We start from the raw sequence: 72,089 nt of genomic DNA on the forward strand, positions 1-72,089 counted from the left end.
AAAATTTTCTCATTTTTTGATTATTCTTTATATTTTTCTTATGTGTTATATAGAAATTGAAAAATAAGAATCGAAATACGTTTTGCACTCTTTCCACCCACTACAAACATTGAAATATTAGAGAAAATCCTATTTTTCAATTTTTTAAAAATAAAACTTTAAAATGCATATTATACTTACTCTCTTTTTTTTTAAAAAAATTAGAAATTGAATTCAAATTCTTGGAAATAAAAAAAATCAGTCATTTTCATTTTCATTTTTTTTTCAGAATTTGGTCTCAAAAAGACTTAGGTACCTAGCTACCTACTACCTACCAAACAAGATTTCAAATTTCTGGATAAATGTTTAACCTATATCTTGGGCAAGAGCTCAAAGGGTTTGCATGACCTTGAAATTTAAAAAAAATCATCTTATTGAGGTCATTTGACCATACGAGTAATTTTATGCTATTAGGTTCCGTCAAAATCCGAGAAAATTGCAAAACGACTCGCCCTGGTTCCTCTTTGGGGAGGGGGGGAATCTATGAAAATTTCTAAATTTTAAATTAGAAAAAAAAATCCTCACAAATTTTCTTAAGAAGTAATGAAAGCATCTGAAATAAAATGTCGAGTTCTTTCCCTCCTTCTCCTAAATTAAATAATTTTTGGAATAAGCAAAATGTTCTGCTAGAAATATCGTTTTTGTCCCGGTTTTTCATGTTGTCTCGCTTGTTAAACACCTTGTTTTCCTCAACCAATTTTACCTCGCAGAAATTATGTTCTGAATTTGAGCACAATAAAGATTCCGGAGATTTTTTATTATCAATTTTAAGGTCAAGAATTTGATTTTTTTAATTTTTAGATAATGATTTATTTTTTTTAATTTTAATTTTTTTTGCTTTGATGAATATTTTATGAGCTATTTTTATATTTTGTGTTTTGAGGATAAAAATTGAATGAGTCGCTTTCGTCGGGTCTCACAATTTACAAACGTAAGTACTTAATTACTTGATTATTAAATTTTTCTTGTATTGTAAGTACTTGCATAAAATATGAGAATATCTACATCAAATACCTACCTACTTGAAATTATTATTCACTTACTTGCACGTGAATTCCCTCCCTATCATGAACGAGGTTGCTCAATTTTTTATTTTACCCAAAGTAGATATTTCCTTAATAGGGAAATCTTGCAAAAGAAAAGTGGCCCCAGAGTGTCTAGATATACAATAACGAATAAAAAAGCTAGTTTCGAAGGCTGGCCATGTTATATATTTAAAAAGTTGAATGAAATGACCATAATTGAGTTCATTTTCATTTTTGCATTGCCGAAGAATGATTAAAAAAAAAAAAAAAAAAATTATGAGACCTTCGAAAACGTTGTAAACTTTCTATACTTGAAATAAAACAGGTACCTACGTATATTAATCTTGGTCTCTTGGTCACTTGGTCACACACGTCAATTTTATCACACCTTCCTTACGCGTACATACATAATAAATTCACACCATGTACGATCTTAATTCTTCAAAGATAGGTTATAAGCTTACATTCGAAAACCAAAACCATTCACAAAAAGTAAAAATTATTAGCGATGTTGCTAACGGGGAATTTGTTTCGCTTACCAGATTTAGCTTTGGTACATGGCACAATGTGTCAAATGTAGATACCTGCGAACTAAAACCTATTACTTATCGTCGTACGTATAGTTTTAATGTTATGTTTTTTGAAAACTATTCACGTCGTCGTGACTTTGGATCTTTACATACATGAACCATTGAATACCTGAGGTAACTGTTCACCTTCTGCACAATATTATGACTTTCGTTTCGAGAAAATATATGGTGTACTTTTATCTGTGGTACGACGCTAATGCCAAACAAGACAAAAGAAAGTGCCATGAATGAGTCACCTTCGACTTCTCAGTTGCATTTCATATATCATCGAATCGAACAACTGCAAAGTAGGTATCTTATGAGAATTTAATATCTCCATTTGTTGTTTCGTTTACTTACCCACGACTTGACGATGATTCAGTAGGAAATAAATGCTTTGGATTAGAAATGACGTGTAGAGCTACCTGTGATTTCTAGAGAGATTGACATGTCTTCCCCTCCATGGGAATTGGGAAAATATGAATTATGTACTTAACTTTTGAAGATCAGTCAATTTTGGTAAAATTTTTGACCTCTTTTTAGAAGGGGTAATGGGGCTACACAATTTTGACTGTAATTCAGAATGATTGTTTCGAAATTTCACGAGACCTGAACTTGACCTTTTCATTAGTCATGCACCTCTCCCTACCTATCGTCACAAATATCCTCTACCTTGTCCCCTCCCCGCACTCAAGACTTAAGTATATGCCTTGAAAAGTTCCAGTCTCTCTATGAAAATCTAAAATTACTATCTTGGGGGTCTCCATATCTCTTATGTCTGATTGAATTCTGCTAAATAAGTGAAATTTACCATCTCAAATCACTCGGTGGAATAAAATAATTTGATTTACGACTCTCTAATCTGCGATCTCTCCTTACCCCTGAGCACTTGTATTGCCAAACAGTGCCCATAAAAATTCGGCGAACGACCGATTAATTGCGTGATTTCAAATACGTACTACACTGCAGCAAAATAAAAAGCCATATTGTAGATATACTATAATTAAAACAGACCACCCTATTTATGCGAGTTATTTCTCCCTCCCCCTCCTCACGTCTTCATCTCCATCTTGGTGAGATGAATCCGTCCATCTTTTCGTTGGTTTCTTGTTTAAACGTTTGTGGTATCAGGTTACCGGAGTAATTTGTGCCCGAAATTCAAACACGCCGTAATTGACAGTTGACGTATATTGTTGAATACGACGATAAAATAGATTTACGATCTCGTCGATTTAGTAAAAGACGAGCAGTAAGAGGGAGCCAGGATAGGCAAAACAGTGCGTAGAAGAAATAAAGATCTTAATACGTAGAAATGAAACTAGTCTCATCCTATTCCAATTTATTTTTCGACTTGGAATTCGTTAAATTACGACGAGCTATTCGTTAAAATTTAAATAGCACAATGGGTATAAGTAAAAGTTATCAAATGAGACATTTTACGTACGAATTTGAATGTCTCGATGTACCTATCGTAAATTTGTTGACTTTTTCAACGTTTTAACCAAAATTCATCGACGACGATACACTTAAGTACCTACCTAAAAATTTCTTCAACATTTAATTATTATATAATAACGGTCATTTAAATAACGAGCGAACGCATTAACATCTTTCTCGAAGATCGTTAATTTTTTAATAAACAGTTGATAAATATGATAAACGTTAAAGTTATGGTAGTCGCCGCCAGCTAGCATTATCTATACGTACACTGTCACATAGTTTCTCGTATAGTAGCCTGCCATAGCCATACACCATAAGGTTAAGAGAGCATTTGGCATCGCGATGACACCTCTTTAAAAACACCAAACGAATAGTTGACATATTACATACCGTTGGATGGTAGCCGACAGACGTAAAATGTGCTAGAATTTTAAGGAGGGATTGCATTTAAATTTACGCTTCATCTACTCGAACGGCGTCTTTTTTCATTAACTTAATTATCCTCGAAACGTTCCCGGCGCTATTTTTTTTCCTCCTCTGACTGCAAGTCGTCTCGGATTAAACGAAAATAGAAAAGTGCGCGGAGGGGTTGAATATGACACATTTGTATAAGAAAGGCGTTAATTATTCGCTCTCGAACGATCTTTTCCGCTTTAAATTAATTGCTTTTTCGTTAAAGGATCAGCATTTCTTGAGTTGCGCCTTTGCTGTAGATGGAGGTTTTACGTCTGTCTGTTTAAGTCACATATTTAAGTATATGAACTTGATGAGTAAATGTTTACTTAAGGCTCTCAAAAAATACGGTGTCTAATGTTTTTGATTCGAAATTCACATTACATTTCTTGATTCTACACAAAATTAAATACACGATGAAATCAATCTAGACGTTTGATTTTCCTGAAAAAATAAGTGAAGACGTCATAGCAAAAAGGACATATGTGTGAAAGTTGTGTTTTGAGAAAAAACTGTTTGAAAGTTTGAGTGCTTGTGAAGTTTAGAAATGTGCATATTTGAACATGGTGACGATTTTATCTTATTTTCCCACTATCTAACTATATGAAATGCTATGCATCATCAGTCTGGAGGAAATTGTGTGTTAGCGGTGCGCTCAAACATTTCGAATTATACATATGTCCTTTTTGAAGCGAAAAATTGGCCAATTTTTTTTTTTGATTTAAAAATGTTTTTGAGCAAATTTTTGGATTTAAACCAGGTAAATAATGGTTTATAACACAAAATCGACCATGAGTAACCCATTATCTCTGAAAAAAGATCGCTATGTTGAGTAGAGAAAAAAAAAAACAAAAAAGACAAGTTTTTTTGGTCAATTTTTTTTTTATTGATTCAAAAATGTTTTTGAGCAAATTTTTGGATTTAAACCAGGTAAATAATGGTTGACAACACGAAATCGACCATGAGTAACCCATTATCTCTGAAAAAGTAAATTTTTAATCGACTTCACAGTTTTAAAATGGCGATATCTCACTGGTTTTTCGACTTTGTGAAGTGGGGGTGATCTCATATGATAGAGGAAGGTCTGAAGAATAACAATATGGATTCGTCTCAAAAAGGACATATGTGCCATATACACCCCTTTTTGTTATGACGTCTTCAAGTGCTGTTGCATTATTGTTTTTTATTGTCAAAGTCATTTGTCAAATTCAAATTACACATTTAAATTTTTTGTACCTGTATATTTTTTACAAAAAAAGGTAGGTAACTAGAGTACCTAATTTAAGAACTCAAAAAAATCAATTCAAAAAAGTGACAAAACGCAAGCAAGAAATTTTAATGCAAAGGAATCACTTAAAAATAGAACATTACAAAAAGAAGTGTTTTGGCCATTAATAAGTTTAGATAAAAAAATAGAGGCTTAGGTACCTACTCTTGGACAGTTTTAGAAAAGGAAGGACTTTGAGACAATTTCTGGTAAAAAAGCGAGACTACAAAAATATAGGTACTTACGTATTATTTTTGCCTCTTCCCCCTAATTACCTCACTGAAGGTTTTGCTTTTTGCTATAATTGTCAAAGTCTTGGTTTTTGCCATGCTATTTTCAAAAATGGACAAAATATTTGCAATTTAGAAAAATCGCTACCTAATGGTCATTGCCGCATTGGAGGAAATTCCAAAATATCTCACTGTCTATTCAAAATTCTCACTTTTTTAACCAAAATTTCAAAAAATATACCTTTTGTCAATAATTAGGAAGGTGGGTACCACAAAGTCCTGCTTTTTGCAAAAAAAAAAAAACAACAAAAAAACAATCTAAATTCTGTGCAGGAGTATTCATGGACGTTTCTCAAGCATTCGACAGAGTTTGGCACCAGTGCTTCAAGCATAAAATTTGTAAATGGCTGAACAACAAGTACTATGACATTATCCGCTCTTAGTACATTGAAAATCTCCATGTTTTGTGTGACCCAGGGAGATAGCTCTGTCCTCCTGGAGAGGCTGTGAGCCCAGTGTTCCACAGGGAGGAGTTTTATCTCCTGTCCTTTATCTCCTCTTTACAGCTGACATTCCAGTAGCAGATGGAATAGTAGCTGCTCTATTTGCCGATGAAAAAGGATGTACTTGCAGTAAACGATGATCACAAAGAGGCAATTACTTTGCTTCAAGTAGCAGTCAACAGAATCACCCAGTGGATGTGGACATGGAAAATTGCTGCAAATTGTGAGAAATCTGTACACATTGATTTCTCTCTCCGCACTCATTCTTACTTGCTGATTAGTATTAACGATGCAATTGTGCCCTACTCGAACTCCTCAAAATATCTTGACATGCATTTGGATTCGAGACTGAATTGAAGTCAACACATTCGTGCAAAAAAGCTCCAGATAAAAGAAAAAATGCGAGAATTAATACTGGCTCATAGGGCATAAATCGAGGCTAAGTCTTGAGAACAAACACCTTTTATACCTGGCAATAATCAGACCTATGTGGCTCTATAGTATCGCTCTTTGGGGCAGTGCCTCAAAATCAAATATACTGATAATACAACAATGTCAGAACATAATCATAAGAATGATGGGTGGGGCATATTGGTTTGAATGAAATGTCGACCTCCATGAGGACCTAAAAATGAGTTATGTCGTGGAGGAGATCTGCATGGCATGCTGAACATCATGAGAGCACACTTCACAACCTCTGCAACCCCAGCGCCATCCAACTTTTGGACAATTCGAGAGATACACGCAGGCTGAAGAGATTTAAGGCGTCCGACCTTCCAGCAAGGAAAATCATTTGATGAAGCAGAAAGTTGAGCTGCAGTGGAATAGTCGATAGTGATTTTAGTCAAAGCCGCTGATGGATGCCCAATGTGGCAGGGATCACAGGATATGAAAAAAGTGTCACTTTTTTGCCAATAATTTCCAAAAAATTTTACAAATTTTTGCTGAAATTGTCAAAGTTTGGCTTTACGCATAAATCGGGGTTTTTGTCAAAAATTCTCACTTCGCCACTTCGCTGCCAAAAATTTCCAAAAAGTTACATTGAAATGTTCTATTTCTTCAGTCATTTTTCTCCAGATTAAATTTGTCTTTCATGTTCTGTCAATTTTTTTGGTAGACTTATTTTTTTTGCGATTTTCTGATCACCAAAATTACTTTTTTTGGGGGGGGGGTGGCGAGAAGTTTTTTTGTCAATAATTTCCAAATGGGGGTTTCCTTTTTGCTAAGATTGCCAAAGTCTGTTTTATTTGCCGTTTTTTTTTTTTTTTTTTTTTTTTTTTTTACCAGAAATTGCAAACATTTTTGTTTTGTTGCCAAAATTTTGCATCAAAAAGTTTCATTGAAATGTTCTGTTTCTTGGGTCATTTTTATCTAGGTAGGTACATTAAATTTTTTTCATGCTGTTCTGTCATTTTTTTGATAGGTAACTATTTTAAGCTTATCTACATAGTAACCAAAGTTACTTTATTTGGAGAGGGGAGAAATTGTACGAGCCCTGTTGATGATTTTCAGCGGAGTAAGTATCCTTCAAATTTGACTGTTTTTCTAAATATTTAGGCTCAGGCGAGGACGGAGAAGATCTAGACGACGTCGACATTTCAAGAATTATACTATGTATATACCCCCACAAAATTCTATTTTTTGAGAAAAATCGAAAATTTTTCATTTTATTTCAGAAGGAGGGGAGGGGGGTATTAAAGTTGTAACTGTCTACAATCCTACATTTTTCAACTCAGAAGGTGTTTCCTTATGCATTGTGCGCAAATACGTAATAAATTTATTATTCAGAATTGATTCTGGTCGGTTCTAAAGGGTGGGTTTTCGATAAAAAACTGTGAGGGAAACTCTAAAAGACTGTAGGAAAAATTTTGGAGTCCAAACTTGAACCATCACTTTTGTACAGGGCTTTAAAATTTTAAAATTTGAATTGAAAATTTAAAAAATGATTTTTTGAAAAAAAATATATCATTTTTGTTAATTGATCATCCATAACTTTTGGAGGAAACAAAATTGTTTTAAAATTTTTTTTCAGCTTTTCAAGAGTTTTGCAGGACTTGTGAAAATGATACGATTTTGAACCTATTCAGAAATTGTGTGAAATACTTTAAAATAATGAAAAGATTTCAAAAACGGTTTTATTCTTATTGTAAGCACGAGTAACTAAATGTACAAATGTGATCAACTGATCAATTAACACAAATTTTTTTTTGATTTTCAGTGTAAATTTGAAAACTTGAAACCCTCTTAAAAATATGGTTCAAGTTAGGGATCCAAAACAAAATTTTTTCTAGTCTTTTGAGGTCTCCCAAAACCTTTTGTTATCCCCCCCCCCCCCCCTAATGAAAAAAAGCCAATTTTTCTAATTTTTTCACTAAAGCATATGGCCCTCATGTGGTATTTTCTAAAAAAATTTCTGCTCTCCAAATGGAAGATGAAGGTCGTAATTCTAGGTTTAAAATTTTCCAAAACTACCCAAAAAATTGCTCAACTGATTCAAAAATCAAATGACTCTCACTTTGCTATTTTCGAAATAGATATTTTTCGGGAACTCTCCTATGGGCTTCCATCCTCTGGTGAATTCATATTGATGTTGTGGACGTCGACGTTAAAGAATCCCCCCCCCACCACCCACTCCATCTGCAGAAAAATTCACAAAATTTATAAAGTAGGCGATGAAATGGCAACTTGTTTTTTTCAGTACCATTAGGTATATTTTGCGGTACGTGATGAATCAAATCATCAATGTTTCGAGGAGAAAAATGACTTGAAAAAGTGAAAAAACAGAGAAATGATTTCAAGAAGCAGTCATGAAAAATTCACCAGAAAACCTCAAACTAAATTTCCAATTTTTTTTTTTGGGATTCAATTTTGCCAATAATTTTTTCAAGGCTGCTCTTCGAAAGAATTGCCCTGTATTTTTTCATTGTTTTAGAGTACTTTCCTCATCACCTACTTTTTCCATTTTTGTAAATTTTTACGCGGTGTGGAGGTTGGGAGGGTGGATGTTGTCCAATGTCAAGTCAACTACACTCAACATTAACATGACTTGCAACACAATTGCACATGATCCTCATCCCATATCTCTCTCATCAGCCGAATTTTCACCTCGTAAATCCAGAATTCTCGTACCGTGTGAGCTTTCAACGAATAGATAAATCATCGCAGCGAAATTTCGCGCATTTCAGGAGCGAACGGAAGTGGGATTAGAACAAGTAGGTAAAAAATCTGCGGTAGACACAAGGTGGCAACAAATGAAAAAGTCAACAGGCAAATGTGTTATTAAAAACGACGTAAATAAATTATATTTTTGAACGGCGCGGTGCGGCGCGCCGCGAACCGATGCGATGCGCGATGGTGTAACAGGCGGAGATATGTACAATAATTTGTCCCTAGGGAGTGGGCAATGGAATGGCACGTCGCCGTGTGATGGCTTACGGGCAGGAAGCCAGCGTATGATCCATGCGACACCAGACCCGGACCAGACGATCCCACTACTTGGTTATTTTACTATCAGCAATAGCATTCGTAGGTAAAGTGCAAGGTGGTAAAAATGAGAAAAAAATCTGTCACAAATCACGTCGGTCGTCGTGCGCCTTATGCTTCATCAACCAGCATCTCTCGCAACATTCGGAAGAGTTGTCTGTTTTCGCGTTAACACCTCTCTTCGTCTTCTATGCTTGTGGGTACCTAAAACTATGGCAGTTTTTAACGAATGCGACTGCGGTGAATAGCAGTTTGCATACCGCATCTTATCTCAGTCTTCCAACCACTTATCGTCATTAGTAATCTAAGACGTTAGAATGAAATATATCATAACTGGATGTGCTGCATGATGCTGCTGTGGTAAATCTATTCTAAATGTTTGCTTTCCATCATCACTCAAGGTGGTAACTGGTAACATTTGGATCGAAAAAGCTATCCTTTAAAATAACATTTATTTTTTTTTAATTACCTAATCGAACTCCGCGTAGAACCAAAATGAATTAACTCGAAAAGGAAAAACATTATCTGTTCATCTTTCATTTGTAAACTCTCTGGAAAGAAATTCGGTCAAACTAGTGTTAGGGTAAAACAGGGGGTTCTTATGGTTCAGGGGAAAAGTCTTACTTATGCCACCTGGTACCTTAACCCTAAAACAACCCAGTTCGTATAGAACACTGAACCCACAAGGTATAAATACCTATCTCAGTCTACCCAACTACTACTCTCCACAACTCGTCGTAAATCAATAATCAACACTCACATACAGATAAACGGATATATTCGTGTCTCTTATTTGATGTACAGATGCACTAGCGTTGCTACGACTAATACTAATACAGTGCAATAACTTGCAAGATTCTGCTGTCTATAGAGGCGTTTCCTATACAGAGATGGCATGAGCCAGCGTTAAAAGCTCATTACTACTCATAAGAAGATAAAAGGAAACTGCAAGGCGGCTCGCTTCGGCAATCTCGGCCGTCGTCTCCACTGAACCAGTACACCAGATAGCGCTGTACCGGTTGCAGTGTTGCCGCCTGCCTGGGCATCAAATTACCACTGTAGAGTGGTAACATGGAGTCCCAAGTACCCTCTACATAATGCCCCGGCTGGGTATAGCTCGGGGGCCCGTCTGGATACGCAGCCTAAAAGAGGCCTACTCAGCGTCTCGTAGAGTACTTGGGCTCCCCCTGCCCCGCCTCGTAGTACAGATGTGGCCTACTCGTCCTAAGACCCTATCAGACCCTATCCGGCTACTCGTGCAGAATCTTGTAACAATACGCGAACTTAAGATTAACATATCTACACATGTTTACATGAAATCATAATCTAATTACATTACCATGTTAATCTTAATTATACACCATCCTTGGATTGGAATCTTGTCTGGAGCTCTGGAATGCTTCATTAATCTGAACTGGAACCTGTGGCACTACTCAGGTGAGCTTCTCACTAATCTTGCTCTTTTTCTGCTTTATGTTTCAGATTCTCGCTGGAATTCTTCTCACTGGAGCCAGACTCAGGTAACTACTCATATTTCTACTCATAATTTACCTCAGAATGCTAACTCTTCATTCTTTTCACAGGTGCTGGCACTCAACACGTCTGGACCAGTTTAAACGTCTCAATTCCAGCTACTCACGTGATTACTTCCAGTTGCTCATACGATTACTTGAAGCTGCTCATCGATACCTATCACGGGACGTAATATTTTTACTCTTTTTTACTCAAATTAAAGAAAAACTTTGTACTTTGTAATTTCGTTTCTCTTTTCATAGGTATCTCTCAGCTGTTCTGAGCTACTCAAGATTCGTACTTCAATACTCAAGTTCTCAAGTGGCATATTCGCGAAATAAAAACAGTTCACTTCAACACGTAAGTTTTTATTTTTATCACAGAAAATAACTAATTTCGCCTCGTATATTTGGCTACTCAATGATCTTAATTAATTCCAAAAAACAATTCACAAAAAACATTGCTTTCGTAAACTAAACTACTCATTTGCCTGCACAAATTCACACAAAAATTCACACTTATTTACATTTCGGCATACTCTACTTATTAGCACGCCTCAAAATTCAATAAACAAAACTTCATCTTTTAATTTGGCAAATGGTAAAAAAACAAAAAACAACAAAACAATAGTATAAAAAAAAAATACAAAAACACTGCTCTACTCGAAAAATTCTCTTTTCCTCGAGGAGCTTACTCGTAAAAAATTACATCAGAAAATAAACAACAATAATCATAGAAAAAATTGAGACCACAATCGAGAAAAAATAAAAATACAACATCGGGAGAAAAAAAAATTTACAACTTTAGGAACCACTTTCGTTCACTACTCGTAATACCGCGATGAATCACGCGCAAGACCAATTTTACACTGAGAAAACAAAACTAAATAGACAGAGGCGACTCTTCGAAAAATTCTCACCGCATTTTAGCGTGCTTCTCTGCCATCATTCTGGTTCTGTTCGTTCTGAGGGTTTTGTCTTTCTTCCTCCACCTCCAATCACATTCGCTCGCGTCTCTCCGCCAGCCTGCCGCGACCTCGCCCGAATCCGGCCAACCCAGGTGCTCGTGGTATAGCCACCTGTAACTGTCTTCCTTCTTGCGCCGGCTGCTGGCGACTTGGTCCAGCTTGCGGCTGCTGCGGCGGCTCAGGCATCTGTCGATTCGCCTCGTTGACCAACTGCGCGGCTCGCTCGGGCAGTAATTGACGATCGGCGCCAGGAAGATGTCTCATCTGGCGCTGCACTCTCTCAATCAGCTCTCGCTCGTGTACTTCTCGTTCCAGTTGCTCGCGGACACTTCTTCGTTCATGTGCCGCCAAGGCTGCACGGTCTTGCCTCAACATCTCCTCGATACATTGAAGTTGGTTTGCTTGGAGCTGCTCCACTGGACGCGGCGGAGCCTGCTCCCGCGGAAACTGACCGTATCCCCATCTCCGCTCGACCATTGCATATTCAAATATCCTCACTAAGGCCTCCGACGCTTGGTGCTCGTTTAGATACAGCGTCTCACCCCGGAACGTCGCTGGAGGACATCTCTCGATCGTTTCTTCTAACGCCTCCATATATATGTATCTGCCATCGAACTCCGCTCTCGTCGGTCCCTGCCGTAGGAAATCCCGCAACCGGACACGTATTTCCGGACAGTGCGGCCACGTCAGCGGAGGCACCATCAAGATGTGTCGCGTGCCCCACCGATGTAGCGCGCGCCACAATTCGAGGATTCTCTCAGTTACGACTTCGAACGTTTGCGACTCCATACAAAACTGTCCTGCTGACATGACTACTCGCTGCGGTGCCCGTTGGATCAAACTCCGTAAGTTTCTGCACATGGTGGTAGTCGGGATTCGCGAGCCCGCAAGCGGATGTACGCTCCAAGCTCTTCTCGCCGCTACGTTTTGGTAGATCACCTCACTTACCACCGCATGCGCGAGAGCGTCTCCGATGATGACGAACGAGTTTATTACGTAATACGTAGCGCCTCCACGGTATACGCGACCCAAAATCCAAGCCCCGCCGTCTCTCTGATAATACAAGTCATCTCGTACTGTTAACTCATTGTTGATCAAAATTCCTCGGCTCTGCATCGACTGTTGAATCGTGTCGCGCGTGACCGGGAAAAACATACCTCGAACGTATCTCTCGCCGCGCGGCTCGTACCGAAACTCGGCCATCAGCCATACTGGCGCTGGTGGCGGCGGGCAATTTTCCAGCGGCTCGAAATAATCTTCTATCGGTCCGAGATCCATTCTTCCTTCACGTACTCTAGCGGCTTCTCGGTCGTGATGTCGCAACGCTATTTCCATGTTTCGTCTAAACTCGCGCTCTCGTTCTTGAAAGGCGCGCTGCGCCCGTTCGCACGGCGTTAACTGCGCTAGACCAGGCTGCTGGTCTTGGAGAACTCGCTCTGGGCTCGGGGGCGGCGGCTGCTCAGGTGCCGGTACATTCGGTAGTGGTGGTCTCGATTCAGGCTGCTCCTCAAACTCACTCGCATTTGCCGCAAGCTCGAGCGTCTCTTGGCTCGACTGGGTGACTTCACCTTGTCATGTAAGGATGCCTAAATAGAAATAGTTAGGCAATTGTACTGGCATAAATTCGATGATCCTCTTCAAGGTTAAAATCATAGGTGGGAAAATTGATAACTTATGACGTTAGGTACTTACCTACCTAACGTCAGTATGTTTTCGGTAATTCGAGTATATGAACGTGTTCGTTCGAATATTTTTTATCTTTTTGATAATGTAATTATTGAACATTCTATTTTCAATTATTAAATGGTGTAATATTTCGATACGCGAGTTCGAATTATTTCAAATGATATATTTTCAACTTTAGTTCCTGAGTATGCATCAAATGGAGTAAGTTCTTAATTCGAGCAAACCGGCTAGGCTGAGGTAACTCCTCATGCCATAGTTCCGGGCAGTATTTAGGGCTTTCTCAAACTAGGCTACTATATAATTCAGCTAAGAATTGTAGTCGCAACTTATTAATTAGATAATCAAGGAGATGGTTTTTTATTAAGCTTGCAATTTAGATAATCCAGTTAAGGATTTATTTCGCCTAGTTTTCAAATTAGATAATCTAGTGAAAGATTTCAATATGTAACCATCTCATTTTATTCCTCTGGAATTAAAATGTACGTAATTTTTAATTACTAATTTGAGTTAGATAAAACTAGGACATTGTCCGAAAATGGTTTATGATGGTAGACTCTGTCTACCTTGTAAATAGATATATTCCCCTGTTTTGGTTTGAGATTACTCGAAAGCTATCTCCATTTAATTAGAGCATTAATTTATGTTGATATAGGTAGGTTATCATTTCCTATACAAACTCACCCCATTTATCTCAACAGTAAAATTCCTATACCTATTTCTACTCACTTACGTTCCCTAGTCCAAAAAATTTTCCTATTTACAAATCAATCTATATCACATAAATTAATTTGGCGCCCAACGTGGGGCTAGGGCTTAGTGTGTTTAATAGGTATTAATTAATTCTATAAAAAAAAAAAAAAAAAAAATTCAAATTTTCGATATTTTTGTGTCAAAATTCATCTTCGAACATGTGTTCAAAATGTAGGCATGAAGATAGGTTTCGAGTAATAAAATATGGCCGATGATAGAATTATAACTCGCGTTATCTATATTCCATTGTGAGACACTCTCGCCTGATAGTAAAGTACGGTCCGCATGTGGATAGGTACTGAATAGGTAGGTACCTATCTACTTAGGGAACTAGTTTGTGAGAGAGTGTATTTAACATCAAGTAGAAAGCAACGATAATTATACAAGTCTTTTCGTTGTACCAACTTTGTAAAGTACCAGCATTCGAGTACCAGAATCAAACCAGATAACGACACGTATAATTTGAATCATCTGTACCTCATCGACAAAGTACCAGAAAACGATCATCATTTACTACGTATAATAAAACACGCTCATACATGTAGTTTTAAATACTTTACTTTGTATAGCCTCGGCTAGGAAGGATTTTGGTAAAGGCCACGAAATTAAATTCCCCTCTCCCGCGTATTTTCGAGTACCCGAGTATAAGAAATACGCCTTAGCATTAAGTTTATGTTTTTCTAATAAAATTCATCGAAAAAAAAAAAAAAAAAAAAAAAATATGAGTATAGAGGAATCAACATCGTGTTGACTAAATTCTCAGAATCGTACAAATTTAGTTTCCCTATTGTATTAGATCGCCATTTTGTATTTCTTATCTGTCTAGTCTCCAACGATCGTAACATTGAGTTTTACGACTAAGTATTTGTCTTGCCTTTGTAATGTAAACATCTCGTCTTCGTATGTATTTGCGTTTGCGTGCAATTTGTTTTGAATTTTATGCGGTTTTTTGATTTTGATTTGAAATTTAATTCGAGTAATGTATTTGCGATCGATTTCGAACTTTTGAGAGTAAATCATTAATTGAATTTTCGCTTTTAATGAAGTGAAGTGTGGTTCGAGTATTTCTCGAAATTGTGTCGAATTCGATTATTTTCCATCAACCTATCCTGTCGTATACGTGGGAATTGTTACCGTTTTACAATTATCATGGCGTTTGTAGAGGTAAAGATTTAGAAAACGTTTGAACTTGATTTTTCTATACTATTATTGTGTTGTGTAATTGTCCAAAAGCATTTTACTTGCCAAAATTGGTTATGTAAAATGTAACCTGGCGCCTGACGTGGTAATGAATCCCTTTCGGAATGTTTCATGCAACGTAAGGTGTTTTTGGACAATTTAGGTTAGTTTTAGCTTTAAAATATTTGTGTTAGACCATCGCCTTGATTGAAGTAGGGAAATAGTTCAGTTAGGGATTTTAGAGATAGTTAGGAAAATACTGCCCAGAACAAGTCGGTGTAAACGCTCGAGTTTGTACTTACTGATTATTCTCCATAGTGAATAACGAAGAAGAGCCTGTGATCCAGATCAACGAAGATTCGAAATCTCCGTCTGTTAGTATTCATTATACTGACCCTGCAGTTCTCCAGTATTCGATATCTGATAGTTTTGTACTCGAGTTGTCTATTAGTCCAAACGACAAAATCGATACTACGACTACATCCAACGAAGCAGATAGTTCGATTGATAAAGAATTAAGTGGTTTTCGAGACCAGTTCAACGAAACTGTTTACAATCCTGAATCTTCCGACGGTTATCTAAAATATCATCGAGCTCGAACAATTTCGAATTCATCATCTTTATCGACTTCTTCGGAACAACTCGATTTAAATCCAGCTGAGAAGAAAGAACGTCGACGAGCCAAAATATTTTTCCCCGAACGTGAATTGCGACCAATGAAACTTCCAGTAGGTTTCTATAAAGAAACCAAATCCAATAAAGAAACCAAATCGAAATTTCGTCCACACTCGCAAAAAACGCACGATTCTACGAGTAGTGACGTGATACGAATTCCAGTCGAGATTCCACCGGAAGATAACGAAGTATTCGACGAGTTATATCAATCAGCAGAAATGTCTCATACTCAGCAAGAATACGAAGCAGTGATTGCTGAAAACGCTCGATTAAAACAAAGACAAAAGGAGTTAGAAGAGATTAATCGTAAACGATTATCATTACTACCCGGTGCTGATGAAGCAGGAACATCACAGAATTCGAATAATGTGACTGCTGCACAATTAATTGATGCTTTAGAAATAACGAATGAAAGAATGTCTGAATCTGTAGCTATACAATTTGCTATACATAACAAACCAAATCGAAGTTCAGCAGGAGGTCGAGATTTTGTTCCACAACCAACTTGTATTACAATTCCACAACGGAATTTTAATTTGAACGTCAAACAAGAAGAGTTTGAGATTGGTATTCCTGGTTCGAGATCATTATTAATCATTGACGAAGTGGAATTTTCGAGTACTGATAATTCAGCTAGTAACAAATCGATTAAAGTGATTTGTGAAGGAGCTCGAGTTACTCCTTGGAAAGCTTCAGATGATCATAGAACTGTTGAAGAATTTCTAATTGAGTTCGAGAATGAAATTCGCCAACTTGTACGAACAAACAAGGAGTATAATCTAGCACTCGATTATTTCTTGTCACACGCTGAATTATTGAATTACAAAAAAGCCATAAAATTTGACGGTCCATGGCACGAGAATGCTATAAAGTTAGTAAAGCAATTCTCAACAATCACCAATCATCAACGAGATATCCGAAATTTCGAGAAAGACAAGAAGAAACCTCAACAAAGTGTCGTCGACTTTTCTACATTTTGGTTGAGAAGAATGAGGTGGAATACCTCAGTCACAGCCAAATGGATCGTACAAGTTTTGTTGACTAAAATTGGACCAGAGTATCGCGAAATTTTTAAAGAATGCACGGCCAGTGATACTATTGAAGACATTATCGAAGAAATTCGTGAAATGGAAGATGGTGGAATATCAAATAAAAAAGATATGGACGCTTCTATATATTACCACCAAGCTGTAAAACCATTAATTGGTAAGATGAAAAAATCTGGCTCATCATCTTCAACTAATGACGATTCAAGATCGAGTAGCTCGAATAGAACTAGTAGTTCTAGTGATAATCGATCAAAGAAATTTAATCCTTTTGAGAAATTTGATAAAGGTCAAATTTTTAAGCGTACTGATCGTGATGGAAAAGCTCGATTCAAAGCAGTTGGCAGTGTTAATGAAATCGATATGAAAGAAGAAGGAGTTTCAGTTTGTTACGTCGATGCAAATAAAAATATCAAAGATTACGATGTCAAAAATCCTCCAAATTTCGACGAAGAATTCGAATGTAATGAAATTGAAATATCGATCGATGATTTAAACTAGAATTAGGTAACACCAACGGTCGCGGTGCTACCTCAGATCGATCAAAGTCGACCTCTTCTCATCAGGCTGCGATTATTAACAAAAAAGACACTCCAGTGATACCTCCAGTTGTTCCAGAGATACCTAAAAAAGAAAAAGTATTTCTTTTTAATGGAGGTGTATTATATATTGGCAGTCAACAAATGTTCAAATTTTTACGATTCCACGAAAATACCAACATCGCAAAGGAAGAAGAAGAATACTTGTTAGTTGGTGATTCTTTAACGGCGAAAAGAGCTAATGAATTGCTTGAAGAAAAAACATTCGATATTCCTTTTGGAACTGATCACGCTTTAGTTCATCTGGGTTTGCAAGAATCGATTTTCAAGAAATTTGACAGTTCAATGTTCCAGAATGAATTGAATAAACTTGTATCGAAGCTTAGAGATTATTATCAAATACCAAACATCGTATTAGTGTTGATTCCTCCGATAAATTTTCCTACACCAACAAAAGATTATTGGGATGTTCTTGAGGAAATAAATAAAACAATTTATTTCACAACTCGAAATCAAGAAAAATGTCTTTTTTGGAACGCTTTTTCACCATTTGTTAAAAGAAATGAACTGGTTCCTTCTGAAAATAAATGGTTCAAATATGTCGCTGAAGGCAAAATTCTATATGAACCTAAAGGAGAATTATATGATATCGGAAAATCGAGTTCGAAATTACCTGGTTATGCAAAATGGAAATATTATGAACTTAGCAAACTGCATTACGAAATGTGTAGCTTTTTCAAGAAATATTGCAAAGTAAATTTATTTCCGAAAAGAGACAAAGAATCAAAAGAACGCGATAATTTACTCGATGGAACTTATGGAAAAAGTGACCAGCCAGTCTCATTCAATTTGAATGATAGCATAATCGATGTATTAAATCCTATCGAGATCGAGTATAAAAACAAAGACGTGTCGCCGAAAATTACTGTCCAGTTTGGCAAAATCGATGTAGATGCATTACTTGACAATGGATGCTCCCATGTACTGATGAATGAAAACGTATTCGAATGTATAGTAGCTGAGTACCCGGAATTGAGGAAAAGCGAAGTTCGAGCTGAAGGGATGGGACAAAAATTCTCTTTGGCTGCTACGAAATCTCATCCGAAAATCAACAAAATGGCATACGTACCGATGAGTTTTCCATGCCAAAAGCCACAAAAGGGAGTTTACAATATCCAAGTATTCGTTGTGAAAGATCTGAATACTCCCTTAATTATTGGCAGAAATTTAATGAGCGAATTTGAAATGGTAATCCATACCGCTGGTAATTACGTCGAAGTCACGGATCCGAATGTTACGATTATGCAAAATAGAACGTTTAAAATTCCTTACAAGGATGCTGACAAAAATCCAGCTAATTTTGAGTTAAACAAAGATCCTAAACAGAAGCCACTCAAAGAGGTCCAGTTCATTACATTGATGAAACCTGAAGAAATATTTTCGATCAGTGAGAATCCAGCTTACGTTATCGAGACAGAATTGCAGTACAAAATAGAAGAAGCAGTTGAAGGCACCGAGCTCTCAACTAAACATAAAGGTACGTTGCGTAAACATATCTATAACAATTGTGAGCCTTTTGAGAATAGGATAGGATTATGCAATTGTTACGAACATAGATTTGCATTCGTTGGTAATAAATTGCCACCACCTCATAAAGTATGGTGTAAAACTCGACCAATTCCACATAGATATGAAGATGGTGTAGCCGAAATTATAAGAAAGTGGAAAAAAGAGGGTAAGGTAGTAGAACGTCAATCTCCTTACAAATTAGGTCTCGTTTTTGTCGATAAAGGTGGCGGTAAAGTGCGTATTTGCCTAGATGGTCGTCCTTTGAATGAATTTATTTTGAGACATTCGACTGAACCTCCGAATATTAACCACATGCGTATGAAGTTCAAGGATATGAAATACTTCACGATTTTCGATTTCAACAATGGATTCCTACAAATCAAACTTGCTGAAGACCAACAATGCGTGTTATCATTCATCATTGACGGTATTCCTTTCGTCATGACCGTTGTGGGATTTGGTACTGAAGACAGTCTTGCAGCATTCGTATATGCATTACGATTAGTACTTCGTGGATGTGAAGATTTCACAGGTGTATACGTCGATGATGTTATTACATATTCAAGAACAATTGAAGAACACCTTGAACACATTCGAATATTCCTAGAAAAAGTAAAAGCTGCTGGAATGACACTCAATCTTCGAAAAACGCAGTGGTGTCGTCGTAAAATTAAATACCTTGGAATGATTTTCTCTGATGAGGGAGTCCAGGTGGATCCCGAAAAAATCGAGCCTATACTGAATTTTGAGCTTCCAAAAGACGTAAAAAGCCTCCAGCAATTCTTGGGCATGTTTCAGTACTACAGAGAGTACATGCCCAGAATTAGCCTACTCTGCGCTCCCCTTTATGTGATGACAACTGATAAAGGTGGATTTATTTGGACGAAAGAAAACATTGCGCATTTCGAGTTATTGAAGAAAGAATTGGCGAAAGAAACGTTATTGGCATATCCAGACTTTACAAAGCCTTTTTACGTTTATACCGATGCTTCTACGAAAGCCATCGCAGGAGTAGTTATGCAACCAGTTCGAGCAGATGAAACTGATTGGATGATGCCAATTGCCTTTACATCTCGAGTTTTGAAAGGATATGAAAAATCCTATTCGGTGATGGAACTCGAGTTACTAGCAGTGGTACATTTATTAGCCAAAAATTACTACCTATTAGCTGGCAATGAAGTGAACTTATATACAGATAATATCGCTGTAACCTATTTGAAGAAAAATGAATTATTACCAAATAGGATTATGAAATGGTTATTATACCTAGATAACTTCAGAGTGAATATTCAACATATTTCTGGATGTGAAAACTCGATCGCAGATTTCCTCTCAAGGTATTCTTTCAACATCACTGAAAATGATAAGAACTTCACGGTGTTTCTATTTGACTATGTACCACCAAAGTGTTTATATACTGAATTTCGACGTCTTCGAGCTGTTCAAAATAATGATGATGTCGTACGTCATTACATTTTGAAATTTCCAGAAAAAACTCGAGTCGATGATAAATTGAAACTAGTAGTGTACCAGAACCAAAATGATTATGATTGGAGAATATTTATTCCCAAAAGTTTACAACGTGAAGTCATCCAACACTATCACTACGAATACGGCCATGTTGGAATTACCAAGTTAATTAAGATAATACGACGTCATTTTGATTGGCCTGGAATGACTACTCAAGTCTATCAGTTCGTGAACGAATGTATTTCCTGCCAAGTTTCTCAAAAAACTTCAACTCGATTATATGGACCAATTCAATCTATAACTTCAGAGTACTTCAATCAGATGATTTGCGTTGATAATTTTGGTCCACTACCTCCGAGTACAGCTGGATGTGATACTATTTTTGTAGTAGAAGACCATTTTACAAAATATGTTCGACTGTACCCGATTAAAGCCAATAACTCGACTAACTTGATCGAAAAAGTTAAAATATGGATGAATGAATTTGGAATTCCGAAAATTGTGCTGAGTGACAATGGACCTCAATTTTCTTCAAATTATTGGCGAGATTATTGGAAAAATATGAATGTTAAAGTCCGATATACGTCACGTTACACTCCAAATAGCAATCCAGCTGAAAGAATTATGAGTACTGTTGGTTCGAGTATCAGGAAATATTTAAGTGACAAACAGAAATCATGGTTTCAAATATTGCCTGATATTGAAAAGAAACTTAATTATACAGAAAGTACCATAACAGGTTATATACCCTTTGAAGCTGTGAAGAGAAGATTAATTCCAGATCCATTGGTCGATATTGTAAAAAAGCGAGTTTTACCATCAAATATTCTTCAAAAGATCCAAGAAAATATGAAAAAAGATCGAGACCGAAAACTCGATTATTTTAGTCGATATCGTAAGCCTATTATTTTGGAGAAAGGTGAACGAGTTTTTGTACGAAATCATCCAAGATCATCAAAAGCTAAAGGTGTCGCTGCGAAGTTATGTCACCAATGGAAAGGTCCTTATAAAATAATCAAGAAACCTTTCATAAACGTATATGAACTTGAAGACGAAAATCGACCAGGTCATATAATACGAGAGAATATTCGACATCTGAAAAAATATGACCATACGACTGATGATATAAAGCCTCCACCAAAAGAATAGGAGTCTTTGCCTTCTTGTCTGAGTCTTCTTTCTTGTCTCTCTTTTATTTTATTTTATTTGTAATTTGAATAGATTGTAAATCGTTACAAGTCTCATAGAACTATTCTAACCTGTACATTTGTAAATATTTTTATGTTCACAGAATAAAGCGTATTCGATTTGTAATCGGAACCATGTTCATCCGATGAAGACGACGAAAGAAAGCTACAGTGACTTCGAATGTATACCAGAGAATCTTGAGACTCGAGTTTTGTTTACGCGTTCGAATCAAAATCGCCGTCTACGAATGGTCTTCGCCAAAGTCGACTGCCCAATCGAATACAAAATACGCAATGCCATTGAACAGATGAAGTTAGCTGCCGATATTGAACACGTCTACGTGGAAAGTGAGTTCCATCGCATCGAACTCTATATACGTGATTTCATCGCAATGTCACTCGCCGCAGGAGAATTTGAGGAGTTAAAACCGATCCTAACCTCAGACGTTCCTGCTTATTCGAATTTTGTATCATCTGTCACGTTTGAGATTTTGGGTCTTGCTAGTTTCATCGATGATGCGATCAAAACCCTCTGGAAACCGTCCGTAAACGGCGTAACTCCGAATCCAGAGCCCACTAATTCGAATGTAAGTCATGGAGCTGATAACTCAACCGAATCAGTATCCAATTCGCAATCTGAAATTCCAGCCAAAATGCTCGCAATTGAATACCCGGTAAATTCACCTGAAACGGACAGCAAAGAGAAGAAAAAAGTAGAATTTGCAGACGATACAAAACCCGGTGATAATAATGAATTTAACGAGGACAACGATTGGTTTTACGACGACTATTGTGACGATGATTTTGTCACTGACTCTGAATCCGAAGAAGTAATCGAGCTCCTGAATAAAACTTGCCAAAAAATCGATAACTTGAAGGTCACCGTCACTAATGATCAGCGCTGCGTTCGTGAATTACAAGTCCAATTAACACGATGTGATGGAAAAACAGTAAACCAACTCAAGAGTCCCGATGAAGGTATTCCAAATCCGAAAAAGTCAGCTATAGAGAAAGAATACTCGAGTATACCAGCTGTCAAAATTCCTGAGAATCGTACGAAACTCCTACCTCCTTCGCACGCACCAATTTCGAGTACCATGACCATTGAAGAAGTAGTGGCGAAGTTTAAAGCGAATAAAGAATTGTCCATCGAACCGGTCGCCTCTACGTCAAGTCAGCCTTCTACTTCTTTTTCGCAATCGAATTCGACTAATGATGAAGCTACTTGTGGAACATCATCTAGTAACCCACAACCTTCTAATACGAATAATCCTATTCGAGTACCTGCTGCTGTTCCAATTCAACCATCACCAAGGTACCTCTCTGCGAGATTCCCAAATTTGAATTACGGAGAAATCGATGGTCCACAGATATTCTCAAACGACTTGGTGGATCGTGAATTAATTCCAATTTGCGAGATCGTACATTACATTCCATATAACTTCCCAGCCGAATATCAACGAATTACGATTAACTGGAATCCACCCGACCGAGACTTCCCGAACCATCATTTAAGGCTGTGGAATGCGATGACGAGAGGAACATACGTGCATTTTAAAATAGTAATACCTCGTTACCATCTGTATAGACAAAGGCAGACATTTGAATGGCCTCGAATTCATCTAGAGGCTGTAGCATGGCGGAATCATTTGAACTTGGTTAGGCGTACGTTCCGAAACGAGATTTTTCCAGCGATTCATGTTGTACCACCGATATGGTCTTATAATCGCGACTCGAGTTTTGATTTCTTATTGACGATTTTGGGAAAGATACATAACGATAACTTGGAAATCATTTTCGATCCTACCCTCGAAGTGTCTCTAATCAACGATGCTGCTTTGACTTTCTTCGATCCGTACGTCTATTTCAACTTTGAGGTGATCGATCATGCCAAAGCGATATACGTGCCTTGGCTAGATGAATTCCGATTAGTATCGCGAAGAACCACTGACGTGCCGATAAAGTTGACACCGGATATTCATTTTCACGTCAATGAGACCCACAGTATTAAGTGTCATGTGGTGGATTTCCAAACTCGTAGAAAACATGAAGCTCACCATGGTACCGTAATAATTGGCCGGCAGCAACTCGAGCCTTATATCATTAGTTACGATCCATCAACGGTAATTCTCAACCTAAGTGGACCTCCTCAAAACACCTTGTCTCGATCAGCTCGATGTAAAGTCAAGATTCCTGAAGTTCGATCAATTGGCATAATGAGGAGTTTAAGCTTAATGACTCGAGATCAATTACAATTCGAATTTCAGCCGATAGAAAGATACCTAATTAAGCATACTCGTGGCGGTCGATGATCAGAAAAATGTAACGGTCGAGGTTTTTCTTCGTTTAGTACTCGAGTGATTTGTATCGATTTTCGGTTATGTTTTGAATCTATGTACTAACTATTTTGTAATTGTCGTGTATTTCTTTTGGATGATGTGTTTTTCCGGTTATTGATCTTTTTTCATATCTTTTTTATTTTGTACTCGATTGATTGTATCTTTTTGATAAAAATGTAAATATGTTGTTTGTTGAAAGTTAACCGAATGTTTAATGTTATATTAGATAGAATGTTTTTGTTTCAAAATTTTTGTATGGTGTCAATTTTCCCCTCCTATCGATTTTCTTTTTGTCGGGGGGAGAGTTTATGTCATGTAAGGATGCCTAAATAGAAATAGTTAGGCAATTGTACTGGCATAAATTCGATGATCCTCTTCAAGGTTAAAATCATAGGTGGGAAAATTGATAACTTATGACGTTAGGTACTTACCTACCTAACGTCAGTATGTTTTCGGTAATTCGAGTATATGAACGTGTTCGTTCGAATATTTTTTATCTTTTTGATAATGTAATTATTGAACATTCTATTTTCAATTATTAAATGGTGTAATATTTCAGTACGCGAGTTCGAATTATTTCAAATGATATATTTTCAACTTTAGTTCCTGAGTATGCATCAAATGGAGTAAGTTCTTAATTCGAGCAAACCGGCTAGGCTGAGGTAACTCCTCATGCCATAGTTCCGGGCAGTATTTAGGGCTTTCTCAAACTAGGCTACTATATAATTCAGCTAAGAATTGTAGTCGCAACTTATTAATTAGATAATCAAGGAGATGGTTTTTTATTAAGCTTGCAATTTAGATAATCCAGTTAAGGATTTATTTCGCCTAGTTTTCAAATTAGATAATCTAGTGAAAGATTTCAATATGTAACCATCTCATTTTATTCCTCTGGAATTAAAATGTACGTAATTTTTAATTACTAATTTGAGTTAGATAAAACTAGGACATTGTCCGAAAATGGTTTATGATGGTAGACTCTGTCTACCTTGTAAATAGATATATTCCCCTGTTTTGGTTTGAGATTACTCGAAAGCTATCTCCATTTAATTAGAGCATTAATTTATGTTGATATAGGTAGGTTATCATTTCCTATACAAACTCACCCCATTTATCTCAACAGTAAAATTCCTATACCTATTTCTACTCACTTACGTTCCCTAGTCCAAAAAATTTTCCTATTTACAAATCAATCTATATCACAACCTTCCTCCACCGATTTCGACTCGCTTCGTGTCTGGCTACGAGTTTTCACTCCTTCAGGCGGCATTTCCGGCGTCTCGTCTTTCGCTACTGGTAGTTTACGCTTGACCTCCGGTTTCGTCGTCGCCGGTTTACGTTTCGTCGCCAGTTTCTTTTTTGTCGACGTAACTTTTTTCTTCTTCGGTGACACTTTACTCTTCGATGTTGACTTGCGTTTCGTCGCTGCTCGCTTTCTTGACGATTTCGATTTTTTAGACTTCTTCGGCGGTGTTGACTCGGACGAACTTGAGTCCGAATCGCTGGACGAGCTACTCGACGACGACCGCTTCTTTTCGATCGACTCGACACCGCTTACTCTTGATCCACGCGAGCTACTCGATACATCTGTCTTTTTGGACGAGGAATCACCCGTGCTCGTATCGCGCCTCCGTGATTCACTCGTACTACGCTGCGATCGACTCGCTGAATCGGACGCCGGTGTATTCGGCGTCGCGTACCGCGGCTGTGGTTGCTGCGTCGTATTCGGCGTGCGCTCTTAATCTTTCACCCGCGCCTCGAGTACCGATTTTTTGACTACGTTTTCGGAATCTTGGGCCGTCTCAGTCTTTACCGCTGCTGTTTCGCTACGCGCGTCGAGTATCCTCTGAATTCTTTCTTTAAGGTCACCTCGCGCTGCTCTTTCTAAACAAATTTTTAGCGAAGCATAAATAACCGAATCCGGTATAACATCCTCTAGCTTAGGGCTTTTTGGCGAAGAGCTCTCTTTAGACGACTCTGTACTCGTTCTTTTACGTGACTCTCTTTTCGCACGCTCATCATCAAGTTGAGGGCTTTCACCGTCGTTACTCTTACCGTCCGTCTCGATTCCGTCCAGGTTTACGTCTGGTGTGTTCGGGACCAAAGACCGCTTCTCTTTCGACGTCGATGGTTTCTCTTCAGTCTTTTGAGGCTTCTCAACTACCGCTTTCGCCGCCGGTTTCGTAGTTTCTTTCTTTTTCAGCGACTTTCTGGCTTCCAGACGCGCTCGCTCAGCTTCATCGTTGACCACGTCGAACACGTCGTCGTAACTTATTTCGAGCTGCTCGAGACGTCTGTTGAGTTCAATCATCCTTTGCATCGTCGGATACTCGATACCTAAAAAAGAAATCCCCAGCGTCATATACCGGCTACTCACTATTTGCGATTCAGCGTTACTCAAATTCGTACCTGCTAACGACGGTAAGACGCTGATACCATCTAAAACCTCCGATAATCTAACCTCTCTATCGAGCACCTCTCTGTCGATGTCGATTAAAACCATCATCCGTGCATTGTCGACCTGCGTGAATACTCTTTGTCGGTCTATCGCTTGCAGCGCCTCGTCAAAGTTCATGTTATTTTCTTCGATTTTCTCCGTAAACTGCCGGTAGCGCCGGTCGCGTTCTTCTCGGTTCACTATTGAAACAAATCACACGAAAAATGAACGTAAATAACCTACTCATCGCGACCGCATTCACGTACGCACTACTCAAAATTTACACTTACTTCTAACTAATTACGTCTCGAAACCCCGTCTTTCAACTTCGGCTGCAAAAGCTTCCTCGGAGAGTTCTTCGACTGACCACTCCCTGGGACCTTCATTCGCGAGTAACAGAGCGGCATTCTGTTCTAACGTCGCGGCTCTCTGCTGTACTTCAGCAAGTTCCGACCTGAGCTGCTCGATCTCAGTTTTCGCGCAATTTAGCTCGGTTCTGATTTGTTCGGCTTCCGCGCGCGGTGACTCGCTTAGTGAACGCAGCAGCTCTTCGTTTCTTTCAATCAGCGACGTATTTTGCCGTATCTCGTTGACCAACTTCTCTCGCAGCGAATCTTTCTCTTCCGCGTCCCATTTCTAGATCTCAGTTGTTCCTCCGCGTAGCTTCCTCCACGTCTCTGGATCTAACTTTCCTTTTTTACGACATCCAGCCACGACGCAATCACCTGGCACCGGCGTATTCTTCTTCTCGACGCATTTTTTATGAACTTGGTGGCCACAGGTAGCCGCATACGCCGTCGTGCTGGTCTTCTTCTTCTTAGGCCCCTCACCTATAGGCTTGCCACACAACTGGCATCGGAAAATTCTATAGTGAGTGGCCTCCGCCTCCGACCTGCTAAACATAACGCAAAATGTTCGATTTTTACTACTCCCCAGTTGACCAAGTGCTAGCGGATTGCTAGCATTTTACTCACGTTTTGGGAAAGTGCTAGCATTTTTCTAGCTTTTTGTAGCTAGCATTAAATCTTTCGCAAAAAGCTAGCAATTTGCTAGCACTTTTTTTCTGGCAAATTATGTTCTAGCAATTCTTTAGCAATTCTCTCGCTTTTTTCAGCTAGCATTTGTATCACACTAATTGTGCTTGCTTAATGCTAGCGTTTTACTAACGGATAATTGCTTGCTTTTCTACACTAGCAATACGCTTGCATTTATCTGCTTACATTTATCTAGCAATCTAATGCTAGCAAAATGCGAGCAGATCTCTAGTCTCTCTCGTCTAGCTTTTACTTTGCAATCTAGCAATAGAAAAACGCTAGCTGATTGCCCTCACTTTTCAGCTAGCTTTCTGTATGGAATTAGATTCTAGCAAAATGCGAGCAAGTATGTGGCATTTTTTTTCTAGCATGTTTTTCACTGGCATTTCCTTCATAGCCTACTCATGCAAGTACAGAAAAACTTCAGTGAATCTCTTTCACCCATTTTTCAGAAAAATACTTCCATATCTTCATTTTTTAAATGGAATTTTAAAATATTTTTAACAGATACCTAAATACGTAATTTTTCGTTTCTCAATGATTTTTTTATTTTCATTTTAAAAAAAATTTCAAATTTGTTAATGCTTTTCATTTTAACAGGTAGGTATTTTTCCTTTCCATTTTGGCTCCTTTTCAACTTTGAACAATAATTTTGAAGAATATTCCATTATTGAAAAATCATTCTTGTAATTATTTCATTTTTTATAATGTATAATTTGTTCATTAAAAATGTTGTTCAAATGTTTTTGAAATTTCTTATTTTTAGTTTGTTTGATATTTCATTTTTAAATTTTAAATTTTGGCAATTTTTTAATTTAAAAAAAAACTTTATTTTTCAATAAAGAGACTTCTAACCCAAGCGCTAGCTTAATGCTAGCAAATTGCTAGCGTTGTTCTCTCTCATGGTATACTTTGCTACTCTTAGATAAAGTATGTAGTCAATCTGAATATAAGCTCAAGGTAGTATTTTGTATGATAGTAAGAAGAGTGCTATCACTCTACTTACTCTGGCACACCTCACTAGCGCTATGCTAGCGGTGAGCTAGCGTAGGAGGTCAGTTGCCTATTTTTGGATATTGGAGAACTACCTTGACCTGATTGAAAACACCTCCTAGTATTTTTAAAAGTTAATTAGTAAAAATAATTTTCCTGATAATCAAACTTTTCCTGCGCTAGCAAAATGCTAGCCTCATGCTAGCAAATTTTACGCTAGCACGAATGGTGCCGGAATTTGAGACACTTTTTTTAAAAATGCTAGCAAATCAGTCGCGATTTAGTCGCATTTACGTAGTAGAACTGCAAGCAAAGTGCTAACAAAATGCTAGCTTTTCGCTAGCTTTATGCTAGCTATACCCTAGCTGTTTGTGCTCAATTCTGCTACGCTAATGCGACCTAATCACTACTGATTTGCTAGCATTTTTAAAAAAAGTGTCTCAAATTCCGGCACCATTCGTGCTAGCGTAAAATTTGCTAGCATTTGGTCAACTGGGTCAATTCTTACTCGTGTAATTTTACTTCATTTTACAGCTATTCAAGATTTTTTACCTTCCAGAATCGGTACTTTCGTCGCTGTCATCCCAATTAGGCTGCTCAGTTTTATCTTCCTTTGTTGCCATTTTCTCAAGTCAAAAATATAGCTGCGAACAATTGAACAAGTATAGGTAAGTTTTCTTCTCACGAAAAATACATCAAGTTAGCTACTCGAAAATTAACACATGTATACATCTACTACGCTACTCATACTTCTAAATATCGTGCTCGTAATATTCCAACTCACCTCACCTATTTTTCAGCGTCAAAAAAAAATCTTCGTTACACGAATCAACTTCAATTACAACGTCGAATACTTCAGCTGAAACAGGCAATCGAGACAAGTTACTATCTGAGCAGTTTACTTTCAACATGAGTACACAAAAGGTAGCGTACTTTACTCAAAAAGCTACTCGACGTGCCACGAAACACATTGGCTTATGCTAAGTTCTACTCACCTTTTTTCAGCGTCAATAACTCTCATCAAACGATCAAAAAATAACACTCCGTCCAATAATCAGCTGAAACAGGTGACCAAATGAAATTAACACCAATCTCTCTCGTATTACACCCCGCTACTCAACATGCACATTTATGGTAACGTATTATTGTTAAAAAGCTACTCAATCACTTCTCTTACCTTTCCGATAAAAGCTTCGTCCAATCAAAATCGCAATTACTAGTCGAGAAAAGCTTTCTGGCAACTCAAAGGAATTTCCAACCTCAGCTTTCACCACGTTGCTGCTCGTTTTGTTCTTTTAGCTACGCAAAAAATACATTACATTACGATTCACGAGCACCGAGCTTATTATTTACACACGTGGTTACGTTATTTCAACCTACCAAGCACACGCGACGAGAGCTTCTCGATTTTTGAAATTTCCACGATTTTCGGCTAACTACGCACTCCAGATGTACGAAACACAATACTTCTCGGCTATGAACATAGAAAATCGCGTATTAATATTATTTTAAATTGGACTTACTCAGATTTCGGCAAGAATATTTCTGCTACAAAATTTTCCAACACCAAACATGCACGAAGCTGCTCATTTCGCGAAAAATCACCGTAATTCAAAATTTCCTACCTTAATCGAACCGCAAATACGATCACGAACACGAAAAATTACTTTTTATTCACCACCGATCGCAATTTACCGTAATAATTGCCAAAAAATCACGAAAAAAATTCACGTTTCAACAATCAAGCATATTTCGACATATTTCACAACTCAACGCAAAACACAATAGCCAAACCATCTGCCTTTTCATTCGATCGAAATATTTTTCTTATCAGTTGGTTGCCTGTTACAATGCAACCGGCTCGTTGTATTCGGCTCGTAACCACTCCCCGCCTACTCGCTTACACGCAAAACGACTCTTTGCTTCGTTGCAATGGTACGAGGGGAGCCGTTCCTTTTCGTTCTCGTTGCGTTCGGTTTACCTCTACCCCGCGCCTACTCGCTAGTGCGCATCAAATGTTTGCTGCTCGACGCGGCGCGGAGAGCCGTTCTCGCTTCGTTCTCGTTGTATAGCGTGTCTAACCACCCCCCGCCTACTCACTTACAGTACTCTTTTCCTATAGCTCGTAGGCTGCTCGGGTAAAAACACTCTCGCTTTCGTTAGCCCAATTCTCATGTAATAAAACCGATTAAAATATTTCCACGAGTAATTTTCTGAATAAAATAAATTATTTACAGGTAAAAAAAAATTTACAAATTTTGACACTGCAGAGCAATGTCTGGAACTCCAGCTACTCAATCAACGACTCTACCTCGCAATATCATCGTAATTTAAGTACAACTCGACGAAATTTATTCTATGGTGAGATTCCAACTTCTCTAACGCAATAAAATTGGCTGTTTTCTTTTTTCGCCTTTTCATACTTGTTGGAGGTACGTAATCAGGATCAGCTGATCCTGGTGGCGTCTCACCTGGCTTTAAAATTTTCGTACGTTTTCTCTCTTTATCTTTCTTTTTCGCATTTTCAATAATTTCTCCAGCTTTTTTACTCAAATTTACCGCTTTTTTTATACAGTCTTCGATTTTTTCATTTTCTTTCTCATCCAATTTGCGTCTCGCGTGTTTTTTGAGTCTCTGAAATTCCTGCAGTTTCTTACTTTTATTTTTCTCAACTTCTTCGAGTTCTTTTTTACGCATTTCTCTAGCCAGTAGCCTGGCTGCTCTTTCCGCGATTTGATCATGTATTTTAAGGTCAGTGACCTCTTCTTCAACCTCCTCCTCAATTTCTGACTTCTCAATTTCCTTCGGCGTTACTTTTTCTCTTATTTTCTCAATTAGGGGTCTATTATCGGTTTTTGACTGTAACTTAGGGTCATTTTTGAGCTTCTCTTGTTGTTCTAAACTCAAATAGATCGTCATTTGTCTGGCATTTACGATTTGTTCATCAGACTCATTAGCGATGCTTCTCACTCGGTACGCGTTATCACCAACGTGTTTCATGACCATGTATGGTCCAAAACGCTTGGGAAACAGCTTTTTCGAGACCCCTTTGTCATAGGAGCTCTGCCGGTGCTCTGTGAGCATAACTAATTCCCCCTCCTCGTAACAAATGGGGTCACCCTTAAGTTTGTAAAATGCTACTTCGTCTCTAGATCTCTGTAGCTTCCTTCTCTCCCTAATGTACGAAATTAACGTCTGCTGCTCAGTCATTTCATCAACTCGTAGGTCTACTAATTCTTGGGTATACACTGCCTTACGTGCAAGCTTATCAGCTGCATGATTATTACGATCAAAGCTTCTCGCGGGGGTGTGCTTTAATTCAAACTTCTCAAATTTTTCCTTCAATTCTAAAATTTCTTGAAAAATTTCGCGGTGCACAACTGGTTTTCGACTCGCATTCTTCCAGCTGTTGATTTTCCACTTCTCAATGTTATAGTTAATCGCGGTTGTTAAATAGCACGAATCAGAAAAAATTTTCGCGCGCCTCGCACCTAACTTAAGCAACACCTTCATAGCTTTACACAGAGCTACCGCCTCAGCTAAATTATTGGTATTTCGGTATCTAGGGTGGTCAATTCTCTCAGAAATGTTGAATTCTCCGTTAGGAGTCCATGCCACCCCTATACCTGCAATGGCATCACTGGAGCCGTTATTAGAGCAAGCTCCGTCAACAGCAGCCCAATAATAACCATCTTCGTCTCTTATCAGGTTTGAGAGCTCAATGGGTTTCTCCATGAGCGTCTCGCTACTCACAGATTTAGGATTTTTTTTTAACATATCCTGCTGCAGCTTCTTGAGCAGGTACTTCGAATTTAACTTAGCCAATTTGGTTGGCATGTTGGCAGAGAACTCATCTTCGATGCCCCATACCTCATTCGGTTTTATGCCATACTCAGTAGGGGTATTGTTTATCTCCGACTCAATTTTCTTGACATGCACGTGCCAACCATGGTGAGTATACTCATCATTTTCCGGCTCATTGTTCAATTTTGCTCGCAATCTATCACCAATTATGCGCATTGTGCGCTCAACCAGTGATGACTGCGGATTGTACGTCGTCGTGTGGCCTACTTTTACGCCATTTGCTTTGAGCATCTCATTCCAGCTTTCGCTTCTAAACTGAGTGCCATTGTCCGTGATCACTTTACGAACTTTATGACCGAGCTTCTCGATATCTTCTAATACTAACTCCATAGCGTGCACAACTGTCTCAGCTGGGATCGACTCCAATGGAATTATCCAAACTTTGCCAGTAAAAACGCACTTAGCTACAAACATGTACTTTGGCTTTCCTTGCTCATTCGCGATTGGTCCACATAGGTCTGCTGAGATGACATCCGCTATGTTGAACGCCTCAATTTGAGAAAATTGCAAGCGCTTCTTCTCGCTATAGCCTTTGGTTTTTCGACAAGTAATACACTCACTTGTAATAATCCGTGTAGTTTTTACGATATTTGGCGAGTAATAAAGTCTCTTAAATACTGCCTCCAATTTGTGGGCTCCAATATGACCATACATCTCATGCAGGTATACAATGGTATCCCTGAACAACTCGTCGGGCATTACTGGAATTCTCGAGCCATCTTTGAACTTTCTGTATAGCAACTCTTTGTCTTTCTCTTTGATCACAGCATACTTTGCTTGAATTCTTCTCTTTGACTCTAACTGTTTTGCAGTCATATCAAGCTCTAGAGCGTTCAGTTTGCGCACAATCTTTGTACACATCCTATCACGACTCTGGAAGATGTCCAAGCGTCTCAAGTGATCCAAGATCTCATCTTTGACCAACTCTACAAATGATACGTTTAACGGTATCATGTTGGACCAATTTGTATCGTAAATTGTCAACTCAGGCGCCTGAATTCCATACCATTGACCACGTACCTTATGTTTCAAATCGTACGTGAGATCGTAACAATTCAACTCTGTTATCCAGCCAGCCGCTTTTCTATGCACCTTAGCCAGAGTTGTAAACTTGTGCACGACTGACTGGAGATCTCCTCTCACATGGATGCGTCTCCCATGAAGCCACAACTGCAGCTTATTTATTACTCGAACCAAAGCATACATTTCGCGCTCAATTAACGTGTAATTTTGTTGATGTTGTTTAAACGCGCTACTCACGAACATTACAATTTTATCTTCTCCTTTGATGTTTTGATACAAAACACCATTGATCGAATGCTCAGTGGAGACTGTGTCCAAATACATGTCTTCTCCATCTACCGGTGACATAAGCTCAAATTCTTTGGTAAACTCCTCAGTTAATTTGTCTACCGCCTCTTCTTGAGCGGTGCCCCATATAAATGGTACACCTTTTCGAGTTAAGTCATAAAGAGGCCTCACTATGTCTTGGTAGTTAGGAATGAAGCGACTATAAATACCAGTTAAGCCAATCAAAGCCAACACGTCTCGTACGTTAGCTAATTTTACTTTACCAGTTCTAACATTTGTCTTCTTTTTCAGATACTCCATGTAACCTTCGATTTTTTACTCTGTTTCTTTATACTTCTAGTTGAAATGTTGAAGCCAAGATGGTCAGTGGAGCTTGCGAAGAACTTACATTTGTTGGCATTCAGTCTCAATCCGTTATCGCGCAAGATGCCAAATATATAAATCATCAATTTCAGCATCTCGCGGAAGGTGAGTGACCTCAGTAGCAAATCATCTACGTATTTTGTCACTCCCTCCATATCTGGTATAATTAAATTAATAACTTTTACAAATTCCGCAGACGATATCTTCAGACCGTATGGCAACCTAATCATTTGATATACTCGGCCATCGACCTTGAAACCACAATATTTGCGCGACTCTGGGTGCAACACAAGCTGCCAAAAGGCTGTAGTAAAATCCAACGTTGTGAAAAAACGAGCGTCTCCTTCCGAGGTAATAATCCTATCTAAGAGGCCCGCCTCATTGTAATTAATTTGTAATATAGGATTTAACTCTACTGGATTTAAACAGAGCCTAACGCTACCGTCCTTCTTCTCGTTAGGCACCAAAGGGTTAATATAAGTTGTGTCAGACGCCTCGGCTACCTCCTGCTCGATCATATCAGCTAAGGCACGCCTAATTTTGTCTAACTGCTTGTTTGAAGGTGTATACTTTGGGCCTACGAAGTTCGGAATTTTGTTGGGGTCAACGAACTTTAATTTGACCATTGCCCCAGTGTATTTTCCAGGAAAACGGCTAAAAATATCTTTAAATTGGAGTAGCTCCTCCAGCGCCTCATCCGACTCAGCTTTCGTGATTCTCCCTTCTCGTACCGCCTCACCCAAATACCTCTTAAGATTTCTCTCAAAGATATCTGGACCATCGTCCTTAGGCCTACCGTCTCTTCTAAAAAAACTATGTAGGTCTGCTCGAGATACAATCTCACTAGACTCAGGTTCATACTCGTCTACAATCTGAATTTGGTTTGCAGAAACATCCTCCTCCCTGTACTCACTTCTCTTTACAAAAGCTACTTCTTCTGCTCTGTTCGTACCTGGGGGCTTACATTTAGCAGTACCTGTTTTCATGTTTGTAGTTATTTCGAGCTTCTCGAGTGATTTGGAACCAATCAGTAACAATTTATTGTCACCAGGCATGACGAAAAATGGCACCTTAATTTTGTGCTTACCGAACTTTAGAGGCACTACTATCGCTTTCTTCCAAGTTCTCACCGTTTGATTGTTCGCTAGTCTGCATTGCAATACTCTTCTCAAATGAATAAACTCGATTTTATCTTTATAATTATTTATTAACATATTTGCACATGACTCAGACATTATGTTAGGTGTAGCACCGGAATCCAATTGTACATACAATTTTAAATCAGCAAACCACAATGGTACCACACAAGACTTCGCTTCTTCAAAGTTCTCGATCTGGCTTCTCACCAGTGGCTCAACAGTACTTGGATCCGTACGCTTCTCATCAATTACGTCATTTTCCAGCGGGCTGCTCTGAACTGCATCCGCCTGATTGACCGTAACTGCTTCTTGATTGACTCTTGCCCCATCCGATTGCGTTGATTCTTCTTCTCCAGAACTTTCTTCGATGGCTTCGCCTTTTTTGTTCTTCCAGGCTTTACACACCATTTTCACTTTCTTCTGCCAATCAGGTGACAGCTTAACTTCCATCTTGGTGAGGTCTTCGATAATTTGTGCCAACGGCCGGCTACTCTCTGGCATTTTTGCTTTTGTTTTCTCAACCGACTCTTTGGTGGTTACTAAGTAATCACCATCCGGCTCAGTAACAACTTCCGCAGACAAGTTCGTGCTTGTTTCGACACATAAATTTTCTGAATTAAAAACTGACCTTTTCGGCTTAAACTTGTAATTGTAGCACTTTTTCAACTCGAATAATAGGTCTTTCTCGCCAGTTTCATTAGGCATGTATCTACTCCCTTTCTTTTGAAGTCTGTTATCTCGCGGAATAATCTTGCCATCTTTGTCAGGTTGAAACTTCAACCTGCCATCTTCGAGCTTGTTCAGTCTAATGAACACTGCTGCCGGCGACCACCACAATGTGACGGTTTCATTGTCACAAACTTCCTCAAAGATTCTCCTCCAAGCATAATAACGTTTCGCCGTCACTCCTCGATTGTTTTTTCCAGCTGGAAAAATCATGGGAAAAAGCAACTTAATATCTTCAATGCCTTTCTCCTTCAGAGTGAAAACTACTTCTCGAAGTATGCGTCTCATATGGCTATCTCGAATACTTCCTTTATTTATTTCATACGTGCCCAATGACAAAATTACTCTTTTTTTAGTAAATTCTCTTTTTTTGACATGTTCACGCACGGTTGCCATCGTACAGTTCTCAGAAATTTTTTCAACGCTACTCTTGCTTTCTTTCTTAGCATCGTCTCCGCTACCGTTATTTTTAGCTCTAGCTTTCGTGATCTCGATTAATAATTGCGCGAATGCGTCGCCAACTAAGTCAAATTCTTCGTAGGGGAGATCGGGCTCGGGGGGGCTGTGGCTCTTTTCTTTTTTAAGCCTGCGTCACGTCGTCGTTTAAAGACGACGTCTGAGAGCCATCATCAGACACCTCATCCTCAGAGTAAGGTGGATCATCCGGATTCATCTCAGAATAGCTTGCATCAGCCTCATTGGTGGTACCACCATCTCTTACTCTACGATCACGTCTGGCATCACCTTTGTTATCATCTCTTTTCGAATTTGAGCCAGAAGCTGCGGCTCCGGAATCGTTGTTACGTCTTCGCGAATCTTCTCTATTATCGCGGTTATCTCGGGAGTTGCGAGTATCATCGCGGTTGCGCGTTCGGTTGTCACGGTTGTCACGTGAGTCGCGGTTGTCACGTGTATCGCGGTTGTCACGTGAGTCTCGATTGTCACACGTATTTCGAGCGTCTCGGTTGTCAGATCTAGCTCTATCATCTCTACGGCCATTGTTGTCATTTGACCTATAATTTCCACCGGTATTATTGCGTCTCGTATCCGCTGAGTTTGCTCTAGCGCCATTGTTGTTACCAGCGCCTCTTTGCCAATTATCATACGTGCGATTTCTACGTGTAGCTTGAGGTTGAGCGTCATTTTGAATTCTAAGCTGCAAATTCGGTACTCCTTCAATGAACTCCTCATTTTGAGTCATTTCTATGAGACGTCTTGCAAACAGAACAATATCGTTACGCTCCTCATTCGTTATTCTGGTTCTCAATATTGGATTGATTCGCGGATAGACGGCATTTATCATTTGCCATTCGGTGGTTTGCACATTCGAGACTACTCGCAACCAGCGCAGCGCAACTGTTGCCATATCAGTAGAACGTGTAGCAGGAAGTACTACTGCTCTAACGTGACTCATTGCATCTTCCTGACGCTGCTGGCTCCACATTGCTTGCAAGAACGATTGTCTCAACGCTTTGTATGATTTTTCGGTACCGGTGTTCGCTTTCCAGGTAGCCGCTTTCGGGTGTGTTACTAGTTGCCTAAACATACTAATATACATCGTCTCATTCGCATACATACTCTCCATTGCCTCCTCAAATTGGCGCACGAAGAGATGCGGCTCAAACTCATTACTTTCATCGTAAATAATTTTCAAGACTTGCAGCGTGCCTAACTTTGCTGCACAATTTCCCGCACCGTAATTGATATTCTCGTTTAACGGCTCGTATGCAATTCTCAGCCCTAAGGCATTGCATTGCATGGATCTTATCAATTCAGCTTCGCTTCTCTGAGGTTGCGCATTGTTACTCAAGCTTCCGAACGAATCTCCTCGACCCTCAGGTCTCGATTGCGCACTGTTCGATTGCGCGTTGTTCGTTTGCGCATTATTCAACTCAAATCTCACGTCTTGCTGCGAAGCTTGCTGCGGTCTCATCTGGGGACCCTGTTGCCATCTTGCAGGAATGTCCTGCCACTGAAAGTGGTTGTCAAACCCGAATCTTCGGCCATTGGGTGGTACAGGGTCACTTTGAGGAATGTTAGAGCCAGTTTGAGCTTGTGAGAGTGGCCTCCCGCCTTGCGACGCCTCAGCCTGACGCTCATTTTCCAACTCAACGACTCTTTGCGTCAATAATCTAATTAGACCGGCGTCTCCTGTCTCGCTTGCCTCTCAACACGAATCTCATCGGCCAGCACCGCAACCGCGTCCATCGTTTGCGTCATTCTCAGACCTTCATTATTAATCTCATCACCGATACGATTTATAAGCCTAGAGTGATTGGTACCCCATGCCTGTGCCATTTGGCGCATTCGAGCGGTACTCGCTGTATCTCTATCGATTATATTATTTTGAATTTCGCGGTATATTGTTTCCAAATCAACGCGTGTACGTGACAACTCAGTTTCAATACATTCGGCTCTGTGGTCTAAGATTTCGCAATTATCGCGCAAATTCGGTATTTGCGCATTGACGTACGCATCTATCGCGGTTTCCGGTCTTCTGTTCTCTACTCGGATTAGCTGGTGCTCAACACCTAAATTTACCGGCCTAAAATCAAACCTTCGGATAGCTACATTCACGCTCGGACGTGCGCGTGTAACCGCTGGTCTAGTCATTGTTTCAACTTCTTGTTGAAAATTATTTTGAGCTCGTCGCGACTCGTCTCTAGTGCCTACCGGTGGCTGAACATTTACGAGGGGGTCTACAGCAGAGTAGGGGGGAGGTGCACTCGGATCCCTAGGTCTATTCTCGGATGGTAAAAAACCACCAAACAACATCTCTTGGGGCCTAGCTCTTACGTTATTTAGGCTCAGCTCCCTAAATCTACTCGCCATTTGCGCTTGCGCTTCTTCCTCAATGCTCATAGTAACATCTTCGATCGTTACTCTAGCGACAGGTTCGCTACTCGCTCTTACACTTCGAGGGGGTGGTAGGGGGCTGATGCGCCTCGCAACAGGCCTTTGCACCGCATTTTGGCTACCACTGGATTCACGACACGATTCGGGGTTGTCTGAGACAGTCACTGTTCGTATAGACTCCCTAGAACTCGATCGCCTCGGATTAATTGTCCTATTTAGTAAATCTTCAGCTTGCAGGTTTTGACCTGCAGCTGAATCGACACTATCTTGGTTTAAAACTTGCTGTACATCAGCATCGAGACTGTCCAACAGGCTTTGCATTGGGTTAGGCTCAGGTCTACTCACGACAGGTTCAGACTCAGCATTACTTTGCACATTTGGAGCAGGTTCGTTCCTGCTCGAATTTGCCAAATTGGACATTGCTTGATGCATGTTCAATTCTGCTTGCGCCTCAGCTTCGTCTCTGTTCGTTTCACTACTCTCACTTTCAAGCCTCGCTTGCTTTCTAGGTGCCTCCGAGCCTGCACTATTCTCATTTCTTCTCCTCGGAAAAGTTTCATGAATTCTTTGAGTACAGGCTACTGCCGCATCTCTCGGTTGTCTTTGAGGGATTTGGGAAGCACTAGGAGTAGCTACACGATTGCCATTAACCTTAGAGCCTATATTACGACGATAATCCTCTAATGATTCTAAATTATTTCCAGAATTCGATCTGCTCAAAGAATTAGAGGAGCCACGCCCACCTCTGTTGGAACTCATTTTACTCAAAAATCAGGTAAATAATACTCAAATTAGGTAGGTAAACTTCCGTTTACGCAAGAAAAATCCGGCTAAACAACGTCTACTTTCTTTGTTGCAGGACAGAACTGCACACAAATCAAGCAGGAATGGACTTGACCAGGTTAGTACAATCTTGCACAAAAGTGCAAATTTTCACTTTTTCACTACAAAAAACACTTCGCGAATTACGAACAATCGCGAATAAACGAATAACTTAACGAAATAATAAAACATTCACCACTAACCTGGTTACACATGGGTTTGTCCGATCCGTATCCGAGCAACTTCGTTCCACTTTGCACAGTTATGCAAACTTTCACTTCTCAACCTGCTCAGAACTTCTCAGAAAGAAACACCACGTTTATGGCGCCAATGTTAGGGTAAAACAGGGGGTTCTTATGGTTCAGGGGAAAAGTCTTACTTATGCCACCTGGTACCTTAACCCTAAAACAACCCAGTTCGTATAGAACACTGAACCCACAAGGTATAAATACCTATCTCAGTCTACCCAACTACTACTCTCCACAACTCGTCGTAAATCAATAATCAACACTCACATACAGATAAACGGATATATTCGTGTCTCTTATTTGATGTACAGATGCACTAGCGTTGCTACGACTAATACTAATACAGTGCAATAACTTGCAAGATTCTGCTGTCTATAGAGGCGTTTCCTATACAGAGATGGCATGAGCCAGCGTTAAAAGCTCATTACTACTCATAAGAAGATAAAAGGAAACTGCAAGGCGGCTCGCTTCGGCAATCTCGGCCGTCGTCTCCACTGAACCAGTACACCAGATAGCGCTGTACCGGTTGCAGTGTTGCCGCCTGCCTGGGCATCAAATTACCACTGTAGAGTGGTAACATGGAGTCCCAAGTACCCTCTACACTAGAGTAAAATAAACTTTTTTTCAAAAATTAATTACACAAATGCATCGCAAAAGAAGGAAAAATTTTGATCAAGTTAAAATAACTCCGAAGGCCAGTTGTTTTGATGTTTCTCTTCATTCCCTCGCGTATATAAAGGTATACTAAACGTTCGAGTGAAGAAAAAAAAAAGTGAAAAGAATATAAAAAAGATCTCCGCAAAGCTAACTGAAATTTTCTTTTCAATAAATCTAAACTCGTGTCCACATTCGCAACATCAAGCGAAAAGTTTTTCCGGCTTTTATTAAATAACTTTGGTAAAGTTTACCGCAAAAGCAATTTTCCCGTAATGCAAGCAGCTACTTAGGGCAAATCTTTTATTAAGGGTAACTACTTAGTTGGGCGAAACCTTTATTAAAGCAGTTTTTGTTCGTACGATCAGCTTTATCCGAGTCTCATCATGTCGGATGGTATTCTCGGTCGTTTGCACCACTTTGTAAGTCACATATTTTCACATTAGTTATCGCTTTATATCGTGTTCCCCTTCATTTTAAGAAGTTGTTCCTTTGTGTACGACTTACATTGGAGATGTGCCCATATTGTTCCATGACAAATTTCTATGAATCTGTCGTTTTGTGGAATTTTTAATTAAAACCCGTAAACCTTTTCGTTCGACTTTTCACGCCACTAGACTATGACTATATCGTATATATACCTTGGATATAGGTGTGTAATACCCGCCTGCCTCGTCTCAGCTGTACTCTTTTTGACAGCCTTGTACCTACCTACGTCGAAAAAGTGAATTTTTTGCTTACGTTGCATAAAGAGCTTATAAGGCATCCGTCTAATATCAACGTACGTGATAAGGGTTAATTTTATTGTCAAAAGAGCAAGTTGCTGGTATGAAACGGTGATGTAGAATGGGGCGAAGTTTGATATCATACTTTATTGTTCGTTCACATTTCACCAGCCTAAATTTAAGAGGTATTATTAAACGGATATGCTCTTCTTTTTTTCCCCTTGTTGTTTAGTAAATATATTATATTACATTCTCGCGCTTTAATTGAATTTTGTGCGGAGGCAAAAAATTTCGACGATGATCCAAACTGGATTTTGAAAAATTTTGAAAATTGTCAGGGTATTTCATCGTACTAAAGTTCGATTTGTTCTCCTGGTTTGGAAAATCTATCTGATAATTTTCATGGACATTCTTTCTCGTTGGCCACCTAGATTGGCACGAAAATTGTTACTCAAGGGTCATTAAAATTGGAAAAATCAAAAATAAATTTCCATACTATAAAAGAATTCATCCCAGGTTCATCAAACCAAAGTTCACGAAAAACGGCTCTCAGCTGTATAAGGTGCTGTCGAATTTTAAAGTCGCGACCCCCTCCAATTTCAAGTAAAAATGAACTATCGTGTAATCATTTTAAAGTAACCTTGCGACCTATCAAAATGGGTTGAAATTTCGCGAGAAATTCTAAAATTTCAACGAAAATCTGTTTTGAGTATTTTTGAAGAACTTTAACCTCAAAATTGAGAAATAATTTTTGAGATTTCGGAGAAAGTGTCATGCGACCTATCAAAATGGGTTAAAATTTGGCGAGAAATTTGAATATTTCAACGATAATGTTTTTGAGCAATTTTAAAGAATTTTGAGCCTAAGATTAGGTCATGGTTTTTGGAATTTTTGAGAAAGGTGTCATGAGACCAGTCAAAATAAGGAGAAATTTTGCGATAAATTCGAATATTTCAACTAAAATGTATTTCGGGAATTTTTGAAAATGTTCAAGTCCAAAATTACGACATGATTTTTGAGATTTTGAAAAAAAAAAGTGTCATGTGACCTACCTATTGAAATAGGTTAAAATTTTGCGAGAAATTCGAATATTTGGATGAAAATGTTTTTTTGAGCAATTTAAAGAATTTTGAGTCCAAAATATAGGTCATGGTTTTTGAGATTTTTGTAAAAGGTGTCATGCGACCAATCAAAATTAGTTGAAATTTTGCGGAACACTCAAAGATTTCAACGAAAATGATTTTTAAGAGTTTTTGAAAAATTGCACCTTCAAGTTTGGTTGATTTTTGTAAATCGCAATTACTCGAATAATTGTGTCAATTTTGAGCTGAAAATTCTTCTAAATTTCTCAAAAGTATTTTCTTTGAAATCTTTCAATTGGACGATTACCTCACAAAAGGGAAGAGAGAACCCCCCTTTTTGAAAAGCATTGTAGGTAAAAGTTCTTTTTTCTGCGAATGTTGATGTTTTCTGTGACATATTCTTTACGAAATATTATGTGAATTACGAAAACAAATTTCACTTCTAAATGCTTTTCAATAGTCGAGTGAAGCGCAACAGTTTGAAATCTTTTGCAGCACGGTGAAGTTCACCAGCAACCAACCGCACGAATACAATAATTCAATGATTCAAGCATACGGGGCTTTTATTTTTCCTCATCAGTGGAGCTTAATACCATTCCATACGGAACGTGTATTTAAACTAAAGTCATATATCTCTGCAGCATGAATGAACAACTGATGATGTACATATATAAAAGCAAAAAGGAGAGAAAAAAATCACAGCTCTAGAGAGAATCTCATCTCGTTTACTCGCTGTCGATAGGTTAACACTTATTTACTATAGGTAAATTAACCTACCTCGCCTTATAGTATAGTCTACCATAGCATTGAAAATTATTGTAAAAAGCGGAAAAGGCTGAAAAGAAAATGAACTTACTCGTACCTATTCGACGAGTATAAGCATAGAAAATTGAAACGGTTATTCACGCGATCTTATTCTGATTAAGAGGTAGTTACTCTTCGGCAACAGTATCTCACGCAGTTTGAAACAAAATAAAACGTATCAAGTTTCATAAATAATGATGGTAAAACACAAAATAGTATATAAATACTCGACTGTTAAACTTCATATTTATGCGTCTGGTTTGCGGTTTTCCGCTTTTCACCGTGTATAAGTATCCGACTCCCCGATGAGAATGCAGTGTAATTTTGCATTGCAGCGTAAAGCCTCTTTGGTAACCCCGCAGTTCTAAACCGCATTTATAAAATATCAATGTATACGCGCCAGTGTACGCGTCGTTTTAGAGCGAATTTCCTTTTTAATTATACCCGCTCGCCGGACTCGACTGCATCACTGTCTGCGTGTGGTGTTGGACAAAACATCGTTCACGCGTATCTCATATCCATATTCATGTCGACTCTGTGTTTTTAGTTGTAAGTTTTACCAGATATGTGTTCATTTTGTTGTGTTGTAACTGTTGTATGCATTATATTCTCACTGATACATAGTTGCACTAAATTCGCAAATATGGTCAATCAGTCAAGGTCGTTTGAGATTAGGTAGGTATGTAGGAGGAAAGGTATAGCTAATCATCTAGCAGGGTGTCCATGTATGTATCTGGAGAACTCGTGAGAAGTCAGGGAAATGTCATAGACTTTTTGCAATTTTCTCTTGCTAAACAGATTTCACCGTTTTTCCTGCAAAAAATTTCTCTTATCAGGAAAGAACTTGGCAATATGATCCCCTTCTTGTCATATTGGGACAAGATCGGTTTCGATTTTTTTCTTATTTTGTAGCAAGTCAAGTATAAAAATACATACTTGGTCAAGTTTTTTATTCGAGCTACATTTTGAAATTTTTCTCACATCAAAATCGTTTATTTCTCCATCATTTGCAAAACAAAAACTGATCAATGACTAATGACTCAATTATAAAATTTGATAAGTATTTAGAATTTTATAAAAATCACAGCTTAAGTAAGATTGATTTATTTCATCACATTCACATTAGAGGGTAAAATGAGTCTAGTCTTAAAAATAAGTACATATCTGAAAATTGTATTTCATTCTTCATCTCCCAAGAAATAGAAATATTTGCTGATGAAATGATGAACAGTGTAGAATACAAGATGAAGGATACCTATATTGAAAATAACAATGTAGAGCTGAAGGCAAAAGTTGGCACCAAAGTGAATGAGCGCAAGTTGGTCACCAGGTCACCTACTGGGCTGGAAAATAATTGAAATCTGTCCAAAATTAATTTACGAATTGAAAATTGGTCCCCAGGGGTTTTCTGGGATGGCAATGTAGATTGCAACTCACTGCAGTTCACGAATCTTCCCCCTTGATATCTAATCTGTAGTTGGCTGGGAGGACTAAATCACCACAGTGCACTACTTTAAGGAATTTTTCATAAAGTAGTGTAGTCACTTACTAAGATACCTACAAATCTTCTCTTTAGGTGGAATCTGCGGGCACATCCCCTACCATTTTACAACACTTTTGATGGCACTGATTCAAAATCTAGATTTTTATAAATTTGACGGAAGGCTCCAGAACAGCTCAAAATCGTCTCCCATCCACTCATTATGTAGAAACTACTGAAACTAGGGTATAATATGAATTTTAAATGTTTAACCTTGTAGGGTCAAGTGTCTCTTCCATTCTAAATTCCATTCAGCTATGTCCTCTTCCCCCATTCTATCCAGAAAATCCTGCAAAAACTAAGAAAAATCTTCTTTCATTTGATACATCATTATGTACTTGAACACTCTCAACTTGACACTCAAGTCATCAATGACTTTATTGCTCAGTATAATAATTTCATTTCGTTGTACACTGATGGGTCAAAACCTGTGGATTTTTCTGCTTGTTTGGTATTCTTACCCAGGCTTGTAGGACCGGGCCAAAAACTGGACCGATGACCAGACCGGACCCAAAAATGCCCACAAGACTGAGTGGACCAGACTGAGCCTAATCCCTCTGAAACAAATTTACATCAGTATTAACCAAACGAATGACCCTCTTCAGAAAAAATACTAGGAACAGACCTAGATTGAAGACTTTTCTAAAAAATCAGACCAATGACTGTGGTTTGGACTCCAGTTATACATCCAATTTTTCAAATTTTTAATGCCAGTTTAGATGCCTATTTTGATAAAATTTCCATTATGATTCAATTTATTTTGAATTTTTAATATTCTAAAATCAACCCTATTGACAAAATTATGCTGAAAAGCATGCATAACAGTGCGTGATTTTGGACTGGTGTAAAAGCGTGCATTATCGCGTTAAAAAATATACATTTTCGCATGCTAAACAGAAGCAATCTAGCAACCAAGTATTTTCTAAAATGCACCAGTGAGTAAAAATTTTTTCAAGTCCAAAAATTGATAACATTTATGCAAAAATAACCTGTAGTCTATTAAGCTGCGAGGTGGCCAAGTGAGTTAAGCAGTCGCACATCACAGGAACCTGGGATTGATCCCCGCATGCGCCGGAAAATTAAAATTTTTTTTCAATTTTTTTGAAAAAATTATCTATTAGAAAGTCATTAAAATTCACAATTAATCACTATAGATAGTATTGCCTGTGAGTTTCAGCAATTTTTCTGCTAAAATTTCCGCACTTTTTGTACCTACTTATATACTTTTGGTTTACTTTTAAGCATGCTACCTATTCACTAGCTGAATACCATGCGATTTTTTGAAAAAGTCCAAATTCACGCATGGTGTGATATGCAAAAAAGCATGCATTTCAGCATGTTGTACGCACAATTTTTGTCAACAGGGAAAGATTCCATTTTTCAACTTACCTAATGAGTAGGGCTAGGATTTTTATGCTCTAAAAAAACAGTTTTAAGCGCTTATAAAAAGCAGTTAAAATGGCCAAAAAAAGCAAAATTATGCGCTAAAAAATCTAAAAAAGTGAAAATAAGTGGTTTGTAAGTGCATCATGCGGCATATCAAAATGCAGGTATTTTTAAGCAGAATGCAGAAATCATATTGAGTTTCCTATCAAGTTTAAACTGAATTATTTAAATCAGAAAAATATCGAAAATCATTTATTTTGAATTTAATTTTTGAACAAAAACATTAAATGTACTTACAAGTGACAGATTACAAAATCTGTGTAAATAAAAGCTGGGTAATTCAAAATTCAAACGTTCGTTTACGAAATCATAGATCAAAATGTTTAATTTTTTTAGAACTAAAATAGTTTGAAAAAAAATTTTTTTTGAAAAAACTACCAAAATTTGAGTTTTTAGAACGATTTTTAGCCATTTTCTTTGAAATATGCGCTAAAGTACTTGAAAAAGCGCTAAAAAAGCGGTTATCGGCCGTTTTTTGCTGAAAATAAGCAGTTTTATGCGTTTATGGTCTAAAAAAGCAAAATTATGCGCTAAAAAATTTTTCAAATCGGCTTAAAAACGCATGAATCGCAAAAGAAACATTGTTATGCGGTATCTGCTACAGCGCATTCAGACAAGCATTTGCATAAAAATCCTAGCCCTACTAATGAGTTAAAAGTTTTTTTCTTTCTGATAAATGAAGATCAGTCAGACCTGGCCCTTTGAAAGCTCCAAACAAAGACCTTGATTTTGGAGCAACTACAAAACCTGAGCAGTCCTACAAGCCTGTTGTTTCCTGTGAACTTTATGCTACACTCATGTCCTTACTCCTTAAACATGGCAATTGAGAGCAGACTCGACGACAAGGTTGTGATCTCCACAGATTCACCAAATTCCATCTCTCAATTTGAGATTTAAATCCAAGCAACATCCAATTGCCTCAGAAATCTCATCTCTTCTACGTGACATGGCCAGATGTTACAATAGCCTTGATTCCAGCACACTCAGGAATTCTGAGAAATGAAGTAGCTGACTTAGCAGCAAATCAGTTTCTAAAAATTTCACCTGCACCAGAAACACCAGTCTGTGAGTCTGAAGCGATGGAAGCCATACAGGGTAGACAGAAATATTGTGAACCCCGCCAAAAAAAGTTTTTCATTAAAAAATAAAAATGAAGGGTTCCTTTCCAAGTCGGCCTAAGTCCATTTTTATCATTTTTGAGTTAGCAGCGCCATCTGCTGGTACAGGTCGGTTAACACCTTTATCACCTTGTCCCAACACCTGGCGTTACTTTTTTCGCTCAGGAGCGCTGTTTTGCCGGCTCGAAAAAACATCTGATTATTCCAAAGTGGCCTAAATCATACATTTTTTAAGAATTTGTATACAAGTGCGGTTGTGCCGGTTTTTTTTTTCAAGTTTTTCAACGATTTTCGAGAGACGAAATTTGAAGGTGCTTCGAATGAAATTGTTTCAGAAATGTATTAAATTAATGATTCGTGAATTTTTTTTTGAAAAAACGCGTTTTTCAGCTCTTTTTCGAAATTTTTAACATCAGATAATTCCAAATGGGCCTAAGTCCACTTTTTCTGACTGTTTGACGCGCTCTGGAGCTGAAAATACGCAAAATTAAAAAAATACCAATATGGTACTTTAAAGCAGAAAGATCAAGCTTCACAACCATATAATCACATCATTTATTATTGAAGCGGAAGGGCGAGAAAAACACTTATTTGTGTTTTTCTCGAAACGAAAAAAATGGACTTAGGCCGACTTGGAAAGGAACCCTTCAAATATAGGTTGGCAACGTGAAATAGATGCATTGCATATGGTTGGTGGAAAGTTATCATCTCAGTCCAACAACCAATCATATGCTATCATTATTATCATTCACTGTGACTAACCTAAATATTTGGCAGAAAACTTTTTTTGGGGTTCACAATATTTCTGTACACCATGTACGTTTGGGTTAATTCCCAGCCAAATTCACATCTCCAACCTTCAAGATTTGTCCAGGAGGCAAGCTATTGCTTTATGCTGTGTATACACAGGCTATATATACTCTCCTCACCACCCACTCTTACCTCTTCAAGAAAGAATCCCCTCTAATATGTTCTACATGCCAAGTCCAACTCACTATCTTCCACATCCTGCTCACCTGTCAAGATCATACCAATTTAAGGAAGTCACTAAGCCTTCCTAAAACCTCACCAGAAATAGCTCAAAACGTTCTACAAGTAGTCTTACTCTCCTTCCTTCAGAACTCTTATCATCCTTTCATTAATGTAACACAAAAATAACCCGTGCTTCTAGCTTCATAGCTGTACACCGCAAGACGGCAAATTTAACTTCTTTCACAATTAAACATTTTTTTCTCTCAATTCAAGTTGATCAAATTATGTATTTAACCTTAAAAGGTTGTGAATAATCGTGTGGCTGAGCCAGCATTAAATATACAAATAATTTATCTTCTTAAAAAAATTTCACTAAAAAAAATCAATATTAGATGATATCTTGATGGGATAGGGCGTGGGATAGGTATAGCAGAAGATTCAGGTTACCTTTGCCATTTTCAAAACTCACAGGGACTGAAACGAAAATTTCATATCACATTAAACGGATAGGCATGTAAGTACAGAGGAATAGCCAGCCCTATACGCATATTCAGTCACTTTTCACCACCGGAAACGCATCCTGGCACATCTTCATTTGGTTACCCTTTCAACTCCCACAATATAACGACGTAAACTATTTCAACAATTTTAAAACGAGCGAAAAATTTCCTTTCTAATGAAATAACTCACGTACTTATAGCCATACCTGAAAGCATACGCCATAAAACGTCGCAGAGCAGTACCAGCTAAAGCAGAAAAGCAAAACCACCTCAAAAAGCATTCGGCATGTTTGCGAAAAAACATCCAAAAAAGAGCAGCAGCACGAAAACGCCCGCGCTGTCGCCATTTTCTCCATAAACATCTCACTATGTAGATATGGTAGAGCACCGAGAAACGGCAGCATCGAAGTGCCAACGAAGGAGGGGGAGTGGAGAGAACGAGACGAATTAACGTAAAATGTAATTAAAAAGCGCAACCGAGAAGACTTTATATAGTAGGCTGACGACCGAAGCTTTTTAATTTACAATACTCTACGTACCATTACATCTGCACCGAGAGTAAGCAAGCAAGCATATAGTCGTAATGCAAACACCAAACACCTAAAAGCTTTCTTGCCGTTTAGATTTGATAAATGTTGAACACCATCGCGAACAAGCTCGCATTATACCAGCCAGAAATTAAGACAAATGGTCGCCCTAAAAACTTGCAACTTGGGGCAAAGTAGATAGGTATACGAGAATGGTAAACTCTTCATAAATTGCCAATTAGTTATCCGCAGCAGAAAAAAAAAATATTCGCTGGTATGATGTATCCAAATTGATTGAAAAATACTCGTAAATGAATGAAAGGAATAGATGAGAAGGTGTGGGGGAGAAGAAACGTGATTAACGAGTAGCAGTATTATGGAGTTGGTATTGGGACTCACCCACATTTGTACAACGTATAGAAGCTTCTTTTATTTCGAAATGCTACTTTCGTCTTGTTTCCGTTTTGTTCACTTTATTGCCCTGTAGCTTTTATGATTTCAGATCGTTACGTAATAAGCTTTAAAGTATGTCTGTCAACAGAAGTCGATAAAACGTGCTGTTCGATTTTAGATTTTTTTCTCTTCCCTTCCACCCTCCCCTTCAACTCTCAATGTTCGCGGTATTATAATAAATGTATCTAGTATAGATTCATAACACCACCTTAGGGTAAGTGCACCTATAGATACAGCAAGGTATATACCGAATTATAATGTGATTTGAAATTAGTTTTTTTAGACGCCGCTACACAATACGAAATAATTAAGCGTGTTACGAAAAAAACATTGCCTCTCTGTAGATGCATGTGTCCTAGATGAGAATTCGAAACATGGGCATATTTCTCGATCGTGCACACAATTGAAAATTATTTTACAACCTTGTGGTTTTATTTAACTGGTAAAACCTTTGAACTTGTTAACTCCTCGTAGCGATATATTGTAAGTTTATAAATATGAGAAATGGCTCGAACGTGCAACAAGTAGTGTTATCTTTGGATCGTTATAAACAGGGTAATATGTGGTACCGAACGACGATTCCAAGTTCGATGATTGCAGTCTGCTCAGTGCTCACAGCTCGTTGAAAAACCTTCCAAGGTCGAGGTTGACCTTGACGTGAGATTTTTCCATAGATGTTTCCACATTGAGCACATAGTATGCGTGTGTACAGTCTACGATAGTGTTCCATTTTGCGGTCAGTACGTGAAACGAGCGAATTATCGGTAAATGGAAAAGCAAAAGGCGGTATAATTTCACCATCGATATTCACACAATCGTTCAAGCATTCGATGATGCGGAAAAACAGCATCCGGATCGATTATAAACGAGGTGAATGATACGACACCGACAAATATCACATAGCATTGTGCTGGACGAAAGAATGAGAGTGGTAATTTGCATTTTTTTTTCGTGGATAAGTTTTCACGGTCAAGGGAGAGTGGAATTTGGAAAGGGCCAATTTGAAAAGAAATCTCAAGAAATACGCAGATACTTGAGAATTTCAGAGACGAAGTGCTAGAAATAACAGATTTCTAGGTAATTGACCAAAAAAGTTTAAAAATCATATAACAGCTGTCGTTTACTTGAAAACTATTTACAATTTAATTTTTTTGTGGCATCGTGTAGATACCAACTCGGGCATCACGTGCATATAGTTTCACCTCCCCCAACCCCCTACACGATGGGTCAAGTGCCCCCAAACCCCAAAAATTCCATCGTTGTGACTTGTAAGCACTTTCAATTTTTCAACTTCATCTTCAAAAATTAATTACACATTCACTTTTTCTGAAAAAAAAAGGGTACCTACATATTATTGTGTGATACTGAGAGTAAATGATAGAAAGAATACAAATTTTCAGAACTTATACCCCGAAACTGAGACCATAAAAAGATGAAACCAGTTTTTGCTCCATCACGTGGCCAATTATTGTTTATTTTTTCCTGGCTCTCCTATCCGGTTTTTTTTGTGGTCAAATGGCGACACTGTATTGTTTCAGTGATAGCAGTACTGGGCAGCCAATTTCACAACCATCAAGCAAATACATGTCAATCGTTCTGCAAATGGTAAGTAATCTGTAAAAATTGTACAGATTACCATTTTTCAGATCCATCGCCGTGGCTTATCATTCCCACGTTTAAAAGAGACACTTTTTTTGTTAAAAAAAAAAAGAATAAGAAAACATTCGAATGGTAAGTAGGTATTATGATGACCACAACTTTGAAAATTGAAAAATTATTGATTACCTACCAGTAAAACTGATTTTAGTTCTTTTTTTCTTACGTCGTGGATAGTACAGTTTGGTATTTCGTCGTGGCTATCGTGATTTTTTGTCCACTGCGAAGGGAAGTACCTACCTTATCAGAACTAATTCATGTTTGAATACTCCAATTAAAATGTACCTACCTGGTACCTACTTTATGACCTTTTTGTGAGCTAAACATGCAAATAACTGCTCCAGTTATAAGATGGCGCCGATTTTTTTAAAGCCACTACCCCCGCCCCTATTGAAGATGACTTGGGGCTGAAGTCATTTTAGTGGCCCTAGAATGAAGTCCTTTTTGAAAAAAATTTGAAAACAGGTTTTCATTCTTTTTAAAATCTGATTACTGAAATTTCAACGTTTTTGGTCAATAACTCTTCTACCAAAATTCCCATTTTACCCCCTCTACGACTTTTTTTCAATTTTTTAATACGGTGCACCAAAGCAAAAATTTCATAAAAATTTATGATGTTTAGAGATCAAAAATATCTACATTTAAGAAACGTGTTTTTAATATTATCGTTTTTTGAAATTTTCATTGTTAAAAAGCATATTAAAATAAGTTTTAAAACACCGTTTAAAGGTGCAAATATGAGAGGAGGGGGGAGGGTGAAATTTTTTTGGGAATATGTACCTCTGCTTGGTGTCTACGACATATTAGAATATTATAGGAAAATCGGTTCCCACGGTGCTGATTAAATTTTTAAAAGTTGTAATACTCGTATGTATAGTTCCAGAAATGGGGAGGGAGAAAGGGAGGGGGAAGTTTCAGAAAAAGGAAGAGCTGGGGCTCTGAAACTTTCTACACGAAAGTTTCTTGATGGTACCCACCTTCCATACAAATATCAACCAGAAAACTTTCGAGGGGGGGAGCTTTTCACCACTCTCAAGTGCCTACATATGGCCTTTGAATTCAAATTTACACAGATAGGTAAGTAAATTTGAGCAACTTGAGACAGTTTTTACCTTTGAAATCTTATACATTTTGATATAATAGACTAAAATTATTCATTCAAGTACCACAAATTAGAAAGGATTCTGTACTTACCTACTTCAAATATCAAAGTTTGAAAAAATTTTACCTCCCTCCCCGATTATTTTTTGTTGAAAATGTGTTGTCCCAAGTTATACCCCCAGTAATTTTTACTTGGGACAAACAATACAATATGATATTGAATATCAAGTTGTATGCTTTAAAAAACATCAAGGGACACCTTAAATGAAGAAAAATAAACCGTGATGCAAGCATCACAAAACTTTCCGAACGTTGGGAAGCACTTGGCAAAAAAACCTAGCCGTTTATGCACACTTATTCGTTGTATAGGTACATGAAAAAGGTTCACCTTTTTCTTAACATCTGGAGCGCGCCTTCGCGTTCACTGCGCTAAGGATGGATAACAACTGGTTTTCTGTGACGTCACTGACGTACCATTGAATAGGGAACGCCATGAGTTTTCGCGTCAAAATGCTCGTAATTTTTTTCTGATTTTACATACGAAGCTGAAAAGCTTATTATGACATCCTTCAATGGGACCTATCATTAGGTGCAAGTTTCAACTTATTATCTCAATTAGGGCGTCTGCAATCGTGTTCACAAACTTTTGTGCACATACATATGCACATACATACATACACACACACACACACGCACGGAACATCACGCTCAAAATAGTCTCAAAAGTCTTTTTGGACCTTAAAACGTGTAATTCCGTAAAAAACTCGAAATCGAAAAACCGGTCGATTACAATACTTCCCTTACATCGCTGCGCGCTGATCGGAAAGTAAAAAGATCACAGACCAACCCTCCCTCCCCATATCAAAACACGCTGGAAAATTGCTAATTTTTTTTTACAAAATTGATAGCCAAATAAAATTGGTCTTTATTGGAAAAATTTATCAAACAAATGAAACTTACAAAACTTACAAATACCTACAGGTAAAATTGAACAAAAAAATGAATTTTTGGCAAGGCACTCCTCCATGCATTAAAAGAATGTTGTAAATGAAACTCACAAAATATAAATTAGAAGGTTTTTGATATTTAAAGTTTTGATCATAGGTAAAAATTGAACTCAATAAATAATTTTCTGAATTGACTTGGGTACATCACAAGTAATATATACTCCTTCCAATTTGTCGATACAATTCGGCAACATTTTCCAAAAATAACCTCATAATTTCGCTTCAAGCGAGCCCTGCATCCTGCGGCGGATTCGCCTCATCATACGATAAACAAATACCACGTATTACCACGTACCTAAAATATTTTTGGACGCATACCAGTAATTAAAGTCTCGCGATAATTTACGTATTCGCATCATTTAACGTTCTGCTATCTCGCGTGCAGTTTTAAAATTAAAACGTTCACAGCGTAATACCTCCGTAATGATTTTTTCATTCATAAATACACAAAATCAGATCTGTCTCATTAAACAACATCCTAACACATCCGAATTATTTATGGGCACAACGATAAAATGTTAAACGGTCCAATTAGCGCGTTAAAAAGTCGACAACGAAAAAAAAATCTCAAAGACACAGTTCTCTGAAAATGTTCTATTTTCGAACGAGAGAGAGAAGTACGAGTAGGTAGGTAAGAGAAAACTTAACTAGTGAAACTGCATCCTTCGTCGACTTACTAATACAGCCTACAGGTTAGCTTTTAATTAAACCCTCGATATGCTTGAATTTCTAAAAGTAACTTTACCCCATTAACATCGTAAAATGAGCATGTCCTCGTGTGATGAAAAATCACCTCACTTGAAATTTTCAAATGGTTACCTGCGACTAACTAAGTAATTAACAGATGTGTTTTTTTCCTTCTTTACTCTCCAAAGCACGTCGTCGTGAATCTGAATGTACCCACCTACCCTAATGCACCGTCGTCGTTAAATTCGTTTAATATACGGTGTATTTCGATGGTATAATTCAACTAAATTCTTTGATAGAATGTTCACTTTGTGGTAATTATTTGAAAATGTTTTCCAATGAAAGGCATAATATATAGTCGAGCAAGATGACGATTATTCGCTTTGTGAATATCTTCGCTGTGCATATAATCAAGTGTTCTATCTGCTTTCATCGTTTCATTCGAATTATGTATTTCATTTTGTGCCAATTTCAACGGAAAGGAAAACTAAAAAAAAAGAGGTCAAAAGTGAAAAAAATGGACTTGGGAAAATGCAGTTTCTAGTGAACGTAGGTATTCATTCCGTTCTTCGTGTATAATTTTTGCTTGAATTGGTACCTATCTACCCGATTCGCGCAAATGGCAAAATATTTTGCCAATGCCACTAGGTGTACTAATGGCAAAAAAAAGGCAATATAATGGCAAAGCTCCAACCAATGAGATGACAGCATTTTAACTTTGCCAATGTGGCAAAAGATTAAATTTTGCCAATAAGATTGCCACTGTTGGCAATCTCATTGGTAAATGTTTTGCCACCGTTTTGCCACTAGTGACAATTTAATTGGCAATTATTTTGCCTCTGTTTTACCACTGCTGGCAATCTCATTGGCAATTATTTTGCCAATGATTTTGCCACTCAGTGGCAATCCTATGGCAATTGATTTAGGTACCTGTAAAGAACACATTTGAAATTTGAAAATCGTTTATTTTAACGGTCAAAGTTGCAGGGAATGATGCAATTAATGTCTGAAGTCGAAAATCAATCTGTACCTAATTATATGTACCTGTATACATTCATTGTAGCATTAGTACCATGTGCTTTGTTTTATCTTGTTGTAAGTAGGTACACGCATATTATGTAATTTGGTTTTCAAGTGATTCAGACGTTGTTACAGTATTGTTTTCATTAGACTATCATTATGGAAACTGCATCATCTAAAGACTTGGCTGGTACATGGTGAGCATAAATACACCCAAGTTATGATACCAGATGATGTGATTTCCTCAACGATCACTGTAACATAACGTCTGAATCACTTGCAATCAATTCACAAAATACATACGTGCATAGGTATAGGAAGTTACAGATACCCACAACAAGGTAAAACAAAAGTCATGGTACCTATCCCATGATAGATGTATACAGATATATGGTACTTACCGATTCATCTTCGACTTCCAGACGACATTTTCACGCATCAATTATACCTAACCAAATTTCTGTACAACGTGTTCACTACTTCACCATCAACTGAAAACTGAACCAAAGTATGAAGTAACCAACGAGGCAGAGTAGAACATGCGCTCGACTCTGCCTAATCTCATCTTATCTTCCCCACTTCTGCGAATAGATTATTTTTTGAAATTTAACGGACAAAGTTTTGTCACTATTGGCAAAATGTTGTAAACGTTGGCAAAATTTTGTCAAAACTAGCATAAACAGAGTGTAATCTGTATTGTAGTAAGTTTTCAAAATTGCCATCACTGGCATTTTCGTCTGGTTTTCATTTCAATTTGAGCTTTACCACTCTTTTGCCAAGAATGGCAAAAAAAAGTGCCAATCAAATTGCCACTGCGCGAATCGGGTAGGTAAATTGGATAATTGATGATTCAAACAGTATAGGTGTACAGGTACCTAAGTACAATTTTTCTGGCGGAGAATCTGTCTCTTCAACTTATCCCAAATTTTCATGAGTTACCTATACTTAATCAATCTTCTAATTTCAATGAGTTTACCGGTTCAAAATGTTCAATTTTTCTAATTCGAAGCTCGCAATTCACATGCGCTGGTATGTATAAATTTTAATTCTTATTCAGAGTTCAAAAACCGTGTTGTGCGTAAATGATGTTCTTGAACTTTATTTTTGTACTTACCGATAGGCGTTCCTAATCAGCATTTCAACGGATGTTTTTTTCAGTAGGAGATTGTAATTTTTTCCAAGTAAGTTTGAAGCTGATAGGATACCATGGGTGGCATGAACGAATTTTTTGTATTTTGAGGTTTTCCAATAATATACTTTCTTGGAAATATTATTCCAAAAAAACTTGAAAAAAACTGCATGATAAATAAAACATGGATATGCCACTTTGTTGGTGATAAATCCCGCGAATACTGTTTCGCAATAGTTTAAAATACCTTGGTACCTATTAAGTACACTTCGTCTTGTGAGTTGTGTCTGTGTACTGTGTAGGTGTAGTTTAATGACAAGTACTTGTTCACAAAAACACTGAAATGAAAGTCCTCTTTTCAGTTATTGTTGTTTCTATCCTTTGGAGTGTTCAAATATTTAACGGGCCGTTTTTTAGCGATTGTGCTCCCATGAAAGAAAACAAACATAGTGCAGAAGCTGAATCGTCATGCAATAATACCGATGAGGATGACTTTGATCCCTTATATGACGATTGCAACAACACCGATAGTAAGCCTAATAATAGCAGTTCAAAAAGGAGTATGGGCAGGATGCCATCCATTGCAGCTGAGAATGATGACATTGATGACTATTAAAAACAAAACCAAAAACTAAGAATTTTCTGAGCTACATAGATGAATAAACGAAGATAAGTAGGTATAGAAATCTTGTTATGAGAAATGTACCTACATAATTATTAATATAAACTTTCGCGTTTCCTTTCAAGCTTCCAATCTGCACAGATTTTCAAGCGTCCAGACCCAGACTTGTCAATATGCAAGTTTGAATATTTTACTTAGGTAGGTACCTACCTATGTTTTCTTGTCTCATTTTTGTTGATTATAAACTTTCGCTACTGACAACCAGTGTTTTTTGTGCTCTCAATTTACAAATCTTATACAAAATAATCCGTGGTAGTAATTATGATACGCTTTGTGAGATATTAATGAATTAATCCGTACCTATCAGTTTTCATCTTTTTCACATCGGGGACTAACTACGCAGGGTGCTCGACATTCTTCCTGGTATAAAAAAATCCTGCATTCATTTAGTCCTGCGCAAATTTTGATTTTTGGTGGGAGATAACGTTTTTTTGTTTGAATTATATAGTCTTTTATTATGCTTTTAAAAGATTGAGGATGTCAAAGATTCTCAAAATTGGGTCGAAAAATCTGGAAAAGGTAGGTATAAAAATCCACAAAATTCCTACGAAGTTGAACTTGTTTGAAGAAGGCACTTGTACTTTCATTAAGTACGATAATGATACTATCTGCAGGGTTCGCGATTTTCATTTGAATGATGATTTTTGAGCACGCGCAATCGGTTTTCAATCCTCGTCTTGAGGCAGAAAGGAGAGTGGGTACCTAGGTACTCTTTTTAACGCAATTTTCAGTCATTTTATGTCTAACTTCGGCTCTTATGGAATCAACGTTGGTGATGGGTATTAAGTAAAGGATTGTGATCTGGAATTTTTCTTCTTTTTTTCGATCTCAACTATGATCTAAAAAACCATTTCCCTGGGACCTAAATTTCAAGTGCCAAAGGTCATTTTCGAATTCAAAATATTCAATAAAGCTGCTATTAAGTATAACGAACTTTGAACTTCTAGCGAAAAAAATTCATTTCATTTTCATCCTCCAAATGAAAACTTAACGCTTTCGAACCATTCTGGAGCCTACCCCAAACTTTCAATCTTCTCAAGAGATTTCAAATTATTCGGGGAGGGCCAAAAATGAATCCTCACTTCTTGTGGTTGGTACAATATCGGTTTTTCTCGAGTAATTTTTAAATACCTAGGTACCTACTGGGGAAAAATTGAAAACCACCTAATGCCTCTTGGCAAGCACCAGGGGAGTAGCAAAGTGATTTTACAGGGGGGGGTAAATTCTAAGAAATGTCAACTTTGAAATATTATAAATAATGCCAACCGCAAAATCGATTATTTTTCTAAAATTTGCTCAAATAAAACAGATTTGCTTATACTCTTTTCGCTCAAGCTAGAAATTGTGATTTTAGATAATACTCGCAATTTTTGTATTTGACCCAATGTCTTTATTTAACATGGATTTTTAAAAAAGCAATTAAAGATAATTTTTAAAATCAATTCTCCTCATTTTGTACTTGAGTCTTGAAGCCCTGCTCTCAAACCACACTTCTTAATCTATTTTCGTTAAAATATAGGATACCTACATTGAAATCCATTTTCGAATTTTTGACTTCGGTTGGGTTTAAAGTTGAACCTGTGTCTGCTTATATCCCAATTTTCATGAGTTAAAGTCAATCTTGTAATTTCAGTGGGTTTTACCTATTATGGATGAAAATGTTCAATTTTTCTAATTTGTAGCTCGCAATACACATGCACTGGTATGTATAAATTTTCATTCTTATTCAGAGTTCAAAAACTGTTACGGTAGGTACTCACTTGAGTGTCAAAATGAGGCATTCTATGTTCGTAAGTGATCTTCTTGAACTTTATTTTTGTATTTAATACCTATAGGCTTCCGTATTATCAGCACTTCAAAGGATGTTTTTTTTTTCAGTAGGAAATTGTAATGCTTTTAAGTAAGTTTTCAGATGATAAGATACTATGGGGGACATGAACGAATTTTTTGTATTTTGTAGTTTTCCAATATACTTTCTTGGAAGTATTTTTCTAAGAGAACTTGAAAAAAATAAACGGTGTGATAAATAAAACATGGATATGCCATTTTGTTTGTTGGTGATAATTCCTGCGATTGCTATGTCGTAATAGTTGAAAATATTTGGTTGGTAGGTATTTCATTTAGTCCTGTGTATTTACTGCGTACCTAGGTACAGTTTAATGACAGGTACCTGGTACCTGTTCACAAAAACGCTGAAATGAAAGTTCTCTTCTGGGTTATTGTTGTTTCTATTCTTTGGAGTGTTCAAATATTTAACGCGCCGTTTTTTTTAGCGATGGTGCTCCATTTAGAGACAAAAACGAAGACGGGACAATGAATATAAGTAAATGCATTAATGGTACAGAATCCGATTCCGAACATGATTTTATCTTGGATGACGGTAAATGCAATATCACCGATATTGAGTCTTCGGAAGATGATTGAACATCCCTGTCCACTTCAAAGAACAAAAACAAAAAAACAAAAACTAACAAGTTTTTGAGCTAAGTATATACTTATATGAATAGATGTGTAGGTACATTGAATTTTGTTAAGATAAATGTAATTATTGTGAAAATATAAACTTGGGAGTTTCCTTTTAAGTCTCTCCTTTTTTCAACAACTGTCCAAAATTCACCCTCTAAAACTAAAACAGTCAAATTTGACTATTTTATAAGAAGACAAAATATCGCGAGTTGAAATCAGAATAATAGATTTTTGACAGATCAGTACAATAAACAATTCATTCTTGACCGATCAATTCAGTAAATAATTCACTTCTGACTGACCAATTCAGTAGGTACCTAAATTATTTACTGTAATTCCAGTCTAAAACTTTTGGTTCCATGATGTAGTGATTTAACGATTAACGACATTTTGACTTTCTAAACAGTGGAATTTGACTTTTTAAAATTTAGAAAGCACAGTTTTCTGCCAGAAGGTGCCAAAAATCCCTTCTTTTATGATAAAAATTCCGAAAAAGCATTTTTTTTAAAAGTAATAATTGCCAAAAAAAAGTCGTACTTTTTGCTGAAATTGTCAAAATTTGTACTTACGCATTTGATGCGTTTTTATCGATTTTTTTTAAACGAAACAATATGCATGCATAGGTTTGAGAGCCCTTGCCATTTAATTCGTTCGAGTCTTTTTGCTTTTTTTCAGATCTGAAATTTGTATAAAAAAATCATTCAAATTATGAAATTTTGAAGCCAAAACAATCAACTTTCTCCCATTAAAAAACATAGTTCTTTCACATATCAAAATACGAATTTTCAAAATTGAAAAGTCATAGGCTATGAATATAGCCTAATTATCTGCATACAAAAGTATTTTACATAAATTGGCAAAATTGTGTTCTAATGTTTGATTTCACATTAAAAAACTCACCTTTTTATTCGGCAAAATTGACATTTTTTTTCTCATATCAGTCGGCAAATTTTTGGTTGATCATCCCCCTGAAAAAGATGCCTAGTTTCGCCCCTGAAGGTATCCTTTTTGTGTAAAATTAAATGTCCTAATCGACCATTCTCACCATTTTTAAAAATGCCCAAAATCGAAAAAATCAATTTCGACAGTTCAAAACTTGTTTCTGAGGTCCGAGTTACGTTCCCTTTCAGTGAGCCAAATTTCAGCTCTGTTGCGGTTGACGAGTTATGAATAGTTCCTTTGTCAGCATCATTAATTGCAGAATCTCCAGAATCTCCATTTTTCACGACACATCACTTCTTATTGTCAGATTACGTATTCATTCTGTAATAGTACAACTTACAAGTGAGTAGGTATTCGTATAGGTACTTCAAGGTTGATGCACTTGTCTCGACGACAACTTTCGATTTCGTTCGTATTTTCAAAATAACCTCTTTTCGTTCAATTCATCGATCCACGTTCAAATGTGATAGGTGCATGAAACGCTTCAGTATGGTACTTGGAATTCACACAAGGTCTATTACGATAAGTACGATACCTACCTTTAAGTTTACAAATGAGACCATTATTAAAAAAGATCATGTTGATTTAAAACGAAGATCTGCGGTGTTTCGCGATGTTTGGTTGTTAAATACCTTGTCAACCGATATAACGTAATTAAAACGTTGGTACGAGAAACTGCATCCACGATCCAGAACGCCAGCACGTTTATTCGTGATTTAAAATAAGAAATACTCGTACCTAGACCTAGGTAATACTCCGTTGAAAAGCACTGCATCGTTGACATTGTAATCTAGCGCCGAGATGCGTGCCTCGATTATGTTTCCAGCCATTTTATAGCAAAATAGGGTCCGTTATTTGAACATCAGTGGAGAAAAAAATCCTCGATAGAGCATATAAGAATAGGAAAATGCACATGAGTTTGTACGAGATCTTCGTCGAATCTATAGGCAAAGTAATTTGTTCCATAGTACTCGCAACATGTTCCAAAGTGATGGCTGGGATGAGAACTTGACTTATACAAATCTCCACCACATCCACCTTGATTCATTCACTCGCTGTTCAAAAGTCTTGAACCCTACACACGAGCCATTTGTACCCACTGTAGCCTGCTGCCTGAGTCTAAGACAAACACATCGAAACTCATCAGCATAATTCAAACGAGGTTAGCTAGCGCAAACAATCGACGAATTAATTCTTCTACGACAAGATTTACCTGTTAACAAACGACTCTCCAAAAAACTACATTTACCAAAGCAACGCAGCAACCATCGTGTAGGTATAAAACATTTACAAAGTTTTAAACTATCCGTAGAAATTTAATCCGGCACACACAAAAGAAGATACGCCAAGGGTAAAGCTAAAGACACATACAAGCATCCGCCACTCCAAACACATCGCCGAGTTAAATTTGTACACACTAACAGAGAGAGAGAACAATGTAAACAATGAACAGAATGCTACCAAATGCGAACTATGTTTGCTTTGTGATGCCGAAATGTCGCTCTTATAGACAAAGAAACAAAATACGAGTACACTGCGAACATTATTTTAAAAACTATACCAAACACGCATCAAACGCGAATATTGCAATTCTTAACACTATTTACTTAGCTCCTGTTTCGATGTGTCGAAACGTTAGGAAATTCAATTGATAAAAACCCTAATGCTCGTAGTAAGTTTAACTTATTTGGTTAAGTATTTGACTTGCCTTATATAAAGCGATCAAATTGCCCAATAAAACCCAATTCGGAGATTAATTAACTTTCCAATGCCTAAAAGTCCAAGTTGATTTGCATTTATATAAGAGTAAACAGCTCGAACCAGTGAAAAAGTTTTCAACACTTTTATTGTTAACATTTCATTAACAAGATTTTCTTGTTTTTTTTTTTTTATAAAGTCGTTTTGATTTGAGATGGATTACTATAAGTATTAACGATTGTTTGACGTCGTCGTCGTAATTAAATCCGCACGAAATAATTATAACTTTAATTGTCGTCGAAAGGAGTCAGCAGAGTTGTCAATATGTAACCCCCCCCCCTCGTTAAAAGCTTGTATTTCAAGTGAAATTAAAATCGATTGACAATGAATAAGTAAGTATACATATAAAAATCAAAAACTGAAATGGAATCAAAAATTCTAAGCATGAAATTTAAAGCTGAAAATTAAATTGAAAATTTTGAACATTTATTTCGAAAACATGCATGTAAGATTGTAGGTACCTAATGAAATTAGAAACCCTGAAAAATGAAACTAAAAACTCAAAAATTGAATGGAAAATTAAAAATGGTAAAATTGAAAGTTTGAAATGAAATTGGAAATTCTGAAAATGAATAAAAAACAGAAATTAAAATTGAAAAACTAAAATAGAAATTTATATGTATTGAAAATGAAATTATTGAAATTAGAAGAAATCTGAGAGTGAAGTTTATTGAAAATTCTGAAAATTGGATCAAAAACTAAAAATGGAATCAACAACTTTGAAGGTAAAATTAAAACCCAAAAATAAAATTAAAAACTAAAAAAAAAACTCTGAAAATTGAAAACCAGACTGAAAATTCTGAAAATAAAATCGAGAACTTCGAAATTGAAGTAGGTAACGTAAGGTAGCTTAGTGAAAAAATTGATGACTGAGAATTGAAATACTTGAGAAAATAAATTCAAAAACTGTAATTGAATTTAAAAACCATAAATGAAATCAAAACATGGGAATGAAATAGTTTAAAAAACGGAAAATGGAACTGAAAATTCTGAAAATTGAGTCAAAAATCACCTAAGAACATTGAAACATAGAGATGCATGTTGGAAACTCCAAAAATAAAATCAAAAATTTGAAATGGAACTGAAAATTTTGAAAACAAAACCTAAAACTGGAAATAAATTTGAAAACTACCAATCGTGAAAAATTGAGAAATGAAAAAATAAGAAAGTAAATTTAAAAGAAAACTAAAAAATTTATCGATACCTACTTAATCCAAACCCAGAAATGACACTTCCAATAATAAAATTTAAAAAGTTACAAATAAAATAAAAAATAAAATAAATCTGATTATTTCAAACATTGAATCGAAAATTGAAAATTATAAAATTGAAAATTTTGAAAATAGGTACCAAAAATGTCAATATAATTGGATTCTAAAAATTTAGCATTGAATTAAAAACCTGAAAAAGAAACTGCAAATTTTGAAAACAGCACGAAAAACTGAAAGTGAAATTGAAAATTACAAAAATCAAATCAAGACAGCAAATAAATACAAAAATGGAAAAAAATGAATGTCTTCAAAAATAGTTTGTAATATTGAAAATTGAAATTGGAACTCAAGACGATAAAAATAAAAACATAAACTGGAAATGAAAGTGGAAACTTTAAAATGAAATTAAGATCTCTGAAAATTCCGAAAATTTTGAAAACTGAAAGTTCAATTAAAAATTTGAAAACTTGAAGATGAAATTACAAATTCTGAGAGTAAACTGCGAAAACTGAAAATGAAATTGAAAACTCCAAAAATAAATCGAAAGACTGTAAATAAAATCAAAAATGCTGGAAAAAACTGAATGTTTTCAAAATAACATTGAAAATTGAAATTCATACTTACTTGAGACGTTTAAAAAAAAAAAAATACAAAACTGGAAGTGAAATTGGAAACTGAATCTGAAAATAAAAGGAGGAGTGGCGATAAGGCCATTTTTTGGGCCCGCACAGTTTTTGACTGAACCACTCTTAAAATGTTGTGATAAATGCCCCAAATACGACTCTGTGGTTAGTTAACCCAAAATGACCATTTTTTGGGCTCCAGGGGTTCCCAAAGTTGTGAATAAAACAAGAATTTTAGGAACCACTGAGTATTATTTTCAAAAACTTTTTTAGCGTAAAACATCTATTTGAACTCGATAAACGTTATGTGAGGTGATTTTCTTATTTTCGACCCTCGGGGGCAGAAATTGGGGGGTTTTGATTTTTTGAAAATTTTGAAACCACCATTTTGAACCTACCCCTTTGAACCCCGCTAAAAGATTTTCACGGTTTATTAGTACCTGACAGACCTCCACCCTACCAAATTTTGAGCTCAATAAAATTTTCCGCTGGTACTAAAAAATTCAATTTTCCAATTTTTCGTAATTTCGATATTTTGGGAACCCCTGGAAAACTAGGAACCTGCGATTTGCGCCAAACGTAACGTCTTGAGGTATATATTCGATTATCTGGATGAAAAAGTTTAATTAAGCTCCCCCAGTATTCGTAATTTTGAACCCTTTTTTTAGAGCCCCCCACTTTAGGCACCCCTAAAAAAGGCGTTTATGCACATTTTTTCAAATAAATTACAGAATTTACATTTGGAACACACTAGCAAGAGCTCGATAATTTTTCATTTGATTTTTCCTGTAACTTTCAAAATTGAGCTATTTGGGGTCAAATTCTGACATATAGCTCAATTTTGAATGTGAATCAAAAACTTTGAAACTTGAAAATTAAATTGAGAAATTCTGAAAATTGAATGAAAACCCGTGAAAGTGAAATCAAAAAATATAAAATTGAAACCTATCAAAAACCGACAAGGCAATAACAAATTGAAATTGAGATAAAAAGTTAAAATTGAATAGCAAGACAGAAAATGATATTAAAAACTGAAAATATGTACCTACTTACTATCAAAAATCAGTAATGAAATTGAAAAATTTCTGAGAATAGAATCAAATACTTAATGGAAAGAGAACTGCAAATTTTCAAATCTGAATCGAAAACTGAAAATACCGAAAATTCTAAATATACTTAAAATCCAAGACTAAACTGAACTTTAACAACGAAAATAAGAAATTAAATTTGAAACTCTGAAAGTAAAACCGAAAACTTCGAGAATTGAATTGAAAACTGAAAATGAAAACTTCAAACTTGACTTGAATAATATGAAATTGAAATGAAAATCCTGAAAATATAACCAAAAACCGATAAGTATGTTAATGAAATAGAAAATTGAAAAGTGGAATTTAAAAATCTGAATATCGTACATTGAATGTGACATTTTTTTCAAAAAAATGTTTGCATCATTAGATTCGTCGTCTCATTGAAATAGTTTGAATGATGTCAAAATTTCATTTTTTTTTTCAATTCACATAGGTATTATGAAGTTTTAAAGGCGCCATCAACCATATTGAATCAAAAATATATGAAGTCTCCGAAAATGAAATCGAAAAATCGAAGTAATGAAACTGAAAACTTTGAAAATGAAATAAAAAATTCTGGAAAGACGAGTAAAATAAAACACCGAAAATGAACTAAAATTCCTAAAAATGAAACTGTGGCTCGAAAATGAAAGATTTTAAAAACGTGTGCCCAAATCAATCAAAAAACCAGAAGCATCACCGCAACTAACACGTAGGTAGTAGGTAGGTACCTACAATCCGACTTCTCTGTCTCAAACTATTAATTTCAGTGATTCAGGCATTCGTGATTCCGACAAACGCCGCATCTCTCATGCGTAGTACAATGTTGTTAGCAACTCACAAATCATTTTTTGCCCAGCACGTTGTGTCAATGCAGCACACCGCGTGCAAAAAAAATCACCAAGAATTTTCCATTGTGCCCAGTTCCAATTAGCGGTGTAAAACATTTAACACGCGTACTTACGCAGCAACGTGATTACAACGAGACGCTGGTCTGAATTTCAAACAACCAGATCGCTGGTCGCTTGTGTGTATACTTTTGTACTCGATGGTGGGATTTCAGGCTCGATGTTCGCTCATTTTGCAATTAATTAAACTCGTTAGGAAGCCGGCAACAGAACAAGAAAAACAGCGAAAAAAAAGTTTATATTGATGCACAACGAACATCTATAGTGTAACAGTTCTTATGGTCGATAGGTATAGTCTTACCTTTACCTACCTGCTTTTAAAAAAAAGTTCAGTCTATGTACCTCGCGATCTACCTACAGTAAGCAGTGGAATACGTAGACCATGAAAATATCGAAATGTAACAGAAAATTCTCTATATACGTTTAGATACATATAGCAGACACCCACAATCTATTCAGATAATATGTATACGAATGTCCGTTTAGAAAATATAGGTGTACAGAAATATATTGTGCAGTTAATACAGTTATCATTGTTTTGGCAGCGTATAAAAAATCTTATGCAGCACGTTAAAAAGCATATTATATTCAACATATTGTATTATTTCAGTTGCTGTAAATCGTGGTACGAAATGAGCCGTGAAATTTATACGTTACTGTGCATATTTCGAGAAGACATGTAGGTATATTTTTTTTCTTCAAATAAATGGTTCAATGTCCGTTATTCGTGCATGTGTATTTTTTCATTACTAGGTTATATGGACTTGATAGTACACACGTACGTAGAAAACAATCTAAACATGATATAGTATTTTACCTACATGAAATCAGACCAAGTAGCGACTCGAGATTACCTGGATACAATGCAATGTACCTACCTATGCTTATCATATTATCTTTCAGTATGATAAAGATACCAATGGCCAAACTTGAATTATTTTTTAAATCCATCTTCAATTATTTTATTTGATCAAAAACTGCTGAACTCCTGAGGTGTATTTTTCTCAAGTTGCAGTCGCTGGAATTGCAAGTTTTCAGCTTGAAGACCTTAGAAGCAGGCGAAAATCGAATTCTTGGTTGCTCTGATTTATTTCCAAGTCGACAACAGAATCTACATGTAAAATTTATTCCGATAGTATTGAGGGCTTCAGGATGTAGAATTTAGGTGAATCATTCTTTCAGCTTACTCCATTTCGAAATTATTTTGAAGATTTATTTGAAAATTTAAATTCCACCGAGAATTCCAAATCCACCAGAAATTATGAAATGGTCTATGGAAGATTATCGATGGATGAGAAAAAATTTCTGCATTGTCTAGACAATCGAGTAAGTACAGCTGATTTGACTATCAATTTTCAATGTTTTGGCTTTTGTAGAAATTAATGATTTTCAATGTGGGACTGTGGGTATAGGTAAAAAAGTACACTCAAATTCACTCGAATGGAAGAAACCTTGTGAATAGATTTTTAATATTTTTGTCTAAATAACCTGTTTTTTTTGTTTTTTTTTTTTTTTAAATTGATGGAGCTAAGCAAAAAATTATGGCAAAGTAACATTTACAAGACTTGAGAAAAATTTTAAATTTTTGCCAGGCACTTGAAATTTTATAGGTTCTGCTTTCGAATGCCCAATTTTGTCTGTGAAACTGCGTGCGTGAGGCTTCAGCTCATCACGACGATGCACGTTTTTGTTGCTTCTACTGTTAGATCCTCTCTTTTTCTGCTCAAATCTTATTGTTTTTGCAGTGATTAACTGGTTCATGAGTATCCCAGATGCTTGCCTCTTGTGCAGTGGCGTAGCCAAAATTTTCTTAAGGGAGGGAAGGGGGAAATGATATTTTAAAGCGCGAAAAATCGAAATCTAGAGGGAATTTTCTGAAAATCTTTCGTCATGTGTGATGATTATATGAAAATGAAGGTAAAATTACTGCTCAATGAAAAAATCAAAAACTTGAATACTTTTACTTCCCTTTATAAAAAATGTTTATTTCTATTTAATTAACTTTTTCGCGAGTGAGAAAATTGAACAAACAAACAAACTAAGCCTGGATCTACAACCCTCTCCCCTCATCTGAAAAATTGCTCGCCAAAATATCGATATATTCGAATAAACATCCAAGTCCGGCTCTCTATATCGACGATGTGGATGGTCGATAGATTATTATTTTGTAACTGGTTAGGATCGCATAAAAATGAATCATGTGAAAGAATTTTGACCAAATTCAGTGAAAACTTCCATTTTGTCTTGGAAATCCCACAGAAACATTGTTAGCTTCAGAGGTGATGATCCTGGACTGAAAAAATGAGTCTTTAAAGAGAAGGAATATTATTATGAAAATCGCCTTTTTTGCATTACTCCCTAATTAACCTTGGTTGGAAAAAAAAATAAACAATTTTCAGAAAATGGTATATGAATTCTGCATTGACATATAGAGGTCATTTTCATCGGAATCCAATGCCATTTTTAAGGTTCTACTGAGAGGTTGAAAATGTGCATAAATCACTTATATTTGGGTGAATTCGTGCTTTGAAAATAATTTCTTCTCAAATATGTACCTACCTACCTATTGTTTTGCATATTAATTATTGCAAAACATCGAAAAGTATTACTGGAGTTCCCTCTGTTAAATACTTAGGTATCATCTTTGACAACAACCTTTCCTGGTCCTCTCATATAGAAGAAATCAGATCCAAATGCTTCAAAAAAATAAATCTTCTCAAGAAACTTTCACACACTTCTTATGGTTCTGATCGTCATACCTTACTCAAACTATACCGTACACTCATCAGACCAGTTTTAAATTATGGATGTTCTGTCTATACTCATGCCCCTGATAGTCGCCTCTGCAGGCTAAACACTATTCAAAATACAGCTGTAAGAATTTCCACTGGAGCCTTTAGAACTACCCCCACTATAAGCCTTCTTAATGATGCTTCTGAATGTCCACTTGACATACGTAGACAGTATATTTCCACATCAACATACTTGAGCATAAAATCAAACCCTGACTTCAACTTAAAGTTAGAACATACAATTCCGATACATTCACTATCTGTAAAATTCCAATCTTTTCTCAAACAAATTGAAGAAAATACCATTAAAATACACCACTTGTTAGTAAACCCTATCCCACCTTGACAATCTTTTAACCCTATTATTGACCTATCCTTGACAGAATTTAACAAGAATCACACCAACTCCATCATACTTAAGAGACATTTTCTTCTCCTTCTTGACAAGTATGAAGAATTCAGTCATATATACAAGGGGCAATCAATAAGTGCGTGCACTTTTGCTATAACTTTTGAACGGGTAGATATTTTTTGATGAAATTTGGAGAAAACATTCTTCAGACCTTTGAGAAGGTCTTGTGATAGTTGGTTTTGAATTTGGTCCCGGTGTTGATAAATTACAGCGTTATCCGTAAAGTGAGTTTTCAAAAATGCTGTCCAAGAAGGAAATTTGTTCAAATATTCATTTTCTGTGGTTACAAGAAAAATCTGTCACCTAAATGAATAAAAAAATAATTAAAACGTATCGTGCTAATGCTATCTTAAAACAGATTGTGTTCAATCGGAGTAATTTGTTCAGTAATGGTCGTGAAAGATTAGCTCATAAGAAATGCAGCAGTGAAGCAAAAAAGTTGTTTTTTTCACTGCACCTTTCATCAAATGAACAATCGCGACTGTTACTGAAAATTACTCTGATTGAACACAGTCTGTTTTAAGATAACATTAGGACGATACGTTTTAATTATTTTTTTTATTCATTCAGGTGGCAGAGTTTTCTTGTAACCACAGGAAATGAATATTTGAACAAATTTCCTTCTTGGACGGCATTTTTGAAAACTCACTTTACGGATAACGCTGTAATTTATCAACACCGGGACCAAATTCAAAACCAACTATCGCAAGACCTTCTCAAAGGTCTGAAGAATTTTTTCTCCAAATTTCATCAAAAAATATCTACCCGTTCAAAAGTTATAGCAAAAGTGCACGCACTTATTGATTGCCCCTCGTATACTGATGGTTCAAAAACTCAACAATTCACTGGATGCGCAATCATTCATGGCGATGTATCTATCCCTATTGCTCTCCCCTCCCTTTGCACTATCCTTACTGCTGAACTATATGCAATTAAATCTGCAATTTCATATTCCCTTGATTTTTCTTTAAATAATGTCATAATTTTTACTGACTCTTTATCTGCGCTTTCATCAATAAAAAACTATAGGTCAAAGTATTCACATCCTATATCACTTGAGATCATTGAACTCCTTCAACTCTTCCAAAATAGCACACCCATATTATGTTGGATACCTTCACACTCCCAGATTCAAGGAAATTAGCTAGCAGATAAAATAGCTAAACAGGCACACCTCCACCTCCCCCTTGACAACATACCAATCCCTCTATCTGATTTGAAACTCCATTCCAAAACACTAATGCATGAAGTATTTCAATCTTCATGGTCTCAGGTCCCAAGTTCTAATAAACTCAAAAGCATTAAAAACACCACATCTTTATGGAAAACTTCTGAGCAACTTCAACATAAATCTGAGGTTCTTCTCACCAGACTCAGGACTGGCCACCCCCTTCTCACTCACCAATTCATATTCCTTAAACAGCCTCCACCATTATGCTCAGAATGCAACAACATCCCCCTAAACATTGCTCATTTACTAATAGACTGCCCTTCCTACCAGAATGAACGCTCCAGACACCTCAGTTCTAACCAACTCCAGGTCCTCCTTTCTGACAACCCTTCACACTCAGACGAAGTTATTAAATTTCTAATCTCAACAAAATTAGATAGAAAAATTTGAATTTGTATGTACATACTTAACTTTATTTCCTGTATAACCTAATTTTAAGCTTTTCACTCGTAAATACGAGCCTCTAGCCAATAAGTTGCTGTATATGGCTCATTAAATAAATAAATAAAAAAAAAATATATATATTTTGGAAAACATCGATGCCAATTTTTTGGTCATTAATTGCTAATTTCAAAATTATAAAACAATTTTGTCATTTTTCATAATTTTTTGAAATTATAAAGACCAAGAAAATGAGCACATTTGGGTTCCAAAATATTTCCCCCAGTTTCAGAAATTATATCTTTCCATGTTCCTTTTAACAAAAATAAGGGTGGGATTCAAAACGACGACAAAAAAGGGCATCAGCGCAACATAGCATAGAAACTTTCATGACGAGAAAATCATTGCTTTTCACAAAATATTCTTTTCCTTTTGATGATATTTGTTCAATTTTTCATGATGTCTGCAGTGTTTTGATGCTTATCAAGAATTTTTGAGTCATTTCCCAAAATGATAATTATTGTTTCATCGACTGTTTGTAATTTTTTATGATTTCCATCGCGTTTTAAAAAACTTCTCAAACTATTTTTTTGAAATTTTTGCTCACTACCTATTAGATCTGTTGATTTTCCATAAATTCATGGCTAAAATTTAATCCAATTTTGATTCAAGTAGGCTAATATTTGATAAACATTTAGTGATTTTCATTTTCAATAACGCGTGTAATTCCACGAGCTTTTCTTTTTCTGAAAGAAACTAATTTATCAAAATTCATCCCCCTCCCCTTTTGAACAATCCATAATGACTGCAAATTAATATGTTCCTTTACTGTCGGACTTTATCTGGTGGGGAACTGTATCATTGTTTGTGGTTCGTTCGACTTCTATGAATGTCAAAAATAGCTGTGTTCATTTTGACGCAGATTCTCAAGAATATGTTTTTTGGGAAACTTTATACCTAGAGTCAATTTTTTAAAATAAATTAGGACTCCATTGGTGCTCTTACAAAGTCTAAAAGTCTTCTTTTGTTGGGTAATTGATAACAACATCCAGAATCCGTTTTCAGAATCTACTCAGCGAATGCTTGTACCTATTTGCTGGCGCCTTTTTTTTTGTCGTGCAAAAAATTCTTCCCCAAAAGTAATACAAAAACATTTGAGAAGAAAAATTTTCAAAACAAACGCAAACAGGAACTAGAAGCGAAAAATCCACAATTTTTTTTCGAAAACGACCCCTCATTGATGACGCATGTCGGTCATGTCTCCCCTCCAAGAGCACCTTCTGAGCTCAAAATTTTTCCAAGTGATTTTCAACTTAAAATGAAGGTCTTGACTGAATTTGGTCTGAATTAATCCGCACTTTTTCATCGCTATCCACCCTGATACGCTCATCTTATGTGTCCGTCAATTTCTAATGTGGTTAAATATATAGGTACTTATAGGTAGATGAAGTATTTTGCTAATTGCAATTTGCTC

At 36.8% G+C, this 72,089-nt stretch overlaps 3 protein-coding genes and 1 long non-coding RNA gene across 4 annotated transcripts; 3 read left to right on the forward strand and 1 right to left on the reverse strand.

The window, feature by feature from the left end:
* Positions 1-13,064: 13,064 nt before the first annotated feature.
* On the forward strand, positions 13,065-18,328 carry LOC135841427 (uncharacterized). Its single transcript, XM_065358374.1, has 2 exons — positions 13,065-13,375; positions 15,422-18,328. Coding segments are annotated over exons 1-2 (1,905 nt in total). The 5' UTR covers positions 13,065-13,374; the 3' UTR covers positions 17,326-18,328.
* A 3,253-nt stretch (positions 18,329-21,581) lies between these two features.
* LOC135841426 (uncharacterized) lies at positions 21,582-24,489 on the forward strand. The gene is made up of 2 exons (XM_065358373.1): positions 21,582-22,810; positions 22,844-24,489. The coding sequence occupies exons 1-2, from the start codon at positions 21,736-21,738 to the stop codon at positions 23,899-23,901; spliced, it is 2,133 nt and encodes a 710-aa protein (XP_065214445.1). The 5' UTR covers positions 21,582-21,735; the 3' UTR covers positions 23,902-24,489.
* A 628-nt stretch (positions 24,490-25,117) lies between these two features.
* LOC135840621 (uncharacterized) lies at positions 25,118-29,015 on the reverse strand. Its single transcript, XM_065357247.1, has 6 exons — positions 28,945-29,015; positions 27,054-27,257; positions 26,680-26,921; positions 26,338-26,565; positions 25,694-26,265; positions 25,118-25,642 (listed from the first exon to the last, which is right to left on the reverse strand). Exons 1-6 carry the CDS (start codon positions 29,013-29,015, stop codon positions 25,118-25,120), a joined length of 1,842 nt encoding a protein of 613 aa, XP_065213319.1.
* Positions 29,016-53,644: 24,629 nt separating this feature from the next.
* On the forward strand, positions 53,645-59,406 carry LOC135841442 (uncharacterized). Its single transcript, XR_010557923.1, has 2 exons — positions 53,645-53,937; positions 59,098-59,406. It is a non-coding gene; the product is annotated as an uncharacterized LOC135841442 (long non-coding RNA).
* Positions 59,407-72,089: the final 12,683 nt, after the last annotated feature.

The sequence above is a fragment of the Planococcus citri genome, chromosome 3, assembly GCF_950023065.1.
Source record: "Planococcus citri chromosome 3, ihPlaCitr1.1, whole genome shotgun sequence".
In the NCBI taxonomy this organism is placed as follows: Eukaryota; Metazoa; Arthropoda; class Insecta; order Hemiptera; family Pseudococcidae; genus Planococcus; species Planococcus citri.

Excerpts from the sequence above, each read along its gene's own strand:
- LOC135841426 (XM_065358373.1), top strand. The coding sequence starts at position 21,736 with ATGAAGACGACGAAAGAAAGCTACAGTGACTTCGAATGTATACCAGAG. Across the intron at positions 22,811-22,843 it reads GAATTCGACTAATGATGAAG|CTTCTAATACGAATAATCCT; the intron begins CTACTTGTGGAA and ends GTAACCCACAAC.
- LOC135840621 (XM_065357247.1), bottom strand. The coding sequence starts at position 29,015 with ATGGCAACAAAGGAAGATAAAACTGAGCAGCCTAATTGGGATGACAGC. Across the intron at positions 27,258-28,944 it reads GAAAGTACCGATTCTGGAAG|GTCGGAGGCGGAGGCCACTC; the intron begins GTAAAAAATCTT and ends TATGTTTAGCAG. Across the intron at positions 25,643-25,693 it reads AAAACGTAGTCAAAAAATCG|CAACCACAGCCGCGGTACGC; the intron begins GTACTCGAGGCG and ends AATACGACGCAG.